This window comes from Apaloderma vittatum, unplaced genomic scaffold, assembly GCF_000703405.1.
Source record: "Apaloderma vittatum isolate BGI_N311 unplaced genomic scaffold, ASM70340v1 scaffold2369, whole genome shotgun sequence".
NCBI classification, from domain to species: domain Eukaryota; kingdom Metazoa; phylum Chordata; class Aves; order Trogoniformes; family Trogonidae; genus Apaloderma; species Apaloderma vittatum.
Genome location: NW_009734430.1, coordinates 1 through 62,460, shown reverse-complemented (window position 1 = coordinate 62,460; position 62,460 = coordinate 1). Strand labels below are relative to the sequence as shown.

The 62,460-nt window shown below is 40.9% G+C and overlaps 2 protein-coding genes across 2 annotated transcripts; one reads left to right on the top strand and one right to left on the bottom strand.

Moving 5' to 3' along the window:
* The first annotated feature begins 4,400 nt into the window (after window positions 1-4,400).
* Window positions 4,401-19,729, top strand: NSUN7 (NOP2/Sun domain family, member 7). The gene is made up of 11 exons (XM_009876244.1): window positions 4,401-4,692; window positions 5,058-5,116; window positions 6,456-6,580; window positions 9,109-9,261; window positions 10,472-10,655; window positions 12,234-12,444; window positions 13,078-13,221; window positions 13,934-14,035; window positions 14,484-14,598; window positions 17,402-17,519; window positions 19,121-19,729. The coding sequence occupies exons 1-11, from the start codon at window positions 4,452-4,454 to the stop codon at window positions 19,727-19,729; spliced, it is 2,061 nt and encodes a 686-aa protein (XP_009874546.1). The 5' UTR covers window positions 4,401-4,451.
* A 5,078-nt stretch (window positions 19,730-24,807) lies between these two features.
* Window positions 24,808-32,549, bottom strand: APBB2 (amyloid beta (A4) precursor protein-binding, family B, member 2). The gene is made up of 6 exons (XM_009876243.1): window positions 32,439-32,549; window positions 29,844-29,931; window positions 28,379-28,462; window positions 27,763-27,878; window positions 26,125-26,304; window positions 24,808-25,517 (listed from the first exon to the last, which is right to left on the bottom strand). The coding sequence occupies exons 2-6, from the start codon at window positions 29,926-29,928 to the stop codon at window positions 25,350-25,352; spliced, it is 633 nt and encodes a 210-aa protein (XP_009874545.1). The 5' UTR covers window positions 29,929-29,931; window positions 32,439-32,549; the 3' UTR covers window positions 24,808-25,349.
* Between the last annotated feature and the right edge of the window lie 29,911 nt (window positions 32,550-62,460).

The following is a 62,460-nucleotide window of genomic DNA, read 5'->3' as shown; positions in this document are numbered from 1 at the left end:
GCAGCGCCGTCAGCAGGGATACCCCAGCGGGAGGAATCCCGTCAGGGGGCAAAACCCACGGACCCTTGGGTTGCTGCTGAGGGGAGAGGGTTTACGAAGCTTCACCGTGCCCACCTGCCTGGGTTTTGGGGAGGGATTGGTTGTTTTTCAAGGCCTTTCAGGCCACTGTTTCAAGAAATCCGTACACAAAGATATCTTTTTTTCCCGCATGAGTACTCTGAGTTGACACGGACCGTTTCTCAGAATGAAGTGGAGCTGGGGAATGGTTTCGTGGGGGATGTTCTTTCCTGACTTTTTCTTTCCTCCGGCTTAGTTGACTGAAGCTGGGGTCAATTTAAGTTTTATGATCCATTGAAGCTCTGTATCACACAGTCACGCTTGACGTTAGAAAGCAGGTATGGTCATGTTATACACATAAAATCAGTAAGACAAAACAGACAGTGTATGGCTGTCGAGGATTTACTGTTTGTTGCTGAACGAGGAACTGTGTCCATGCTCACAGAACCACTTTTCGCTAATTCCTGTTATTGCGAGTTAGTACTGGGTGGCCAGGCTGCCTGCTGTACTTGATACAACACAAATGCTCTGTAGCTGCTTGTTGTTTTCTCTTTTTGCTGAATTGTGTAATGTTAGAGGTTACTGAAAAAAGGTGATAACTGAAAAAATGGAAAAATACATGTATTGGTGTATAAACAGAGGAATTAGTGACTTTAGAGAGTGTGTGTGGAAATTCTTTACTATGCCGTCTAGTGCATAAGTCTTGTAATTCTGTTCACTTGAGTTCATTGTGTCCAACCTGGAGGCATCCTTCAAGCTGAGTGTTTATGATACACTAGTTAACTGCTATTTCAAGTGAAGTTATATGTAAAGTGGAAATATTTTTTATTTGCTATTCACATAGATCTATATTGTGTGCCACAAATACTCCATTTGTTTAGTGCTTTTTGCAAAGCCATGTGGTCTATGGGTAGCTTCACTTGAAAATAGGAATATTCAAACAAATTAATCCAATTTTTCTTCAATTCCACTGGCAAGCATACTGGCTAAATGGGTAGGTAGTGTATCTGTGGTATTGAGAAGCAATGATTCTTGCTTTTTTTATGTATTTAAACTTGCTGATCTTGATACAGTTCTATTTGGTGGGCTTCCAGTGATTCTACCTGACAGATACCTGTTGTGTAACTTTTCCCCCAGTTGGTTTAGGGACTGAGAAAAGCATTACCTCAAAGGTCTTGTTCAAAGGCTTCCCCAGAGTGTGAGCATAAAGTCTTTGCTTTCTCTCACCCGTGTTCTCTTCAGGTGATCTTCCAGTGTCTTTCCTGTGGGCTTATTCTTAGACATGTTGAGTGCTTCAAATACAGAGCTTGCCAGAGCAGCTGAGAGTCCTGCTCAGTCTTTGGAAAAAGATGGGAAAAAGCGTTGTGAACACCTCCAGGCCTCCTACCTTGCACTGCCTGGCTGTAAAACAATATAGCCTGTTTTAGTTCCCCATCCTCCTCTCTAGTACCCACTCTCCTATTTCGAACCTACAATCTTCTTATCTCTATTGCCATTGTTATTACATGGCTAACACTAATTTGTGGTAGGGAAATCTATCTGCATTCATAATACGGGTGTTTTCAGAAGAGAGATTGCTGCTGGTTGAACTGTTGTGCTAACAGCCAGTTGTCCTGATGGTTATCAACAGTTGAGTGGATTATGACTTGATACCATAAATGGGGAGGTATTTTCTTGTCTGTTTTCTGTGCTTTCACAACAAATATTGTTGTGAGATAGATCCTTGCTGTTTACAAAATAAACTCTGGGTGTCGGAGAACAGCTGCCTGGTAACTGTCCATTAAATTTTAGTCACAGGAGTCTTTAAGTTCCCTTCCTCTACATACTGTGTTGCTACTCTAATTTGCAAATCTGATCAAGTTTAAAGAAAACAGTGTGGAAGTGTATTGGCAAGAACTTGGAAACCTTATTGCAACAGCAAGTTTCTGCTTTCTAGATGAGGCAGTTGTAACCCCTAGTCAGCCAGATCACTAGAATATCTATGAATTTTTAACATTGAATCAGTGGGCTAAGACTGCATGGAGAGATGCTAGATTTGGGTCCAAATCAGATTGATTTAGTGTTTGTAGGACTCAGGAGTGTTATAAACTGATTTTATAATTTTTTTTCCATACATTTCTCTTCAGTGACACCCTAACACAACGAATTCATGTTTCATTTGAAGATTTACTTAAAAAACAATGGAAAAAAATCTTTCTGAATTTTAAAGGCTGTCCTCCTCTTTAGGAGAATGATGGCCTCCTTGGAACTTTGAGGGTTATGTTTTCCCCCTCAGCTGAGTAATCTGCTTGAGGTTCAGCTCATTTTTTCTATAGACAAAGGCAGCGTCTTTCTCTAGTTCTTCCCAACTGAGCTTCCTATTAATCAAGCTTGATGTTCTCTGCTTGGCACAGGCCTCAATAATTCAACCTGCGATTTACAGTGTTGCAACCAGACAGTGTGTCTGCAGAGAGCAAACCACTGTCATCTCATCTTTATTGAGATGACATTTGTCTTTTGGGAAAGTGTATTTGTCACATCATCTTCATAGCAGTGTGTCTTCTGGGAGAGCAAAAATGGCTTTGGCAAAGAAGTCAGAAACAGTGATCAGGAACCCTGCAAGTCTTGAAAGTCCTGACACCACAGACGTTTGTCCACTTGCTACGTATTCTGAAGAGGAATATTTTGTGTTCAACTGGAGAAGGGCTTTGAGCTCCAGGTTCCTGTTAGATGCTGTCCTCATTTCTGTGAAGTCATATACGTGTCTTCTGGTTAAATTAGTGTAAAAGATCCTGAAAGCCTTTTTTTTTTTTCCCCTTTCTAAGCAGAAATTTGTTTTAGATAATCTGGTATTTTATTCTAATGAAGAGTAGTCCTTTCTTTTGATAGCACTGCTTGTCCTGTTTCAATATGACTTCCTGAATTTATGTTTGCTCCTTGGATCCACTGGTGCTTCCTCTAACACTAGGGATGTTGGAGTTTAACTCTGACCAGAGGAGACTGTTTGTCCAAGGCCCAGGACCTCTGTAAAGAGACAGCAGAAGTTGTTTCTGTAGAGTCAGCAGGCCTCAGTTTTGGGGAGCAAACCTGGGAAAGGACAATGAGATGTGGCCTCCTCCACATGAGCCACCAGAATTCAGGAAGCCATACTGGCTGGTTGTCTGGAGCATGCTGGGCTGAGTGGACACTGACTTGTGCCAGTCTTGAAGAGGGGAGGAGTGGGCTGAGCATCACCCGTGTTTGGGAAAGGGAGTTTGAACAAGAGACTGCTGACTCAACATGAGGCTGTCAGGTGGTGAAGTAGCAGCTTGTGTTCGTCTTTTCCCCTCCAACCCTGCGTGCTGCCTTCCTCCTTCTCCAATAGATTTTGTGTGGTGGGGGCAGGAAAAGGGAGAGGATAAAAGAGCGCTGAGCAAATGTGTCAGAGCCAGAGAGAAGAGGTTTGTAATAGATCCTGAGGAAGGTGGGAGCGCACAGGAAAAAAGCTTGAGAGTTGTACTGAACTGAATTATATAGCAAAGGAGAAGATCCTTTCTGTTTGTTTGGAGTATCACCTTGCTTTTGGATTTTTAGGCGAGCAAAAAGAACAAATTCTGCTATTTTGTGATGTTAATTTTAAAATATCCAGAACTATTTGTCAGCAGTTGATCCATGCCTAGACTCTCTGAATGGGTTTCCTGCATTTAAAAGTGTGCTGTTTAGGTAATACGTTAAATAAATTAACACTTGGGTGATCTCTGTTACCCATTTTTAGGAAGAGATATGCAATTTAGTGGACAAGCGTGTGAAATTTATTGCAACTCTTTTCAAGATGGTTCTTTGGAAGACATGATGTCTGCTTTGAAATATCTGTAGTCTTTTTTGTTAAAGAAGATTTCCTAGTAAGAGATACTAGCTTGTCTGCAACAGCAATGCTTCTTACTAGACACAGAGGATCAAATCTCTGCATATAGTCTATTTAGGATCATTTATTGTAAAGCACTGGCCTTTTTGAAACAAGTAACCAGTCTTTTTATCGGCTTTCATGAAAATAAGTAAGTTAAGAAACTATTACAAATAATTCTCTACTACATGTAAGATGATAGACATGTAGAAGTATAGGTGATATATGTGCATACGTCTTTGCAGAATTAGAGCCTAAAAAAGGAAATAAATTCTATTAAAAACCTGAAAATTAAGGGAAAAGTGTATTCTAGTGAAAGAAAAAATTATAATTCAATACAAACTTTGTTTTTTGCAGAGCAGCAGGATTGTGACTTGCACTTACGGAGTCAGCAACTGGGAAAATGCCAGGTTCTAAAAGTAACTTGTCTTTACATGAGGATGTTATAAATGATACTTCAGACTTGAGTGAAATGAAAAATAACACGTCTTTACATGAGGATGCTATAAATGATACTTCAGACTTGAGTGAAATGAAAATTTCAGATGACAAAGGACCTGCTGAAAAAAGAACAATGACTGTGATTGGGAAGAATGGCTATCCCGACCCCGTGTACATAAACGCAGCTAAGATTTTCCAAGGCATTCGTACTGAAAAGCCCAAGGATAGAATATTGGTGCGATATGGTGATGACTCAGGATCTCCCATGCGGACTCTTAAAGATGAGTATTCTCAGCGTGTATCTTATGAACTGGCCTTCAGTGCTCTAAAATGTAAGTACAGGACTTTCCCAAGAATTGCCAGCAGAGAAAATATGGAAGAACAAAGTCCTTTGTTTCTGCCTGACAGCAGACATTTGGGAAATTCTTTGTGAAACTGCACGTTACTGCTAGACTACTCATCCCTCTAATACTGAAGGAAATTTAAGTGTTATTAGCATTTTGTGAAATCAAACTTTTGAATTGTTTTTCATGTAAAGGAATTATATTTTAGAATTGCTACTGTCTGTGATCAAATTTGCCCTTAATCTTCATGATGTTTAAACTTTCAGCTTTTTCTTTAATGATTTATAAGTTTTCCCTTTTCTTCCAGAGAATCTTGTCAATTTCATTGCATAACTTGTCTTTTTTTTTTTCAGATCAAGATCTTCTTGAAGAAATATTATTAGATAGTTGTGCATATCCATGCCTGTCAATAGTAAGTGAACATTTTCGTGAGGACATAACTTTTATATTTTCTGAGTTGTTGTAATCAGATTATTTTCTGAGGATTCTACAACATTCTTTAAAACATTTGTTGTTTTGAAGTATATGGTAGCCCAAGACTGAAATACTCTTGTCCTGTTTAGATAGTTGTCTAAAGCATCAATCTCCAAGGTAGTAGATATGTTGTTTGTGAGATTCCTGTTGCATGTTACTGCTGGGAATGAAAACCTTCAAAGAAAGAAGGTAGGAGAGTGAACTGTAATGCTTACTGCAGCATAATGCTTGCTCAGTGGTGTTGTCCATGAACCAGTCCATTTCCATGTTCTTTCCTTCCCAGCTGTGTCCCCTTGTGAGGGAGGGGGGAAAAAAAATCATGTTTCCTTCTGTCTCTCAGAGTTGTGAAGTGTACCCCATCAGGCAAAACAATGCATTGAACCCGTGTTTCATGCCCTGGACAAACTATTGTATACAAATACTGTCCTTACACTGGCAAAATTTGGTCCAGTTTACTCTCAATGTGAGAATAAAAATAACATCTAGAGGTGGCAGAGTAATCTGCTGTTCCTTCCAGCTTAGTCTTTGATGCCTTTGAAAATGAGAAGCTGAATTTGAACTGATGTTATTTGTGGAGATTGATGTGATCTAGCAAATTTGATTTCTGGCTTGTTTTTGTAAGGAGGTAAGACTTACATGTGAACCTTTTGGCTTTGGTAGTGTTTCCCTAATAACTCGAGTTTTCTAACTCATTTCAGTCATATTTGTGAGAAGGTAAGCATTTTCAAAGGCATAAGAACTGTAGGAATGTTATGAAGAGGTGGACAAGAATAACTCAGGTGCTGCTAATTACTATCCCTAGGAAGGAGATGCTCCCTGGTTTAAACATTTAGACAAGGGAAGGAGATTTCACAAGTTGCCCAAGTGCGGAGTGGTTATTATATACTGAGCTTATTGGTTGTTATATACCAAAGAGTCCCACAAGAGACAAATTGGTAGATAAGAAGTTTTTGTTAGCTTAGCTATTCAAGGAACTAGAAGAGAAAATTGCAAAGTTTAAATTCTGATAGCATTAAAGGTTGTTAAGATACAGTGTGTATGGGGAATATTTTTTTGATAAGCTACATAACTTTTAAGTTGTATGTTTGAGTTCTTAAAAAAATCTTTAGTGTTTTAGTAATTCTCCATGAGGAATTACTTTCATATTCTTAGAAATAAGATTTTCATTGGAGTTTTTAATGCCTCTAACATGGGAGACTGCTGTTTGATATGGATCTTTTTGCAGAAGTAAAGCATGCTTTGTGTCAGTTTCTCTATACAGTTGCTTTCTGTTGCAGCCAGATGAATTAACCAGCTTGCTGCTTGTGATGCTTTATGACCTACAAGACCGAAAGTTTGAAGCACGAGAGATATTTGATGAAGAAGAACCTGTAGTTCGGAAAATAGAGCGTTACTTATACAGGTATACAAGCTAAGAACTTTTTTTTAGAATTGTAGAATCGTTTTGGAATCATAGAATCGCTTTTAAGGTCATTAAGTCAGACCTTTAACCTAACGCTGCCAAGTCCACCACTAAATGGTATCCCTAAGCACCTCATCTACACGTCTTTTAAATACCTCCAGAGATGGCGACTCAACCACTTCCCTGGGCAGCCTAGTGAAATGCTTAACAACCTCTTCAGTGACGACATATTTCTTAATATCCAATATAAACCTTCCCTGGTGCAACTTGAGCCCATTTCCTCTTGTCCTATTGCTTGTTACATGGGAGAAGAAACCGATCCCCACCTTCTACAACATCCTTTCAGATAGTTGTAGAGAGCAATGAGTTTTTCCCTCAGCCTCCTTTTCTCCAGGCTAAACAGCCCCAGTTCCTTCATCTGCTCCTCATAAGGCTTTTTTCTCTAGACCCTTCACCAGCTGCGTTTCTCTTCTTTTGGACATGTTCCAGCAGCTCAGTGTCTTTCTTCTAGTGAGGTGCCCCAAACTGAACATGGTACAGGGGCACAGTCCCTGGTCCTGCTGGCCACACCATTTCTGATCCAGGCCAGGATGCTGTTGGCCTCCTCTGGCACCTGGGCACACACTGGCCCATGTTCAACCGGCTGTCCACCAGCACCCCAGATCCTTCTCTGCAAGGCACCTTTCCAGCCACTCTTCCCCAAGCCTGTGGCACTGCCTGGGGTTGTTGTGACCCAACTGCAGGAGCTGGAACTTGGCCTTGCTGAACCTTGTACAGTTGTCCTCAGTCCATCACTCCAGCCTGTCCAGGTCCCTCTGTAGAGCCTTCCTGCCCTTCAGCAGATCGATCCTCCCTCCCAGCTTTGTGGCACCTGCAAACCTGCCGAGGGTGCACTCAGTCTCCTCATCCAGATAACTGATGAAGATATTAAAGAGAACTGGCCCCAACACTGAGCCCTGGGAAACATTGCTTGTGACCGACTGCCAACTGGATTTAAATCCATCTACCACAACTCTTTGGGCCTGGCCTTCCAGACAGTTTTTTTTTTACCCAGAAAAAGAGTACATCCCTCCAAGCCCTGAGCAGCCAGTTTCTTCAGGAGAATGCTGTGGGAAATGGTGTAAAAAATTTTACTAAAGTCCAGGTAGACAACACCCACAGCCTTTCCCTCATCCACTAAGTGGGTCACCTGCTCAGAGAAAACGATCACATTGGTCAAGCAGGACCTACCCTTCATGAACCGGTGCTCCTAGGCCTGATCTGGTTGTCCTGCTCCATGACCTTCCTGGGCACCGAGGACAGACTGACAGGCCTGTAGTTCCCCAGATCTTCCTTCTGGCCCTTCTTATAGGTGGGCTTTGATACATATTAGCAGAAATACAGATTTATATAGCCAGTGCCTTTTTTTTTAGTAATTGTCAATATTGAGGATGTTTTTCAGCTTCTAATTTTGTAAGCTTTATTTTTAGTGAGAACCTAGTATGAAGGGAAAGTTTTTGTGTTCCTATAGTTAAGAAAAATACAGCTAACAAACCATCTTCATAATGTAGGTTATTTTGCTAGAAAAAGGTGTCTTGTTTTGGAACTGTTGAAAATTTATTTTTTGTGCAATTTTAGAAGAGAAATTAAATACTCAGTAAACATTCATAAATATGAATGTAATAGAGTCAAGAGGTCATGGAATGGAATAACATCCTTTTATTTAGCAACACTTCTATTATGGAAGTTTGTTAAATATTTATTATTTCAAGTAATAAGAACAATAAAGAAAAGAGGATAAGTAAAAGAAACATTTTAAATAGTGTTCAAGTACTTCTTTCATCAGTCTGTTGATGAACTCAGCAGGCATTTGTTGGCCAAAATTGTGCTGCTGCTGGATTTAGAATAGCCCAGAAAGGTAATGAATATTTTAAGTGCATGCTATTCCTGGAGTGCAGTAAGTAATATACCTTGGCACCTGAAGTAACTCACCAGCAATTTTTATTTGCTTTGAAGTATTGTGTATCACGATTATGCATAAAGCCTGTGGAGGAAAAGTCTGGGAATACTTCCTCTGGCATTTTTCACCTAATAATAAAACCAGCTCCTCGTTGCCATCATACTTGTGTTGTTTATGTACACATATAGAGGGCAACTTTCTTCAAATGCTCATCCTGCACCTACATGTATTTATCTCTTCAAACATACGAAAAAAAATCTGATGATTGTATTCCACAGATTGCAATTCCAAAACTTTTTTTTTTAAGCTTTCCGAGAAAATGGGTACATTTGGGAGTCATCTGTCATAATTCCAGTCCCTTGTGCATTTAAGTAAAATAGTGTCAGCTAGGTACTATGATCTTGCACCTACCATTGTTTGGGGTAGAAAATGCCATATAACTGTGTATTTTATGGAACAGCACTCAGAATGAGGCCTCCTGTTTGGTTTTGGTTTGTGAGCAAGATAGTATTGTAATAGAAAGATGGCATGTTAATAGCTGACATAAACATTTCTAAAATTTACTGAACGTGTGACTATGCTTTTGTAGTTTTAGGACCAAATTAGCAGCTGCACTAGCAAGATGTCGCATCAAAAACGATGCTATTTCAATTGAGTACTTTCTGCCAGAAACTGTACGGAAGCAGGAACAAAATGCTCCTTCTTTACCTTTATATGTTTGGATAAACACATGTAAAATTGGGTAAGGTCTTTAAAGTATCATCTAATACTGATATTTTTACATTCGAAGCGTTTTAGAATTTTCAGGTTATACTAGTACCAGTAATTTAAAATCCTTATAATAAATTCTTCTTAGTCCAGTTATGTTTGGTTGTAGTTTTATATACTGCAGTAGTGGCATTCCTAAACTGTAACAAAGCTGTGAAACAGTTTTTCTTACTATTCTGTTGCTTATGTTGATCTTTCACCAAATAAACGAGGAAACAAATTTTGAAAAAACCCTATGGGATAATTAATTCTCACAAAAAATAGAGAAAAATTCTTTAAAGTTGAGTGTATTCCTGTAAGCCATAACATTGGCAAAGGAGTTAAGACAGACATAATACTTACTACTGGTGTGTATTCTGTAAGGATAGTGTAAACCTGAAATAAAAACACACATATATTCAGTGGGCTGCTATATATGTAGCAGTGGTGTTACCAGTTCTGTACTAACTGATACGTGAACCATACCAGGTTATCCTGTTATCTGTTTTGTTAGACATTTTATTATGTTTTCAGGAATTTTGTTTGCATAGTCTTGTCTTGGACCACTGTTCTGTGCTTAGGTTATAGACTCTTCAAGACAGAGAAGGTATCTTACTCTGGTGGGGATTTTGCAACCCTTGAGCAAGACTGAACTAAAGGCTGCTGTGTTGATCCTATGTTTAATGTATTGTATAAGCTTATGGCCCTGTCTGAAACTGCATTTTAACAAACAAGGCTTGCTGTATAGCATATACCTTTAAATCGTTTTGATATTTGAATTGGAAATGTCAGCATTTCTGCCTTCGCTACATTTACACAAGGATTATTTCAGTTATCAGCCTTTAATTGGCAAGCTGGGCTAGATTGAAAGCAATTGAAAAGACTAAACTGTTGCAGCAGTAAATTTACTACAGTGTCTCCTGAGCACACAAATGTTTGTGTTTTGATGCTCTGAATCCTTCTGTGGAGACACATCCCTCTTTCTTAATCTATTTTATCAGACTTAAAGACTTAATTGTTTCAAACCAGAACTTACATACCTAAAATAGAGTGAATTCCCTTCCTGCACTAGGCAGTATTGCATTCGTATATATACATATATATATGTATATATACTCACAGTAAAAAAAGGCAAAAATCCATATAATCAATGCAAACTATATTTCTTAATTATGTATTTAATGGTCTGAGTTTTATGTTAACAGCCTTCAAGATGTTTTCATAGATTTGAAGGAGAAGGGATTCACAAGAGTTGAATCTGTGTCGTGCTTGGACGGTTACACGTACTGTATGGACCAACATTGCCATGATGTAGTGGTTTTCCCTTCCTCTCTTAAAGAAGAACTGCTTCATTTAGATCTTTTTGCAGACTGCAAACTCTTACTGCAGGTAAGCTGATGTCACCCTTGAATAATATCTGCAAACTAAAACAATGTGTTAGAATGAGGTCAGGTATTGTGTGCTTGTCCTACTATAGTAAGTCAGGCAGCAACATACTCTCAGAGGTTTCTTTGACATTTCTAATAATCAGAAGGTTAGAAACAGATTGGCTTTTCATCCAAATGTTAATGCTTATAATCGAGAGCTACAATTATATTAGTAAATGTTTTAAAATTAATTTTAAAACTGTTGAAATAAACATGAAAATTGATCTAAGAGGCAGTCCCATTTCTGAAAATGTGAGGAAAGTTTCTACATAACTATGTGCTTTACCCTGTTATCAGATAAAGGTATGCTAATATTATAACATCTCTTCCTTCTCAACTGCATATTTGTGATGGAATGACGATGCTTTTTTGTATTTTGTGCAGTGTATTTCCTAACTCTCCATAAGCCCCACTGGTCTTTTTCTTGACTTGCCACCGTTAATCTCTTGCCTCTCCAGGCAAGATTGGTTGGAGGTTCCAGTTGCAGACTGGTGGTTTGGAGTAACCCTGCAGCAACACCCAACCACAAGCTGTGTAAAGTGTCTGATGCTTCTTGAGTGCTTATCAGAAATGTTTCACAGGATACTTTCACTTTATGATTAGCATTTTCTGAAAATTTTAGCTGGAAAATTTATTACCCAACTTACATAGTAATTCTGAGTATCTCATTTCAATGTGTATATTTTGAATAGAAGACTTACAGAAAAGAACTACACATGACAGCCCCATAGGTCACCAGAACAAATTCTGTTACTGTCTAATAATATTCAAAGTTAGGAAACAGAACTCTCAAAAACTCCATCTCTGTGTGGTGGGGTAGGGTCGTACTTGAATAGCGTAAGTAGATACATCAACATTAATGCAAATGTAAAGATTTAGCTTTTTGTTTGTTGTTGGTTTTTTTGTTTTTATTTTTTCTTTACACCAGCATTTGCCAGATTTGGTGCAAAACTTGGCCCCTGTGGTCTGTTTCTTTGCCTTTTTAAGTAATTTGATGGAGGTTATGTCCAATATATCTCTCTTTTCAGTGTCTGTAGTATGAGATCATTTACTCCTGTAAATGGATTTTCTGCATTCAGATCTGCCTCAGTGTTCAAATTTCAGCAACATCTTAGTTCTTGATATGTAAGAACTTCATTTTTCCTAGTTATTTTCAGAGGCTGTGTGAATGGTTCTGCATTTCTCTATTAAGCTGCCTCTGAGGATGAATTTTGCATATTGTGGCCCAAACTTGCCTTTTCTGGAACTGGCTGTCACTAAGAGTTCCTCCAAATGGAGATGATACGCACTTGACATTTCTTTCTATCTACAGATATTATGCTTTCTTATGAGTTAGAATTAAAGTATTTAAGTTTTATGAGTTTAACTTGAGATGCTTGGGTTTGTACTTGTATCAGCAGCTACCCATGATTTGGTTTTCTCCTCCCTTTTTTCTAGTTTGTCATGAAAACTGACATACTTTCCTTATTTGAAGAGGAAGGTCGGCACTCACAGAAACCAGTCGGTTGATCAGATTTCATTTTGGATCATTATTTTCTAGGATAAGTCTCGCAGCCTCGCTGTACACTCTGCACAGGCACTGCTGAATGGGGACGAGGACATTATAGTGGCTCACGCAGGTTCCCATCTGACCATTGCCCATATGTCTGCGCTGACAGTTCACAAGAGGTGCAGTGTTTTTGTTTGTGGCGTCAAAACTTCAGATAAAGCAGCTGAACTGAGGAACTTGTTCGATCACATGGGATGTAAAAGTAGGTGTTGAAACTGTTGGTCTGCATAAAGTATTGTAGATGTTTGGGATCTCCGTAAAGACGACGTACTTCTATGAGGATTCAAAGATCTCTCGTTTGACGATTTGGGCAGGGCAGTAACAACTTACTTTTTTGCTACAACGTGAACTGACAACTCTTCAGCTACAGTCAAGTTAGCCAGAGGTTGCAGATTAACTGTCAGCGATGCAGGGGCCTGAAATATCAGGGTGAAGTTTTTCCATCTACACAATTCCTGTGTGGTGGTTACTGTTGCTGGGACCGTTTGGGTCCATTTATGTGGTATCTTGGCTGTTGCTTTCAGTCTGATTTTCACCTGTTTCTGAGAGCATTAATCCGAAACATGTGCTTGTCCAGTTTACCCAGAGGACACAATCAGAAGAGAGTACAACAGGGTGCTGGAACCCCGTGAGCAGACTTTTCAGTGGGAGATGCTGAGGTCTAGTCCTTCAATCTGTCTGAAATCAGTGGGTCATACTTTGGAGGACCTGGGTCCAGCAGGCTCTAGCTCAGTGGAAGTCAGTGTGACAACACAGCCTCTTCACCTTTATCATGTTAAAAATCAGACAAGCTTGTCTGTATGTAGAACTGTTGAGTTTTCCCCTTTTTTTCCAGATATTCGGTTGTTGCATGAAGACTTTACTGAGATTGAACCAACAGACCCGAGACTTCAAATGGCAAAAGTTATTTTGATGCTACCGCGATGCTCTGCGCTGGGTGTTGGCAATCCAGTAGACTTCATTTTAAATGAACATAAAGGTAACTTTTGATAACAGTAGCTTTCTGGTGAAAACAGTGTTCAAGTACTATGGTCTGTGGACATCGTAGCTGCCTCAGGAAATGGTACCATTGTATAAAATACAGTTCCTTTTAGATTTTTAACTACTATAAAACATATATATTAAATAAGTTGCATAATTCTGTATTTGTAATCTATGTGCAGGCTACTATGGAAGTACAACAGAGAATAAATAAACTATACAGATGATTTTTCCACACAAAGTAAGCAAAAATGTATTTGGCCTAGCTTAGGGTTCTCAACAAGAAAAGAAAATCTTTCTAGATGGATTGAGAATGTTTTGTAAAGGCAATCTCAAGTCAGTAGTACGAAGTTTGAGGGTTATTCTGGGGAGCAGAGTGTATATAGTGTTTCTTTTACAGTAAAAAGTCTATAGGTAGAAAATTTATTTCAAAATACCAATGAGTGTATATAATTTTCCCTTGATTACATTCCTTTATTGATTGTGTGAGTCTACTTAGTGTACAATTTTCATTAATTAGAAACAAATAAGAGGCAGTAGTGATTACAGGTAAAGAAGAATCATTTAGGCATTCATTGTAATTCATAAAACCTAATTTCTCACTACACTAGTAGCAATCAGGTCTGCTACCAAAGTATTTTCTGCAAACAGGTGCTTTTTAAGACACTAACACAAGTTGCATTAATAAATATACAACACTCTGCATTTAGATGCAGGATTGCTGAAGGACTTTCTCCAAGGATCAGTATCTGAGGATAAACTCCGTGTTCTTGCTGAGCGGCAGCTTAATGAGTTGATGCACGCAATGAAGTGTAAGTGTGGCTAGCTCTTGGATTTTTGGGAAGGCCCTATACTATCAGCAGTTTTTATATATGTAAAAATACACTGATTACTCTATTAGTTAGCAGTATGTCTGTAACCAAACCCTTAAATTATGATCTCCTCTAGTTTAAAGGTGTAGTAGCTGTGTCCTAGTATTCACCAGCCATTAATAAGATAATCTTCAGCATTGTATAGAGAGACAGCTTAGTCATACTCACCTTTGAAAATGTCAAGAAGCCCTGAATTTCTGCTGAAATGTGCAAGTATTTGAAAAAAATTATTAAAACACACTAGAGATTGAATTTTACTGTATATAGGAAGATATATTCTATTGGTAAAAATGATATCCAAGCATAATTTTTATGATTGTTTCAATCCTTGCTAAATTACTGTGTATATGAACAATTTAACAGTAGAGAAATTTTGTTTGTTTTGTAGTTAAAGTACAATCTATTGTTTACTGCACTTGTTCACTTTACCCAGAAGAAAATGAACTAGTAGTGAAAAAAGCACTGAAATCTGAAGTGGAAGGAAATAAAGTACAACCATATAGGTATGGAATGAATAGTTTTGTCTATGTAAAAACTAAGTGTAACTTAATTAAGTATAACTTACAATTTAGACTGATCTACATCCTGCATTAGATTAACATTTAAAATCGTTTTTGCTGCCTCTCATTCCATTCCTTTTGATGTTAAAGTACTAAGTAGCATCCACTTGACTCTCATGTTCACATTTGTTCCCATTTGAACTAAAGACAGGAGGAAAGCATCACAGGTTGGAAATAACATCTGCTGACAGAGCTACTGCTTTCATGCTATCAGTAGATAAAATGCAAACTAGAAGTGAGGGAACTTGCTAGCATGCTCTCAGCTTCTCACCCAGAACAAACAGTTTCAAAGGAAAAAGAATCCAAGTCTTAAAATGTGTGAATACTAAAGAAGCGTAAGAACTTCTGCTGTAGGATTGCTCATCCCTTTATTCTGATGAATGACTTCCTTCTAGGGAGGGACAGTAAGAGAACATCTGGTGCCATCATAACTAATATATGTGAAAAGAGCATAAGCAAAAGCACCAGAGAGTGATACTGTATTTTTGAGGTATTATCTTAGAAGATGTTAATGACTTGGCCATTGTGGGGAAATGTGCTGTGTTCAACATATCATTCAGTGTATTTAAATTTTGTGTGACTAAAATGGTAAGTGTTAACTGTGGCCCATCCAAAGAATTTTAAGAGGCATGTTACGTGTAATGTTAAGGTACAGTACAACAAAATGCATCTTTCTTGCAAATCACTGATACAAAAGAGTAGCCTGCTTGAAAATTTATGTTAAATAGGATGAAGTCATGGTATGTCTTGCCAAAGATGCTATGCTAGTCCAAAAGCATATACCGACTTGTTGTATACTGTATTTTCCTTTGTGAGTTGAAATTCTCTGATATCTGTCATGTCTTGACCTCTATGTAGCTATGGGGAGAAATAGGAGGACCCTTGTAACATAAGGGTCCCTGAATTATCTAAGCACAAGTAATACATAAATTCATTTTATATAGAATAGAATTTATATTTTTAAAAAAGATTTTTTTCCCCAGAGCTTTAACTCCTTCAGAAAAAAAAAATCTCCCTTAAATAACCCCCCCACCAAGCCAAAATCTATTCAGTGTTTTGCAGAAAGATCATGAAACTTGCCATGCCACCAAATTACACTTGTGCTTTCAAATACAAGGCAATCTCAGATGGTAAGAAAGGGAGAATAAAATTACATCAGGGTTTTTGCAGACTTGAGCAAATTTGTGACAGAAGACTGATTGAACTTCATAAATGATGATTCCAGAATCAGTTCCTCCTTCCCTGTCCTGCACACATCTGGGATGTTTCTGTGCATAGTTCTTGCTACAATAAAGCTCCTGGTAATCAGCATAAACTGAGCAGTAATAGAACTCCATAAGTAAAATATATAGCGTGTTTATGTTTAAGATGAAAGCTCAGGCAGTTTAAGATGCATGTGCTACTTAACAACAGTCCTTGTACACTTTCCTTGGAATTAGGTAACTGATGAAAAGAACGTGGGATGGAATGAAAAACTGTTGCAGAATTACTAGCTGTAATGTGTTGTAGTGTCTTTTGAGATGCAAATTCTACTGATAAAACAATCTGTCTGATCATCACAGATCTACTTATTAGAAAAGTCCTTTTGCAAGAAAATTGAGGGCTTTTGAGAAACTCTTACACCAATTGTGCTTATCTGTATTACGTCTTTTGGAATTACTGTGCAGTGTTGGAGTGGTGTTGAACCAAAATACGGCTGTGCTGGAGTTTGAGGTCCTACAGCTGGTCTGTGCAGAGGATTTCAAACGTGTCCCCACTGCCTAAGCTGACCTTACCTTAAGGATATGACAGTTTATAGCAAAGGCTTTACCTTATGTAAGGGTACATGTAAACAGGTGGGTACAGAGGATATGCTGTGCATTTCCCTTTGGCCTGTCAAATTTGAGTTAATTTCTGCAGACTTCCCCTTAAAAATGGCCTAGCCAGCCAGCAGTGCTTACACCTATCGAGTGCATTGCTCCGTAGCTGTCTTGGAATAAAGCTCTGTCTCCAGAGGCTCAGTGGAGCACTGGGGAGGGGCTGTATCTTAGTCCTCAGTGATGCAAAGAGAAGATAAGAATTGCATAAGGATGCTCTGAGAGCAGTTTTTCTGTTCTGGAAAAGCTTAGTTCTAGTTTAGCAGCATTAAAAGCCGAGTCCTTGAGGCCTGTTTATAACAGCCAGGGGTTACTGGAATAGAGGGAGATCCTGAGAAAAGGCTAATTCTTCCTTCCTCACTGATGCATTGAAAAACTGTCAATTTGAAAAAAAAACCAAAACAACAAACTAGCACTTGGTTGTTAAAAATAGATGAATTTTTCTAACCTAAGATTTTTAGCTTAGATAGATGTATTATTTATTATGTCCATATACCTAATAACTCCAAGTCAACACCTCTGCAATTTCTGTGTACCACTTAGTGCTTTCGGAGCATTCCCCAACTTTATGGACAACTTGATAATCCAGTAATAGCAGACCTGAGAGAGAACATAGATGTTAATTATGTTCATACATATTTATAATCTGGTGGTTAATACATTTAATTATTGAGAAAAAAATTATATGGGAATTATTGAAAAAAATCCCCACAATTCTAAGATGCTGAATTCTCATGTTTTTCTTGAATTGCATTTGTTTAAAATGAAGATACAACCCTACAAGACCGTAATGGAAGGATGTAATTTGGAAGTTACTTTTAATATATCCTTGTTTATTTCCTTTTATATCCTTAAATATTATTTTCTGGTAGTTTGTTTATTTTTCGCAGGCTTATTCCTCCTGCCTTTTGTATTTGCTCCAATTCAGAGGCCTCCACTGATTTTTTTTTCAAAATGGAGCCATCAAAATTTTCCAGTGGCTGTTTTCTAGCTATTCTACAAAGAGAGGTAAGCTAAGAAAATTACCATTTAAAAACACTTTGCAAAAAAGAACATTGGCACTTTCCACAAAAGAATATATGAAATGGAACATTTTAAAAAATAATAGAAAATCCTGGCTGTTCTTTAGTTGTCTTAAGAACAAAGAACAGGTGAGCAGTTGAAATGTGCTACTTGTAGAATTTTATGACGAGCACGGTTTCCCACCAGGTGCCTTTTGTTCTGGAGCTGCTGGTGATCAGAGCTGTCTTTTGATCTAAGTTGGTGCCAGGACCATCCAGAGGAAATAGATCATTGCTGTCACACCTTGGAATGAAATACATGGCTGGCTTAGACTCGGGAGAAATGTGTTATTCCAGAACATTTTTTGTTATGTCTGTATGTGGCACCAAGGTTTTCCGGTGTCCAGGCAGAACAGAGATGAAGAATTCATTATAATTTTAATAAAATAGGTATGAATACGTTTCCTTCTAAAACTAAGGCATATGCAAATCAGGCCTGAAAGACGAGGGGGCTTTTGCTGAGTGGATGGAAAAATCTTGGCACCGTTCTTGAGGAAAGGCCTTAAAGGGCTGGTTTGCATCTGTCAGCATCAGCATTTTTCTCTTGTGCCTGAGAAAAATATGACTTCTTTCAATAAAAGATGAAGGGAGGGAGCTAATTAGAATTTCATTGAAAATTAAAGATATGAGATCTTATTTGGTTATTTGTACCACTTTCTGTCATACTGCAATTACGCTGCTTGAAAAAAGCCTGTGTCTTGGGGGAAATGAGAAGATTTTATTAAAACTAAGAGAATCGCAAATGAAAAGCCTTTCAAGTTATCTATTATTGACCTCTTTCTTTTCAATGTCAAATATTTTTTAATGTGGCTCCCCGAGTTAATAAATTTTAGTTAATCATACTGTGTATATCTGTCTACTGTATCGTCTTCCTCCAACGAAACACTTTTTTTTCAGGTAGTTGAGTAGTCAAATTCTAGTGCACAGAAGCAATTGCTCCTCTGGCCAACTTTTAGGCAATTCTGGAAGTGAACATTTTCCACAAAGCATAAAATATATACTTATAATTCAAACTGGAATTTCTGGTTTACAGAAACCCTTTTCTTGGCTAGCTGCAAATAGTTTCTTCCTCATTGCTGCTCAACATATTTGGATGTTGACTTGGTTTCTCCTTCATCTAGTTTTGAGAGTTCCTTGCTTATGTATTATGAGCAAGGATTTTCATTATCATGAAAATTATTCAAGTTCAATGCTATAGATAATATTTCTGTATTTTAGGAACTATTTCTGATACACTCACGTGTATGCATGTCATTACAGATAGGTTACAGAGCAAGTCAGTGTGGGACTCAGTACAAAGTCTGGAATTCAGTTTCCCCTCCTCAGGCCTGTAGAGGGCAAAGTTTCTGAAGAGCAAATGCTCAGATACTTGGTTACACAACAGTCACATACTTAATTTCTTAAATAAATAGCTTGGTTAGCATGTGACTTAAATCTTTCTGCATAGTTTTTTCATGGAGTAAATTCTGAGGAATCTGGGATTTAAAATACTGAGTTTGCAACTCTCTTGTGGCTTAGATTCGTTGTCGTTTCCTTTGAAATTTTCAGGAAGATCCTTCTGAAGGTGTGTCTGTGAAAGATGTTTTGACTCGTGCTGCAGCAAAAGGACTACTAGATGGCATTGTGGGAAAATCGAAGCAAGAGAAGAAAAAGCAGAAAGTAACACAACACAGACGTAATATTAGTGGCATAAAGCCAAAGACTGCAGAGTTCCTTCACCATCGTAAAGCTGAGGTTTCTGTGTCTAAAGCAGTTGGTGATAAACAGCAAAAGAATGTGAACCAGCCAAACAGGTACGTTCAGCTGAAGAAATCTGTCGATCCAGACACGGCTCTGCCTAAAGAGCTGAAGCACACATCCCTCTTGTCACCAACGGGCAAGGTGCAGCATCCAAGACAGACGCTTGTTAGAAAGGCACGCGCAGATCGCAAGAGGCTCGTATTGAAGACCGTGGAAATTGTTTTTCCTCCGGTGGTACCAGCAGGCCAAACTGCACAAGGAAGCAAACCCAGGACATCAACTCATCCGTGCTTTCATGGCTGGACTGGAGCAAAGGGTTCAAGCGACAGGATACTTCCACCACCTCTGCCTAAAGTGGTCAAGCCACACTTCACCATCCTCAGCCACAGCCGTAAGAAGTTTCAGACTTTGCCCTAACTTTATACAGAAGGTAAAGACTCCTGTGTATATTCATTCATACTCTCAGTATGTCTGTACACAGGGTAATGTTGCTGTGGGAAAGAGGTATGTTGTGGGATAGTTGTATAGAAGTACCCATATTCTTTTAAAACTAGTAATTTTAAAATTTTGAAACAGTTTAAAGGGAATGGAATGCAGCTGCATAAGGCTGATAGTTCGGAGGAGTCAAAAAACGTACAGGATCTGTAGGAATACTCAATTTCACATTGATTTTTTTGAAGTGATGCTACATTTTCTAAGTGGCTGTTTCTCTTTACAAGTTCTAGATGCCATTTCTGTGACCTGCCATTCAGACTCTGACACATGGACACTATCACCAGTGTCATAGAATGGCCTAGGCTGGAAGGGACCTTAGAGATCATTTAATCCAACCTCCCTGGCATGGGCAGGGACGCCTCTCAACCGGATCAGGCAACACTTGGGGACTGAACGGGGATTGAACCCTCGACCTTGGTGTTATGAGCACCACGCTCTAACCAACTGAGCTAACCACACAGCCTTATATAGAAGTATAAAGAAGAAAAATGGCAAACAATGACAGAGGGACAGTAAGAGGAACCTTAAGACTCATATTTTTAGATTAGAAGCGTTGTAGAAATTACACAAAGACAGCAAAGCAAAGGTAGTTGTGGCCCAGAAAAGAAATTTTCCTCTAGGCAATCATTTCAGATACTTGGCAAGAGTGTTGCCAGTAGCAGCAGCTGTATGGTATGGAATCTTAACCTATTTGACCTGTGGGTGTGGATTTAGACTTGTCCAGTGAAAATGTTTTAACATCTCTATTTATTTTTTTTTTTCCTTGCGCACACCAGTCGATGTAGCCGGACCAGCACTACTTTTAGAAGAAAGGATGTGACTGATACTACACCAGCTGGTACTTGTTCATCAGATAAATACCATAGCTTCACTGATTAAGTAAAAATTTCTTTTAGCATTTTAATCTGAATCAGCTATCCTGTTCAAAGGCACCACTCACCTGCTGCCCTGTGAGTAGCTTTTGTTCCTTACCTGTTCCAGCAAAAGGATGAACTCTGTTCTTGTTTCTGAACAGACTTGTAAGGATAGATATACACCTGTGGGTATGCAGTGTAGTGAACTGAAAAAAATAAAATAAAATAAAATCCCTTTTTATTTCAAAACCATCTTGGAGCAGGAGAGATTCTGTATGTTAGACAGAAGGAACAGAGGAGACTGGGGTTTTTTTTTAGTATGGTTGTTCAGTGCTTAAAATCATGTTAGAGATTCTGCAGTTAGAGAACTAAACTTTTTCTAAATCAAAATCTGTATCAGTCATTATTAAATATAATTAAAATTGCTTGTAAAAGAACTTACATGTATCTGATGACAGAATTTCTAGGCTGCTTATGTGATACGTGTCACGACATCCCATGGTCGGCCTCATCTTGCTGTCAGGAGCTTGTGTCTTTGAAATGTTACGGAGGCTAAACCCATCAGAACCTTGATGTCTTGCCCAGGATACCAAAGAGCTGGTAGTGAAGAATTTGGTTCTGCAGGGTGGCAGCTTGCTTTGTAAGCACAAACATCACGTGGTGGCAACATCTGGGACTGACTTCAGAGGAGTTGTAGGTAGAAGCTTGTATGCTCAGTTACAACGTGAGGACTTTTGACAGTAAAGCTGTACCATATATAACTAATTTTCTGTAATCCAATTACGTATTTGTAATTTTCAGCTAGAAGCTATTGATTCAGCTTTCTGGATATGAAAGCATCCACTGTATGGTTCTTGCCTGTAAACCACCAGGATGGTTTTCCCTCCCCTTAAACATGATTTGGAATGAAAGAAATCGTTTCCCAGTTCTGTGGAGCAGTAACAATGGAGACAACCATTTTATGCAGCTAAATTTATTCTCAGAACAGATTACATTTAAATGTGGAGAAGTGGCCAACAGCAGGGAAAATTGTACTTTTCAGTGTTGATTGGGTGCTTTATGTAAGACTGAATTCTGCTAATGAACAGTGGGTGTGTGTTTCCATCTTTCTTACCGCTGTTAAAATAAATCAAACCCGCTTTTGCTGACTGTACAGCACAAGTTTTAGCAGTGTATTAATTTAACCTGCCCAAGAAAAGGAGTAGTGAGGTTAGTGGTAATGCTGAAAGGCTGAGCCCGTGTTGGCTGTTGAAATAAGGAAGTTCGCTTTTCCATGGGTGATTTACTAACAATTTCAGCTCCCTAGTTAAATGATCTAGGAAATGCTTGATAAAATTAAAAGGGATGTAGAACTCTTACTGACACAGCACTGGCATAAGCTAGTAGATAGGCCACAGTTTTTGTTCCTCTGTCATGAGAGGACACGATATTTCAACAGGTGCTGGGTTTTTTTTCTGTGAATGGATCCTCTGCCTTTCCATCCCATTTCTGTTACTCTTGTTTAACCACCCTGTAGGCGGCTCCTGTAGCCTTCTCTCTCCCACACCCTCTTGCTCCCCTTCCAGTGAAATGGTAAGTGGCTTAAATAAAACCTACAGCCAGCACTGCAGATTTCAAAACAAAGGCTTTTATCTTAGTCATTGACTGTGAATATAAATTGCCTTGCTTCTGCAAGGGAGCATATTAACGACATGACTGACACGTGATACTTACCTCTAACTTATTACTTGCATTGAAAAAAATTAAGAAATTAGCTTTGCTTTACATGATTTTTCTACAGACTTCAATAAAAATGTGACTACAATTAATTACAAAGCCTGCCTTTTTTTTTGGCAACCTATAGTACACAGAGTGGAGAATGTTACAAGAGCATATCCAGTACAGACAATACATCAACATAATAATGCAGGATATTTCAGTAAAAATAGAATAAATAAAATAAAAATATTTTAAGCTGTATTTAACAGGTTAATTTAGAATATGGCATCAGACATACAAGGCATAGTGAACAGGGCTGCCTGCCTGTGGGATCACTAGGTATTATAAAAAAAATGCATAGATAACTGAAGGGTCGCTATAACGACAACTAAAACAGTGGCAGTTGCTCAGACACATACCCACACATACTTTTTTCGGCCATGGTAAAAAGACTGTCTTAATATATCGTTTAACAGAAGATAACAGGCTGTGCAGTATTAGGCTCTGATTCTGCAAACACTTGGGTGTGTATTTAATTGTTTGGAGAATAAGGAGCTCTACTGAAGCAAAAAGGCCACATATAGTCAGACTATGAAGCACACTACTTAAAGGCAAAATCAACAGCATTTTGTTAACAGACACAAAACTCTTAAAACATATATTGGTGAGTGACCTCCGGCTTTTTGGACACCTTTCTGTCTTCTCCTCAGCCCTTCCCACAATTGCACGCTCTGCTAGCCAACGCTAACAAGATGTTCACAGCCTTGACAACACCGATGCAGAAGAACTTTTACGCTGCTGTTTGCTAAGTGTTGCTTTCGTTTAAAGAGAGTCCTTATCGCTCTTGGGAAGAATCAGCACTGTGCAGCTGCAACTACAAAATTTAATTAAACTGTTTAAAAGTCACTGTTGTAGAAATCCCCAATCCTGGCCTTACCAGCTGGAATTTTAAAAAGATACCATCAAAGTATTTTCTGTAATTTAAAATAAAAGTGTGAAGCACTAGCACGATGATGAATAAGGAAACTTTTACCTCTTCGTGATCCTACTTAGAGGTACATTGCTCACCGCCACGTTTGGATAGCAGTCATAATAGGAAGCAAGTTCCTACACAGCTCCTTGCAGGCACCTCTGAGATGCTTAAACAAGGCCTTAACACCGGCTGCCACCTCCAGCCTTTGTGATCTGGCTTCACAGCACGGGAGCTGCTAAAAGGGGTGGGGGGCTTGTTGTGTCCCCTCGCCTCCAGCTCTCCCTGCCTGTGTGGCCAAAGCCACTTCTCCAGCTGTACGAGCAGCAGAGCAGGTGTAAAGGAGGCAGCAGGACCGGGAGCCTTGGGAGAGGAAACAATCCCTTCAGTGCCTGGGGTGCGGGATCGCAGTCACAGAGAGATCCGAGATCAGCAGAGGATCAGCTCTTCAGAGGGTATTCGTGAGAGCTCTATTTAAGTACAACAGTTGCATAGCTAGCCCTCACCTGACACTGGCTCATATATCATGCTGAGTTTAGTTTAATGTTTTTCCTGCGTTTTTTCAATGCAGAAATTTGACTCATTGTTCTTTTCTCCTTGCTTTTGCCATTAGCCTCTTTAAATAAGGAAATAAAAAGAAAATAGTTTGTTCGTAGCAGTCTCTTGCATAATAAAATAATAAAACCCCCCAGTTCTGGTAATAACAACCTTACCAGTGTTCTTTTAAAATTACAGTATAACTGGATTTGCAGACTTGGGAGACAGTTACAGTTTGGAACATATCTGTAAATGGAGGGAAAAGATTTTTAATGCTAGTTAAAAATCTTTAATGTCCCATTTCTAATATTTGTGCCAACCTGCCAGTGTAGACAGAAGATGGCAAAAGGAGAGATTCAAGATGCGGAACTGCATTTGAAAATTCGCTCGAGGTACAATTTTAAGGGGCAATACTGGGCTCACCCTGTTTTGTCACAAGAGCATTAAAAGTCAAAGAAATTTCATGGAATTGTGTAAAAACCAAGAAAAACGATTGTTCTTTTTGTGTCATGTTAAGTATTCGGCAACAAACTCTGAGGGGAAGGGGGAACTGTGCAGCCAGACACTGAATTGAACATTTCATCAAACGCTTGCATGGAAAAGGTGTGGAATATTTTAGTCCCTGTGAGAGTTGCAAGACAATATAACTACGACTAGTTCTTCCTTACTCCTGATTGGTTTGAGCCCTGTGTGAAACAAATGGTATTTTTGATGAATTAATGACAGATTTAGGAGAATAAATTTAACAGCCGCCTGTTGCATTCGTATGTTTAAAGCTGAAAAGCTTCAGTGGATGACCCTGCAACTCAATTACTGAAAACACTTCTGGATTTTTCAGCATTGGTTTGGTATTAAGCAGGATTCTTCTCTAAGACCATAATGAATAACGACACTGTGATTCAAAAGCACATCAGGGAAACGTTAAAGGGGTTGCTAGACCAATGCCGACAAACAATTTAAAACTAACAGGTGTAGTTTTGTAAAAAATAAAACTTGGTATTTAATCTACAGTAATTCAATGGTAGGTAATACTTGATACCTATTCCAGTGTCGAAAACAGAGTGAAGTGCTTTAGGATTTAAGATTGGCTTGTGACAAATCCAGCTCAAGACGGTGAAACTATCAACTCGGGCATCATTCACTCCAACGACTGTAGCATGAGTTCACTGGGAGGGACGTGGCCATATTCTTTTTTGTGTGTGTGAGTTTAGGTTAATGTTCATGTATTTACAATCAAACAGACCTTCCATTGCTCATGACGTAACTCACCGACAGCAAAAAAATATTCATGCTTCTTTTCATATCACACGATGGCGGCGAGAACGAGAGAACATGCTTGTCTAACATTGTTTCGATAAGGGTAAATTCTCTGAAGACGAAGCATCAGCAATTTGACATGGAAGGCCAGACGTCATCGTCAGTTCATTTTCCTTCGTGTAGCTACTCTTCTCTTCAGTTAGGAGAATCTCTCTCGTGTGTGAAGCTATGGCATCTCGCTGACTGGGCGTTTCTGTTTCAAAGTGTCAATGAGGGACAACACTCCTCTTTTTACATTAGTTGTAACTCTTCTCGTCACTGAGTCTGCGGGAGGTGGGGGTGGTCGAACTTTCTGTGAAGGAGGTCTGGCTACTAAGCACTTCTGATACCGTAACTGCAACAAAGCAAAAGCAGTCTGCAATCCTTACTGTATCCAACACGTCCACAGAGCACTTTAAATAGGCTTTTAGGACTTTCTCATTAAATACAGTCAAAGCTCCGTTTTGGCCGAGACAAACAGCCCAGACAAAGCTAATGCAACACTGATCTGTCGATCTGTGGGTAGAAACTGTTCATTAGCGAGCAACAGATACTAAAAGTTACAAACAGCCCTTTGAAAACTGAAAAGTAAGTTTTCTGGGTTCAGCTGTTGTTGAACAAGGATTACTTTCACTCCATCGTCACGGGATTGTGTAACACAACTCTCAGCAAAATGTTTTTCCAGCATTAGGAAACTCATGACTTACATTCTGACTTACACAGATGTTGCAGAGGTCAGGAGGGAAGATGATTAAAGGGTCATTGTTGACTACATTGACATTTCAGGCTTAAAATTATGTTTGGGTTTTAATTGATTAAGTTTAAAAGAATCCCAGTTCCTATTTTTATCTGTTCTTTTTCTGTCCTGAAATTAATAGAATTACAAACTTGGAAAGACGATTATTTATGGAGGCAGTGAAAAATCTAAGTGCAGTTAGGTGCCTCTGGAGAAGGTCACTTACCATACAAGCGGCTTGAACAGCTTCTGATACATTGCCTGCATTGGGCTCACACCAAAACACGTGGCACTCAAAATGCTGGTTTCCTGTATCCATAATGAAGGCAAATGTGTGAACGTCCTTGCCTACTCCCATGAAGGACAGGAACCGCACACGACACTCCACCATGATTTCCTCTTCATTCTGGTCATGAATCAAATGATTGATCGTTACTACTGCATATCCCATGGAACTTTACTTTCAATTTTAAGATGATTAAACAGGGGGCACGCTGAGGCGGTATTGTGGAGTTCCTTTTTATCTACCTGCATATGGGGACCAATGATAAGCAGCATTCCTCAGGGATCGCTACTGGAACCGGTGCTGTTTAACATCTTTGTTGGTGACATGGACAGTGGGATCGAGTGCACGAGTTTGCTGACAACACCAAGCTGTGGTCAACAGACTGGAGGGAAGGGATGTCATTCCAGGGGAACTTGACAGGCTTGAGAGGTGGGTCCATGCCAACCTCATAACGTTCCAACAAGGTCAAGTGCAATGTCCTGCACCTGGGTCAGGGCATTCCCAAGCACAAATAGAGACTGGACCATGAGTGGATTGAGAGCAGCCCTGCAGAGCAGGACTTGGGGGTGTTGGCAGGTGAAAAACTGAATGAGAGCCTGCAATGTGCACTCACAGCCCAGAAAGCCAATCACATCCTGGGCTGCATCAAAAGAAGCGTGACCAGCACATCAAGAGAGGTCATTCTCCCACTCTACTCTGCTCTTGTGAGACCCCAACCTGCAGTACTGTGTTCAGTTCTGGAGGCCCCAAGTCCCATAAGGACGACAAGGACCTATGGGAGCAAGTCCTGAGGAGGGCCATGAAGACCATCAGAGGGCTGGAGCACTGCTCCTGTGAGGAGAGAGAGTTGAGGTTGTTCAGCCTGGAGAAGAGAAGGCTCCAGGGAGACCTTATAGCAATGTTCTGTACTTAAAGGGGGCCTACAGGAAAGAAGGGGAGGGACTCAATGTTATCAGGGAGTGTAGTAATAAGATGAGGGGTAAGAGTCTCAAACTGAAAGAGGATAGATTTAGACTAGATATAGGGAAGAAGTTCTTTACCCTGAGTGTGGTGAGGCACTGGAACAAGTTGCTCCGGGAAGCTGTGGATGCCCCCTCCCTGGAAGAGTTAAAGGCCAGGCTGGATGGGGCTTTGAGCAACCTGGTCTAGTGGAAAGTCTCCCTGCCCATGGCAGGGGTGGGAACTAGATGATCTCTAAAGTCCCTTCCAACCCAAACCATTCTATGATTCTATGATATATCCAGTGTTCTCAGGCCTGAGCTGGATCTCCCCTTCTAGGCAATCACCAGAAGACCAAGGCTTTGAGGATTAGCACTGAGCGTACCATGCATTTTAAAACCTGCTTGATTTGTGAAGAAACAGAAGAACATGGCTATCATGACTCCAAAACATGCTCCCCTATAACTGGTATTTTATAGAGATGTTGGTTTGGTACCCCGTCAACAGACATACACAAAAGAAATAACACGCAAAATAAGCAAATGACTTCTAGTGTAAATTAACACTTTCTACTAGTGTTTCTGTGTTTCAACACTCATATTATGTTAAATGCATTTTAAACAAACCAGTCTAACATACTCTTTCATTGATGACTGTGACAGTCGCATCCGCAACATTCATGGTAACTGGCATCCAGTCCTCTTTGCTGGCGGAAGCCATTAGACTTTCAATGGCACTGTTCAGAGTATCCATTCCTAAAAAGAAAAAAATGCAATAATGAAAAATAAATATGTGAGTATCAGTAAGCAATAACATTTTATTTTTCACAGAAAACAGATTGGTTTGGACTCCTTATTAAAATTAATTTGATGACAGAAGAAGGGCTGTGAAATTGGTTTTCTTTGCCTACAAAACTAGAACAGGTGCCTCCAGCTTCGAAAAAACAGGACAGAATCTTGTTTACCTGGTGCACCATTTCAGTTCTCTAGGGCTCTTTCTCATTTAGCAGCAGAGCTCACGTTCAGAGAAAGCAGGAGAAAGAAACTCCGCCTTCTTGGCAGATCCCCAGATACTCTGGTTGCAAAACATATGTTCAAATGACGTCTTGAATATTAGATGTCTTCATTCCTGACATGTGTGACTGAAGTACATGAGTTGCTACCCTTCAAAAATCACTCATTTACTCTTGGCTAACCCGAGTCCAGCCTTTAGAGTTTCTGCAAGGTATTTTGGAAGTCATTAAAGTGTTACATACCCACAGGTTTCGCTACAGGTAGCATGCCCAGGTACTGGACGTGGAACTTCTGTACCAGTTCTGTCTTTGGTGTTGGGAAATCTACTGCATGGGAACACAAATCAATTTCTGTTAATCGTCATTCACAGCAGAGAAAACCACTTTCATTTCATCAATATACAAAAGAGTTTACCCAATAATTGTACTCTGAAGGTACTGTATTGATTAAAACAAATTTTTACTCCTTCTGACAGGAACAATGCTCAGTCATTGCTAAAGGAATTAGGGGTAACTTTGCATCACCTAATTCTTGATCTATGCTAAGAAGATCTATGCTAAGGACACATTATATTGCTGGCATATTAAAACCCAGAAAATATAGATGAATGTGGCTCTGAGACATATAGACCTAAATTTCACTGCACAACTACATAAAATCTGGAATTTGCTTTTAATACCATCCCTGTTCATATATTAAACAGAGTCTACATGTAATCAATACTACTGTCTGAGCAGAAAATTACACAAGCTGATGCACAGATTCAGAGTCATATATTCACTATAAACTGGTAGATCTAGAGGGATATAATTTCCTGTAAAGCTAACCCACAGTATGTTTTTTTCTCCTGGAATACTTTCAAAATAGCTTTCAAAATAGCATCCACCAAGCTATGACTAATAAAGGCAGGCAAAGGCAACTTCCTTCTACCATGCAGTAGAGCGTGGACAAGACCCTTAAGCTGGATGACAACCCCCTCAGCACCCTTTGCCATGGAAGCTGCTAAAATAGATCCTGAAACCTCAGAGGAGTCCTCCTACCACTCCTCAGAATCCAAGTGCTTACCTGGAGTATATTCTGGTTTTAAGGAACATTTGGTCAATTTGTGCAGTCTCAAGTCAAGGGGCGTTTTGATTTGAAAAGAACAATAAGTGCAAGTATCCACAAATAAGTAAGACTGTGTTTGTAACATTTGAGTTCAAAACAAAAGAGGAAATGCACAAGTTGACATAACTGAGCCGGAGTTCATTACTGTCAGCATAACTAATATAAATGTTTAATGCAATACAGTTACAGGTTACCGTCAGACACGGTAATTGAAAGACACAGTTACACTCCTGACCTCTCCACTCAACACAGAATCACAGAATCATTTAGATTGGAAAAGACCTTTAAGATCACTGAGTCCAACCATTAACCTAGTGATGCCAAGTTCAACAATAACCCACGTCCCTAAGCACCACATCTACACGTCTTTTAAATACCTCCAGGGATGGTGACTCAACCACTTTCCTGGGCAGCCTGGTCCAATGCTTATAAACCCCTTTGGGGGAAGAATTTTTTCCTAATATCCGATCTAAGCCTCCCTTGGAGCAACCTGAGGCCATTTCCTCTTGTCTTATCACGCTCCATGTTGGTCAAAAGCAGCATCAGAAACAAAACATGTAAAGCAGGGCCATGCCACGGCTACCAGCTGTAACACAGTACCTTGCAGAGGAACATCGAGGGTGACATTTGTCCTGTCTTGCAATGAGCTGCAAGCCATAGCTTTAGCATTCTTCCGCTCGGCCATAATCTGAAGAAAGTGATAATAGAGCATTTTTATTTTTAAATACAGTACAGTAACAACTACAAGTATAAATTTACTCCTATTATGACTCTAGTTTGTGTAATCTGAAATAAGTCAGAAGCTACATGACCAAACAGATTATTCTTTTGAAATAACAGCTTTAAATTTTCCTCCAGTTTATTCCTCGTACCTTAACTTATGTTGTGTCCAAGCCTAGATAAAAGATGTAGGAGGAAAAAAAAGTAGCCATTTTTATCAATGGTGAAATTGCAGTGACGAGTAATATAGCAAGAAATATAAATATTTAACACACAGAGTAGAGTGTTCATTATTCATGTTCCTCTCTAGTCTATCTTGTGCTGTGTATATTTTTTTCCTCTGTTTTTATGTTTCCTCTGGAATTAAAAAATCCCATGCAAAATATAATCAGTTCTTCCCCTAAAACAACGAAAAACTCCCACCACTTCAAAATAAGCACTTTGGATGATTATTCCCTACAAATATATGACTGAGAAAGGACCCAGGGAAATTAACAGAGGTTTCCAAACTCATATATGAAGCATTGCTATTTGCTTCTTTATGCTATGACTGTTAATTTTAATTAAGATACAAAGATAACTGCTGTTCCAGTAGATGACACTTCATCTGAAGATGCTTCTAGCAAATTTCTCCCCCTCACCACCTTTTTTTTTTTCTCTTTTAAGGTTTTGTCTTTTTAAAGTATTTTCTTTTACAGGGACACATGATAATATTCCCCCCTGCAGATGAAAAACAACACATGGTAGCTTGGGAAGAAGCCCTGACTCATCAAAGAGGTCCACTGCGTCAGTTAGCACACACCAAGCGCTTCCATGAATCATGATTACATCTATTGCTGGATTATGAACAAACACGCTCTAATTAACAACACTGCCCTGTTTTATTCTGCGTTACTATTGCCTATGGTTTTAAATGGTCTGTTGCCCTCTTATCCAAAATTAATGCCAGGAGTTTCATGTCATAGTTATATGTGACAGCTCTACTCCATTTCCGATACCCCTGTGTACAGCTACCATAGCATTTACTTGATGTTGCCCTTACTGGACAAAAGCAGCTCTGGCAGGGCCTGCGTAGCATGTTTTTCCTTGCTAGACTTGCCGGAAACGTCTGTGAGATTTGAGATTTGAAGGAGAAAGAAGAGGGATGTAACAGCTCTAGGCTTCCCCAAGCAGCTGCTGCTGCAGTCACTGGCATAAAACTTCTGCCAGTGCAGCGCGCAGCTCCCTGCCCAACCCGAGCAGGTCCCTAAGCCCCATCACCCGGGTCTCCTCTGGCATCCAAGCCCAGCCAGAGCTGCCAGGCTCTGCAGAGTTGCCAGGCTACCTTCTGCTTCTGCCAGAACTTGGCTGCCCAGAAGGTGACAGTAATGCACACTGTGTAAATGCTCACATTGTCTGCAGGAAACACCATGACTTCAGTAGCCGGGTCTGCAGTGTTGCAAAAATGAAAATTTTTTAGACTACACAACTGGCTGCAGAGGGGAATTTGACATCACCAATTCCATTCACTAATGGAAAAAGGAAATGACAGGCATACAGTAAATAAGCAGAACTATAAAACCTGAAGGTTTTCTAACTAGCTTTTCTCAAAGAGTTGTGACTTGTGAGGAGAGACAAGTTACACAGATATAACTGATAAGGTTACTTATCCCCACAGCCCACTCATCCTGTGGTATAAACTGACGTGTTTTAAGGAAAACTAAAAAGAGCAGCATAAGATGTTTTAAAAAGAGAGACGCAGCCTCAAATCCACCGTAGCTCAATAAAAGAATAAAAAAAGAGTTTCAAGTAGATTGTTTTAACTGCCTTTATAGAAAGTGCTTCACTAAGATTTGCCTGCTGGAAAGGACATGTTGCCTTGCTACTGCTGTATGAAATGACTATACAGAGGACACTCGTGAAAAAACCAAAATTAATAACCAGGGAACGGTGGCAAATCTGTAAGGTAAAACAACTGAACAGTCCTCTCCAGTATTACAGACAACACTACCACAAGCTGGATCCAAGATCCTTTAGTATTTGTAACCAAGTAGCTTAAATCCCTTCTTCTCTCCAATTTTTTTTTTTTTTAGTGGGCTCAGTAATGTTAGCAACTATTTTCCTGTCCATCCTGCAGGTTAATACCATTGAACCATACTATTCAAACAAGGTCTTAGCTGTTTACAAAGCTTAACATCACCATCTAACATTGATTGAAACCGCATGTTCTTTTTCCATTTTAAACGCAGAGCTTCTTTATTATTCAAGAAAACCTTCAGTCTCTATACAAATCAAAAGCACACATCGTCTTTCTCAAATCTAACTGCTCAGCCTCCTGTTACTCTGGTCTATTTGTGTCCTTTCTTTTAAAAATTCTCTGTACCATTTCTTGTCACCAGTGATATAAACTACACTAATGCTGCCTACGGTTGCTGATTGTATGTATCTGGATCACGAACTTCACAGACAAATGCAGCTGACTTTAAATCCACTTGCCTTTGAGCAGATTTCGTGTAAACTTGTGGCGATGGCTTTTGCGGGTGTGTCACATCGAAACACATGACATTTCAGAATTCTTGTGTCTTTGTCTCTTGCCACATAAGCAAAGTCTCTGTGCAAACAAAATGAAGTGACATATTACAAACAATCAAAATGAATTAAGGCATTAGAAGCAGTAACATCTCCAAAACAGCAAGTCCTGCTTCAAAAGAACAAGTGAATGTCTGAGTTGTCACAGAATAAAACATGTGCTTTAGACAAAGTAGATCTAAAAATGCATTAAATCTCACACCCATGAAACACATATGTAAGGTTTGGTGCTTATTCCATATAATTAAAGAGCTCATTACACTCTACTAACACTAGCAGCTTATTGAATTTACAACCCATAATTCCAACTGCAATTGCAAATACACAGGAAAACTTACGCAAATATTTTATTGAAGACAAAGCAGGGAGAGAATTACAGATTAACACAGAAAATACATGAAGCTTTTAACTACTAAAAAACCTGAGAAGCAGCACACGATATTTTATTTAGAGAAAAATTGTATTTTAAAGGACTGTGCAGTGTGTTTAAAATATGCAGACAGTAATTAGAGATCTGGCTGCAAAGGGAGATGTGAACCTGCTGAGCTTTGCTCACACTAATTGGCCTAAATTTCTGGCCTTATTTTTTTAAAAGTTAAATAAAGCTGCCCTACAAAAGAGATTTTTGCACCATACGTGCTAGTCACCATGGCATAGTATAGCGTTCCATCATGGGCAATGCAAGTGCCAGGATTATGTTTATTTGTTCTCAGGCTGTTTAAGACTTAGAGCTCTTCTGAAAAATTCTTAGTGGGAGTACGGTTTAAAGAAAGTATCAGGGTTTGGATACAACCCAATGTTGGGTCAAGGCCTGCCTCTGCTCCAAAAGCCTGTCACCATGGATTTCCATAGAGCTAATTTGTCTTCATGACGTCTCTCGGGACAAAGATATCCATTAACCCACTTGTGCCAGGGACCTGAAGCTGGTTCTGCAGGCACGCAGAGATGGCAACCAGGCAAAACTAGGCTTCTTCTCACTCGGTTCTCTTGCTATACCAGACTGTGCTCCTCGGTCTTGCACCTCTGCCTTTTCACGTCCTCCAAGCAAACACAGCCCAGTCCTACTTTGTGACCTTCCTGCTGTCTCCAGGTTCCTTTGGGATTTTGCATTCCTAGGAGAGCTATGCTGAGTAGGTAACTAGAATTAGAACAGACAGGTGAAGCTGGAGCTCCCAACAGTCTGAAGTTTCTTTTCATTGCCCTTCCTCTTTACACACAAGTAATTACCAGCAAGATCCTAACTGGTGAAGAGATAGGTGGGATATTCCAGATAGATAAAAAAACCATTACCCCACCCCTCCTAATCCACACATTTTATAGATAGGAATACTTCAGTTTATGTTACAGTCTGTAAATATCCCGAGCAGGGCTTAATGTAGCGTGGATAACCAATATCTTTGTTCATTGTAGATGCCCAGTGAACTGAAGAATTTTGTACTGAAGGTAACGAGGGAGAACCAGAGACTGTGGAAGATTGACAACTGAACTTCCAGGTCTGTACAAGATATGAACGTTGTCCTGCCATTAAGTACCGTAACGTGTATTTAGTTCAGCAGCACTAGATTTTGTCATTAACGAGCCCTTGCAGCGAAAGGAGCAGTTGCCCACAGTCTGGGCTGCTCACTGACAAGCACAGGTTGTTCCTCTGTTTAACTGCTTTGCAACCTGAAGCCTGATGAATAATACTTTAAAAACCCGACAGAACTACCAAGAGCTGAGATTCGGAAACAAGCTGGAGAGCCTTCTCCACCTCGCTGCATCCCAATATGCAATGGTACGTATCAGAGCAGAGCAGAGAAAGGGGGCAGCAGGTGGAGAGTGCTGCCATCCACACCCTTCCTGAGTGTGGACACGCAGCCCATGGGCTCCAGGACTGGCTGTCACTGGCTGCAGCCCTGCCCTACCAGCACATGCGACGCATGAACCCTGAGGAGGGACAATGTTTCACCCAATCACTCATGACTTGCAGGAAAAAAAAAATCATAAAGCAATAATCCACAAAGGTGCCATCTCTTACAGAAGATGCCCTGAGGTCTCCTAGCTCCAGCCTGAATCCCACGCACCTTGGCCACAATTCCAAGAGCCTTTTGGCATGTTGTTCCCTTTTGCCACACTGCAAGTTCATGGGGATGCTAAGTTCCAGTTGGAACCTTGCTCCTGGAAAAGAACTGATGCTTTTTGGCTCAACTGTACATGTGCCAAGACTTGCTTTAGAGTGGTTTCCTTCCAGCTTCGTGTTTCAAAAGCAAACTGAACACCCCTAGCTGGACTCTAGCAATAAGACTAAGAGAAGTCAGTATGGCTCAGCTATAGCCACAAAATTAGCAGCTATAGAGAACAAAATGAAACAAAGCATCATATAGAAAAACCTGAGTTTTTTGCCTTTTGAAGCAAGCTTTCAATATTACTGATGTTCCTGAAAGACCTGCAGAGTAATTATTTGGAAATGTTCATGCTCACAAAAGTTCCACATACAATACCCTGAGCTCTGAAGAGACCTTGCCTGGTTTGAGAGCCATAACTGAGAAATTTCAAGACATCCTAAGCATTTGGGATTTTTGTTTTCCACATGTTTGGCTTTAGTTGCCATCTTTGAAATGCCCTAAGTTTCAGATTTCACATTTTTGAATCCAAATACCTTCCCTTACAGATATTTTAACTGACTATGAACACACTATTCACTTAACAGACACAGATTTGCTGCCATAGCTTCATTAAGATTTCCTCTCCTTTATGTGCAAGAAAAACTTGCTGACAGTGACCATCACTGCAGGGTAGCAAAGATGCATAAAACAAGCAGACTGCTGCATACACTTTATTATTGGATCAAGGTCTATTCTTTCAGATTGTAGACATAACATCTGAAATCTGTGCTTGCATTAACTTAAAATAACATTGAAAGCCATCTATGTGACCATTACATGGCTATTTATTACCTTTTACAAGCATTTACCTCAAATCGATACTATTCCTCTGAGGACTCATTCACAAGTGATTTATGCATTCCTTTACAAGATGATCCTAGGAAGAGTGCCCTGTGTTGTTTTGCCAAATTGCTTGCACTGCGCAGAAGCCCGTTTAAATAAATAGGAATCTGCACAGTCTCATAAGCACTGATCAATTGATCAATACTAGGATTTCTAATTATAAAGCCATGACCTTCAAGGAGTTCACAGAATCACAGAATCATAGAACAATTCAGGTTGGAAAAGACCCTTGGGATCATCGAGTCCAACCATTAACCCTACACTACAAGTTCACCCCTAAACCATATCACCCAACACCACATCTAAGCGACACTTAAACACATCCAGGGATGGTGACTCAACCACCTCCCTAGGCAGTCTGTTCCAGTGTCTGACCCCTCTTTCCATGAAGAATTTCTTCCTAATAACTTGCCCTGTTGCAACTTGAAACCATTCCCCCTGGTTCTGTCCCTAATTACCTGTGAGAAGAGACCAGCACCAACCTCTTTACAATGTCCTTTCAAGAGTTGCACAAACACAGAGGATAACTTGTCCCTTCTGTTAGCCAGAAAGCTATCTGTTAGAATCTTTTATTGTTAATAAAAACTAAGATGGGACAAAGCCACCAAAGTAAGTCATCGGGGGTTGGAAGACATAACACCTCACCAGCAAAACCCATTTATAGCAGCCCAAGAAATTGTGGTCCAAGCTTTGGTAGCTCTGGCGCAGCACGACCAGCCAAATAAAGTACCGAGCTTTGCTACAGGAGACCACATAAGGCAGGGCATCTCCACTGTGCTGCCAAGTCCCTGATGCAGGGACAACCCCTCAGGCTACATTAAATCTCACTCTACAGAGAGTTTATCTGAGACCCAAGCTCAACTGCAAGGACTTTCCATCTTAAGGGAAACTGTAAGAACACCAAATGTGTTTAGTCAGCATGTTATCTCCAGTGGAGGTAGGACTCATAGGATTGCAGAGACAAAAATGAGCCAAACAATTAACACTGTGTTAAATCAAAGACTGAACTATGTCAGGATCAAAGATTTTTGTCATAAAGGCACACAACTCATAATTATGCCCCATAAGTGGGAAACACCCTGGATGATAGTATTTTCAACAGCATTTTAAAGGCACAGAGGTGGGCTGAGGGCAGTCTACTGAGCTTCATTTCTCTCACAAGCATAAATTTACTTTTCTGATCAAAGGAGTCAGATGTGAAGCGCAGCAGTGATGTTAATCATGTGCTTTTCAGTAAGAACATTTCTCTGTTCCTGGAAGGCTACTGACAGCTGAAGGAATGAGCCACCACGCAGAGCCTGGCTCAGCAACCTCTCTGCATGGCAAGAACTGTGGTGAGGGCAGGGAGAAGTAGTCGGAAAAAGTTATGGATGTGGTGAGACACTTAGGTGACAAGGGGACTTGCTTGACACTTTAGTCCTCCCACAGAAGTGCCTGCAACCCCGTTGTCCCTGAAAGAAGAGGGTGACAACAGTGCTGATGAGACCAACCTCTTCACAAACCAAAGGGCAGCTGCTCCCCACAAAGATGTTATTCTTACTCAAAATGCAATGTGTTGATGTACTAGGTTGGAGTTAATTTTCTTCTTCCCCAGTCAAAACCAGCGAAGCTGATTTTCTGATGGAGCTGGTAGTGACCCTACATATAGGCCACCTAATTCTCTCCTCCATGAACTTCTGCAGGATGGTTGTGGTTATTTTTTTGTAATGGTTTGGGTAGGAAGAGACCTTTAAAGGTCATATAGTCCAAACTCCATGATGAACAGGGACATCTTCAACTAAATTAGGGTGCTCAGAGTCCTGTCCAACCTAACCTTGATTGCTTCCAGTGATGAGGCTTTTACTAGCTCACTAGGCAACCTGTTCCCATGTTTTACCATCCTCACTTTAAAATGTTTTTTCCTTGTATCTAGTCTACAGCTACGCTTGTTCAGACTAAAACCTTTACTTCTCGTCCTATTGGAACAGGCCCTACTAAATACATCTTTCTTGCAGGCCTCCTTTAAGTATTGAAAGGCTGCAATAAGGTCCTCCTGGAGACTTCTCTTGCCCACACTAAACAACCCCAATTCTCTCAGCCTTTCCTCATAGGAGAGGTGTTCCAGCCCCTTGATCATTTTTGTGGCCTTCCACTGGACGTGCTCCAACAGGTCACTGTCTTTCTGAAGGCTCCATGGACATAGTACTCCATGTGGGGTCTCAGCAGAGAGGAGGTGAGGGGCATAATCACCTCCCTTGACCTGCTGGCCACGCTTCTTTTGATGCAGCCCAGGATAGGGTTGGCCTTCTGGGCTATAAGTGCACATTTCCAGCTCATGTCCAGCTTCTCCTCCACCAGTAGCCCCATGTCCTTCTCCACAGGGCTGCTCTCAATCCACTCTTCACCCAGCTGGTACTGACAACAGGGGTAGTTCTTGAAGAAATGTTGATGCCTGTACTATTTGTGCAGCACATCTCCAGTCTGTGACCTGGAAAGCCTCAGAGGCTGCAAGAAATGCCTTTGTCCTGTGAAATTTCAGTCACATTAAGTCAACCTTGAAAAAGTGCCAGAAACACCCCTTCCTGCCCAGAGGGGTGCTGGTGGGTGCTGCGGGCACCTGGTCCAGCCTTGGCTCAGCAAGCACTGCCCCGGTACTGCAGCGGTACATGTAACGCTTCCATTGACTCTCTCCAGCACTTGGTCCTCCAGCTTCTGTAAATATTTCTGCTTCCAACAGTATGCATTCATAAACAAGGCAGTATAGCACAATCACAGGAAAAAATGAAACATAAGCTAATACCTTGGTTTCAGCTAATAAAATGCTTGCAGTGGTGTTTCAGACTCGCACACCAGTGTTTCACTTTAAGTACTTGAACAAAGTAATTCAGCTAATTACATGCATGGATTGTGAATATGCATAAACCTGTAGATGATCAGGGCCTGCGTCTGTAAATGTGCTGAGACAGAGGAGGAAATCCCAGTTCTTCAAAGCCTGTGGCAGTGCACCACACGCAACCCTGTCAGCACCATCTGCTTTCAAATCATCAATCAAAATTAGCACACGACCTGTCCTTCCCCCTTCTCACAGTATGCAAACAATACAACTGATTTCAGTAATTCATGAAGTCATCTAGATGCCCATGCACTCGAATGAGTGGTCCTACATGGCAGCCCAGTAGCCAGGACCTGGGGACAGCGGTGCAGGTTGGTGGCAGTCAGCTCCTCTAACATCAGCAGGAGCCATGCAGCCTCGCTTCAGGCCTTTCTAGGCATTGGTAAAAATCGTGCTCTGTGCTTTCCCTGGGAGAAGAAAGGTATGGCTTTGGGGATTCCAGAGTATTTGCTCCCCACAGCATCAATAACAAAGTAAAACTTGGGCGAAGTTTTGTGTTTCTGTACACAGGACCAGAAGGCAATGGCTTCCTGTTTGTCCAAAGCTTTGCATACCAAAGAAGCCAGAAGACTGCTCTCCGATTCTTCTTTCACTTCAGATTCCTTCTGAGTCGCTTCATCTGTAAGCCTTCGTTCGAAGCCTTCATTCGACTGCAGCTCACTTGAGGCTGATTAATACTTAAGTGAGATTTATGTGCAACAGGCCCATTTAATAATGAAGAAGTGCCGAGTAACGTGTTTGCAATAGAAATTTATGAAAAAGGGCAAATGCCTCCTCTTACGATTTCCATCTCTTTACACCTTGCTGGGAAAACAGGAGAAAAAAGAAAGTCGATAGCCTTTACAAAGCTCATAGCTGGATACAGAGTTAGTGTAGGGTCAATAAATCACTTCCCATCCACCAGTCTTCTCTGTCTCAACAGGGTGTGGAGTTTGAACTACAGCTCCTGGCAAAATTCCCTTCCATGTCAGTGAAGAAAGCAGCAAGTGGGAGAATAATGTATTTTGTTGCAAAAACCCCACCTGTATATTCTTAAAACTTTACAGCAGGATTATAGAGAAGCGGTGCAGCATAGTAGGTCTGGGTTGTTTTGGTTTTTTTTAAATTGTTTGCACTCATAATACATGATTCAGTAGTATCTTTCTAGTTATAGGAACTGAAAATAAATTTGTACTCTGACCAAAAAAAAGCTAGAAAACGAGAACAATAGGTAAGAAAATTATTTTGCTGCACAAATGGGTAGGACTGGTTCTACTGAACAGTTAAAAATTCAGTAGAAATTTCTTTATTTTGGAAGATCACAGGTGCTAAGCAGAAAGGAATTTCTTTTTTATTTGCTCTTTTACTCTCTTTAATTGGCAAATGACTACAGTAATTGACTAAACCTTAGATAGCCCTACCTATTTAACACCTGGCTAGGCATCACTTAGCTGCTCAACCTTGGATGAATATAATCACATTAAATGCAATTTATGCTAATGCTGTTCTGTTTGAGTAGCAGTCAGAGCCATTTGCCACTATTAGGCTAAAGTCCTAGGAGACATCCCAATTAAGCACAGCCCGAAAGAGCAGTACATCCTCCATTACCTTCTCCCTATAAATTTATTTCTTCAAAAGAGTGTGGAACCACATTAAACTTGCTTTGGTTTTTTATTTTTATTTTTTGTTAAAAATCCCCAACATCCTAGCCTTGAAATCTAAAAATAAATTTTTTTACTCCTATCAATCAAAATTAAATTGCCACTGTTGAAAACAACCATATTAAAATTATACACGTGCAGGAAAATGTAAATTGCTTTACAGATTTATGTATTACAAATTGTAACAAGAATCCCTGGACCAGAAAATGATATCCTCTGGGCTTGGCTTAAAATTGATTGAAATTCATCCAGAATAGCCTCAGAAGCTGACTGTTGATTTCTATGTACTGGTGTACAGACTCCTGAGACTCCAGGGTCACAGAGCAGACACTGCTGGGCTGTGGGGAAACTGCCTCTTGAGTCTATAACCTCCAGGCTATGCTTTGCTTTCCTGCAAACAGCTGCCCGGAGATTTGGGAAAGCAGAGAGAAGAAAGGGGAGAGCAGCCACTGCTACAGCCGAGCGAGGTCAGGAGCCACCTGCCAGGAAGCTGCCATTCATCGGCGAGACATGAGCATCCACAGGAGCAGAGTGAATGAGCAGAGAAGAAGAGAAAAGCAAGGAAAATGAAAGGAGATATGAGAAGAAAAGCAGAAAAACATAATGCCAACGAGACTGTGCTCTGATGGGGCTTTTCCATGACACCCCAGAATGCTAGTATCACAAACAGCGGAGAAGATGAGGTCCAAGAAACCCCGCAGTAATATGTCTGACAGAAATTATAGACCTTCTCGATTGACACTTTAAATTTTTTTATCAAGGCTGCTCTTTCACAAAGGAGAAAGGGAGGGATGATTTATAGCTGAAATGAAATCTGGGGCTCTGTTCGGTTCACTTGTCTTTCTATTAAGGTCACATCAATGAGTTTGTGAAGTTAGGGGGAAAAACCTAAAGAAACCAAAACTAGATGAAACAAGCAGCATTCACACAAGCTGCAAAATCTGTTTGTAGAAGATTTGCTGAGGACCTTTCAACTTCCATTTCACCTACCAGGCAGACACTGAAGGAAATGACCGCTTCCCTTCCACACCCTCCAAAGGACACCCACAGCCCCTTCTCCAGGTGGCTACACACCAACCACTTCGGATTCAAATCCTGCAGGAGCAGGATGGAAATATAATTACTCCCACGAGTCTTCTCTTTCCCACTTCTCCCAGATAGTCATGGTGCATTTAACCACATGGACTTCTCTCTTCTCAGTCATTAGAGTTGGAAGAGATATGGGAGAGAATGAATTTTCCCTATGTTCATGACAATTGCTGGCAATACTAAAAGCATACAAAAGCCCTGCAAGTTTTCTTCACCCCACAGAGCTCCTGCATCATTTTTCTGCTCCCCAGCTACAACCAGAACAGCAGACTTGGCCACGGCTACATTAGCCTGGTCATTCTCTGAGGTCCCTTCCAGCCTAGGCCATTCAATGATTCTATGATTCCATGATTAATTTTTGATCCATATAGTTAAGATGGCCTCCTAAGCAAAGACTTTTGGGAGACTTTTCTTATTTCAGTTCTCACACAACTTGAAAGTGGGTTTCCTTGCAGCAAAAACATTAGTTTTGCATTTATTAAATTCTCCTCAAATGGTCTGGCATTCATACAGAATAGCTTTTTTTTTTTAATTCATGCATAAAGTTTGTAGGGCAAATTATCCCCTGCTGAAAGGCTGTTCGCTTCATTCCTTGATAACGTCACTTGCTAACTCTGAAGGAGGAGCTATGGCTACTTTATGTTATACTCAGAGGCTTTAATCTGGCAGCCCTAAAACACATAGCCTGACGGTTTGTCTTTGATGTCTTATCATTGCCACAGTTCTGCGCTTCCAAAATTTGTTAAAACCCTCACAGAGCTGATACGTACGATAGCCAGCTCAGCCCTTCAGAGCCTGGCGCTTCCAAGCCTGAAAGCATTTGCACGACTTTCACTCCAATTTCCTTCCTGCAGCCTGATCCTCACGAAGCCGCAGAAGCCGTTCCCCCAGACACGCTTCCATATCTTGACGCTGCCCACTACCTCCTCCTCGTGGAGAGGCTATAGGACTCTGGCCAGCCTTGCCACCACTGCCTCACTAGCCAGAAAGATGGCTCCAAGATGCTGCAAATCATTTCCCTTTCTACTTACCAAGGGCTATATTTTACCCCTGCAAAGAGAGAGATGGAATTGCGTCTAAGCATGACGCAGTAGCTAAGCTCTCCAGATCTATGAGCTGCTGGTGACAATGCTACGGATCGTACAGCTACGGTCGTCCTTCCCAACCTCACCTCACAATCAAACGGCTGAAGTATTACTGTCAGGGCAAGGAGGACAGTCTATCACTTCTGCCGTGGTCGCCACCAAGACTGTCCTGGAGACCTGGGCGCTCTTGTAGCACTGGCAGGACACTGGGGAGGAGGTCTCAGGGGCACAGGCCACCTCCATCAGAGGATGCAGGACCCCACACCACAGGCTGGCAGAACGAGGGAAGCCCAGTTACCAGTGTGCCGTGCTCAGCCTGTGCTCGGGGGCAGACAGGGCTTACTGCAACAGGTTAGACCTCAGCTAAATGAACTTAAAGGAAGGCAGAACTCCAGGGGTAAATCCTATGAAAAATCACTGACCACTGACTTTATTACTTCATGGTGTTTTGGGTTTTTTTTCTAATTGCTTCACAGCACTTATGAAACATGTGCAGGCAGGGGGCTGCCTTCCTACCCTCCACAGCACAGTTTTCAAGGCGAAGGCATACAGAGAAGGCAGGTTGTCAAAGCCACTATAGTTGTTGCTTCTCCTTTGTAGCATCACAAAGTGGTTATTTAACTCCTCAGGATGGAATTTTTGATGAATCTTAAAATTCCTTTAAGAAAATGAATGTGTTACTAATGCCTGTGAACCTCTGAACAGCCTCTTTGCAGCAGATCCTGTAAATTCGATTTTGACAAATCAGTATTTAGCTGTTTTTGACAAAGCTATCTTCAAGATCTGCTTGAAGAAGATGTGGGCCTTTGTTTATAAGGAATATTTAAAGATTTAAAGAAATACATGGAGTTGAGATGCCTAAAGCACTACTACAGATTTAACTGAAGAAGACAGCGGACTACACCGAACAGTTAATCTCTCCAGTGTGATTTATTTTATAAGCAGTGCTTACTAGCTCTCCTTTGTTCTTTATTATTCAGACAGAGAATGCAGCAATCGTGCACAGACACTACCCACGAATCTGCTTGCAGCACACTTTTGCAAGTGCTAGTCTGGGAGGATCTTCACTTCCCATATGCATGAAACCTACATTAGGTTGCAGAGCCATAATCGAGGAAGTTCAAACATTTCCCTAGGCCGACACCGCCTAAAGAATTGATTAAAAACCAGTCAAGCCTGGAAACTGCTCTCATTATATTCCACAAAGCAAACGCAAGGAGCGGTCCGCATCTCTAAACCACATTCCTTCTGCCCAGTTCCACTTTCAAGTCTTTGCAATTTAGAAGAGCAAACAACCCCCAGCTCGTATCCGAGGGACGCGATTCTATCAGTGAGAGCCTCTGGAGTGGCTGCAGCCCTTGTTCTGCAAAGCACCTGACTACAATGCCTTACTGTCCTGCGCTCCCATGAAACGGGAAGCATTGTAGAGAAACCCAGACAATCCCTCTGTACATCCAAACAAATCAAACATGCTGGGCACAACTTTTCTTCAAACTCAAAAGACAAGCGACTGACCCAGTCAGAGCTGAAACAAATACCAAAACAGAAAGTAAACATTGACATTTCCAACTTTTGCTAAACTCAGCTCTTAAATCCCCTGCTCCTAGTATCATAGTTTTAAAATTTTTAAATAAAAGGTAGAATTTTAATACAACTTGCTTTCATTTCAGGTTGCAGAAAACAATGTCATCTAATCTGTAAACTCAAACACCAGAAGCAAGTATCAAAACCCACTGGATCGCATAATTTTAAACTGTTCTAGTATGAGACAGTTTGGGACCTGGGGAAAAAGAAAACCCACAACAGGCAATATCAACTTGACAATACTGTTAATAACAAGGTGACAGAGATATTAATTTGGTCACTGAAGTTTAGCTTCTGTTCACTGATAGAAACAAACGGATGCAATACTGTTTGATGCGTACTGGAAGGATAAACACGAAAAAGGAAAAAGGAAAATCATTTACCTCTCTCTGAATCCAGGGAAGCATGAAGAAACAGAAAGAGCAAGTTAGAAAGCACTCACCCAGACAGAGCCCCAGCATATGATGAAACAGGATGGCTGTAAGAACTGCTGTACATTTAACATTTGCTGTTTGTTTGTGGCACAATGTATCTAAGCATGCTGCCGCTTTTTCACGCTTATTTTGGTTGAATCCTGTTGCTCTGAAGTTTGTATTTTTGGAAACATGCAGTGAAGCCAACAGGCTGAATTTAGAGAGGCTGCACAGACATATCAACACTGGAAGGTAATCAAGCTTAAAATACCACACACAAGTCTGTGCGGGAAGTAATACGCAGAAAACATAAATAGACATAGAAAGTGCATGGACCTTCCTTCTTCCAAAATAACACTTTTTAAAGCAGACACTGATAAAACAAACAAGAATAATTCTTCAGGCTGTGAAAACCTTACATTGTTTAAACCTGAAGTGTAGAAAGATCACTGTGAGAGGTTTTTTTTAATGCCTTTTCCAAAAGTTCACATCCCAAGGTCACTTGGGCTCCTCTGAAATTTGCACCCTGAAGAAGTGACAGCTCAGGCAACAGCCTCACATGAGCGCTGAGCTGAAGCCAAGACCTATAAAATCACTACACAACTTAATTTCTGAAGCACTTCAGTACCTGCTCCTACAACTTAACCGACAAGCCCTGGTGGGGGGCTCGCTGGGGGTCGCCCCAGCATCCACTGCACCTCGGTCAACCTAGCCACCATGAAACACCGCTGTGTGAACTCACAGGTACCTGTGTGCTCATGGAGCTGTCGAGTGAAGAAACACGTGGTTTCCCATGATGTTACTACCAAGGGTTCGCAGTGCTGGGGAACAGGGAGGGTTGCTGCCTGCTTCTGCCTAACCCTCCTTAAAAACTGGGCTTAAAAACCACTTTACGCAATGTATAGTGTCTCTACAGGGATAATAATGTTCTCTCCTGTCCCTGCATGCATCTCACAACTCCCCTCTTTTAAGAAGGGTTCATCTCCAGTGAGTGTTCAAGCAAGGTTCATGTACCGTGCACAAAAATGAGGGACCCTACATCACCCTAGCTTGTAACTGACTCTGAGAAAAAAATAGTAGTGGAGCGGAGAAATCATTCTATCTCAAGTAATAAGGACAGGATTAAAGGCAGCATACTGAAGGGAAGGGATTCAATTCCCATTAGACAACTCATTTTAGCAAGCTCGCAAGGCTTACAGGATTGATCTGTTGCTTAGAAATGGCTTAGTTAGTAGATCTGGAATAAATACAAGCTTTCTAAGCCAGGTTTTAACTGAACGTGCATATGGTTAGCTAACGCATCTGTCCAACATGGGAGTGCAAATCACAAGTGGATGCATATGTACAGAGCTAGAGGTTTAATTTCTTTCTTATGTTGAGATGAAGCTTCTCCTGATGCGACTTGTACTCCCATTGCCCCTCATATTCTCAGTGTGGCTCTTTGTGAAGAACAATAGAGGGGCTGGTTAGCTCAGTCTGTTAGAGCGTGGTGCTGATAACACCAAGGCCGCGGGTTCAATCCCCGTTCAGTCCCCATGTGTTGCCTGATCTATTTGAGAGGCGTCCCTGTCCATGACAGGGAGGTTGGATTAAATGATCTCTAAGGTCCCTTCCAGCTTAGGCCACTCTGTGATTCCATTCTGTGAATAATTCACTGGAACAACCTCTCCAGGGACATGGTAGTGTCCCCACCACAGGAAGTTTTCAAGATGTGACAGGACAGGGTGCTAGACAGTTCTCATCAAGGCTCCCTTTCCCATCAAAGGCTGGATGAGATGGCATTTTGATGTTCCGTCCAATTCAGGCTGTTCTATGATTCTATGAAAGCAGTCAGAAATTTTACAACGGAAGTAAGAGACTTAGCGTTATCATAAAGAACCAGCACCACAGGGCTCTCTGCTCCACCTCCTTCCATGCAGTGAACTGGGAGTTTCCTCTTTACAATACCCAGTGGTGACCTGAGTGGATCTCCCCAATCAAAACTCCACTTACTCCTTCGCTTCAGCTACCTGGGCTTTCTACTGGGCTTTGCAGAATCACCATGCCTATTGCTAACGTCTTAGAAGTTAAGAGGTCAAAATTAGATCTCAGTGTTGCAAAACCAGAAAGTTTTTCAAGCCTAAATGGCCCTTGATTCGCTACTTCTGTGCCAATTTGAAAATCAGAATTGAAAAAGTAGTATCACTTTTACTTTCCCAGAAAATACAATCAATGTTTCTAAGTAGTATGAGAAGAAAAATATGTATAATTTAGCTCATACATTAATCATTCACTTTATATTAAGTGGAGAAACAGAGATGATCTTTCAGAAAAAGCTTTATATTGGAGAAATCTTTCAGCAATTTAGACACAATGTACTAGGAGGAAAAAAAAAAGGGGAGGGAGGGGGAAGAAATGTCTTGGATCTAGCAGATTTTGAACGCAGTACAATTAGATACAAAATATGATCTGCTGATACACACTCGGAGGAAGGTTTGTTAATTCCCCTATCATTATGCGAGATACAGTTGTGCAGAACAATTACCATTGCAGCTGCCAGCATAGAAAAAGCAAAGAGCACAGGAAAGAAAGGCAAGAGAAAAACAGAAGCAGCTGGGCTGTTGGACTTCCCCAGGCAGCGAGGGACCAACTGGGATAAAGCTGAGTGACTTCCACACCTTGGGGTGCACACGAATCAAATGGTCTGCATCTTGCTTCTAACTAGTTAATTACAGCTTTCCAATTAACCCAAAATCTCCTCATAGAGTGACTTGTAATTCGCTAATTATTTTCACACTAAAGATTATTTGCCCATATTCTCTTCACATTCTGGTAGCTCAAATACTGTCAAATGATTTATCTTTAAGCTTAAATGAATGAATTAAAAAAAATAAAGCATCCCAAGGCTAAAAAGGAGACATGGAAACTTTCCCTTGAAATGGTAGATTTTAGTGATGGCTCAAAGTGCCAGAAATGCTGCAAGAGCAGCTGTGCAAGTGCTTTGGCATGGTGCTCCACATATTCTTTTCCAAGCTGACAGAGTTAAAAGGGGTCAAGCCATAGCCTGCCAACAAAGTGCAAAGATGATACCTAGAAAACCATGTCAGGGCTGCTACAAAGGATTTGAGATTCATCTCTGAGGGAGCGAAGGCCAAGACCTCTGAGGAAAACAGCCCACAACCTTCCAGCCTGCAGAGGTGTGAGAAAGGAGCCCCCACTCCCAGATGGAGCCCCGAGGTGACACTGTCTGCTCAGGAAGGGGGTGACAGTCTCCTTCTCTCTTCTGCCAGGACCATTTATTCCAGATTGTTTTTCAATCAGCTCCTTTGGAGGCAGCACCTTAGAGTACTGCCAAGGGTGCCTCTGCCTTCCTGATCACCCCCTTTCCTCCGCACTCCTCTCGGACAGGGTCACACTCTGCCCAGGGATGCCTCAGAGGCAAGGCAGTTGCAGAGAGGTGTCACTGATGGGGAACATCCTGCAGGAGAGGTGTGCAGCACAGTATGTGACATGTGCTTGAATATAAGACAATTTCTCCTTCCAGCCCCACATTTTGTACATCAGGGACTGATGCAAGTGGTATCTTGGAGGGTGATTCCTGATGTACAATGCGCCCACCCCATAAGCTGAAGGATAATGGAAGTTTCGCTGGGAGGAGAATAAACTGAGAGATGCAGTGGTAACACCCTCGTCCCCCAAAAAACACACTCCACATGGCATTCAGGAGGCTGTATCAGGATTTCTGCATTCAGATTTGGGTGCACCAGTACACAGGAGAGAGTGACAAACTGGTGTGAGTCCAGCCAAGGGCCACCAAAGCTGCAGGAATCACACCTATTTAGACTGGACATAAGGTGGGCTTGTTTAGCCTGGGGATGGAGTAGTGGGGGGAGGATCTAATTAGTGTCTCCCACTCACTAATGGAAGGGTTTAAAAAACAGAGGAAACCGAAGTTTCTTTGCCAAGAGAGCAGGTAAGCCAGAGATAGTCTGAGAGGCTATCCAATCTCTGGTCTTGAATAACAACCAGAAAGAGCTCTGATGTAATTCTGAACCTGCCTGACTTTGGCCTGAAGGCTTGTTCAGGTGAGCTGGTGTGGTCTTGTCCAGAGTAACATTTTTCCTGTAACAGAAACGCCTCAACCCACAGGATGGAGACATGCTGTAGGGATGGACAAATTGATGCTGTGCTTACACAGATGACCAGCCCACAGGCCTGGCTCAGTGTTGGGCAAATGGAAGGTGGCAAGGGCAAAACGATATGCCCGAGAGGCCCAGCAGCTCAGGTCTCCTGTGTGTCCATCCATCTGTGTGACCAGGACAGATGCCTTAGACTCCAAATAGTCCACAGTCGCTACTGTTGTGTCTTCTACTTCAACAAGAGCCACTGCAAGACTACAATGTGATGGGGAGCAGACCACACCAACAAACTCAACAGGTTTTGTTCCAGTTGGCCTCTCTGAAAAAGTACTTAAGGATCAAGGTGATGCTCCCATGCTCAGCCAATGTTTTAGCGGGGCACCGCACTGCACATGAGCCTGGGAGTGCATTAGGCAGAGTTAATTTAAGTCTACAGCCCAGCCATTTCTGGGACTTGTACATTCAGATAAGAGGGTGAAGAGATTAACATGTCACATCTGTACCTTCCTCAGGAGTCTACCTGACTGCAACTTCCCCAACTGTGTCTTCTGAGCAGATCAGAAAAATACCCACAACTGCCATGTGTCACCTACACCCTGAGCAAGTACAGGGGTCTGCCCTCCAACCTTCGCGGTCCTTAAACGGTTTCATGTGGAACTGCATCCATCAGCAGCAGCCCTGACCATCTCTGTTCCTGAGAGATAACAACCAGCTGAAATGTCTTTGCTTTTAATTACTGTAGAGTTTTAGTGGAGTAAAAACCATCTTACTTGATTAAAAATAACAATGCATAGCACAAGCTTCTAGTCTTTATTTACAGTTACAAGTACTTGCCCAAGCATATCCTCTGAGGCACAGAGGACACCCTGCCCTGGTTTTCTAATTTGTAATTATGAAGTTTAGTAGCACTTAATGCAGTAAAACGTTTGTGTAAAATGTATTTACACCTCCACAACATAACATGAACAAATAAAGGGAATGTCCCTTTCTATGCAATTGCAAGCCTCTCTGTTGCTTAGAAAATGATTGTGTCCGTCCCTTATGTATGCCATTACAGAAACACAGTTGTTTTCACTGAAAGAAAAACAGGTGTGGTTAATAATTTTTCTAAAGGTTTTGAAGCTTTTTAACCTTTTTTTTTTTTTAATAGTCCTTAAGCCTTTTGTCTTCCAACAAGTATCAGACTATTCCAGCACACTGGCTTTGAGTTTCTGGGTCCTTGCCACCACCAGGATGAAGACAGAATGGAAGTACAAGTAACGCTTTCTGCAGAAAGCCCCTGTTCACTGTGGGCCAGATTGTGCCATCAATTTTTAAGTAATTCTCTACTGGTAGCAAAGAAGATTTCTACTTAAAAATTGATGGCTAGATCCAGCCTTCTGTTGCTAATCATATATTATGGAGACTACTATAACCCAGTACAATTCTATTTTTAAAATAAAAAGAAAATATGAGGCAGTTCGACACACTATACGAATCCACAATTTGTAAAGACTAAATTGTGCTCTTAAGACCAGAGACTTTCAATCAGTAAGTGCCACTGATAACTTAGGTGCTAGACATCCCACTGGGATCTGACAGGCAAGCTGATTCCTTATTATTTCTGAAGTCCTCTCCATAGATGAGCAACATCAGGTCACTTTACCATTTCTTCAGGGTTTTCCTCATCTGCACACACAAAGTGATAGTGACTGAAGACCTGAGATGAAAGAGTGGAGGCACCTGCAGCTCCCTGAAGCACATGGCACCTCCTCTCCTATTATAAGCTGGTGGCATTTTTCATAACCCATCATAGACCATTTCCTAGCCCTTAGGAAATGTTACATTTAGCTTGTTAGTGAAAACACACACATTTCTGGAAGCATGAAAAGAACTTTGAATGGCAGGCCACTTTTCCCTCAAATCACTAGACCACAATTTTAGATGGATGAGTTGGAGATGAGATTTTTCTGGTTCATTTTTTGAAAAGAATTATTAAATTCAACCATAAAGATATTCCAAATTTGGAATAAAATTCATAGAACATATAGAGAAGGTTTTATCAAAATGCATCAACAAAATATGACAACAGAGGAGAATGTTGTTTTCTTCGACAGATACCAGACCAAATTCAGAGACATGCCAGTTACTTTCTAATAGGAGGAAACAAAAGAGAACGCTTCTTACTGACTTGATATTCCCTGATTTACAATAGCTACATTTCAGTTTTTGACCTGGATTAACCTCATTATCTGGGTGAAGTTATCTCAGCCTATCTCAAACTACGCTGGAACAAAGTCTGAACTCTAAACACAAATTAAAGCTATACAGAGCAGTTGAATCAATACTAGCACTCTAATATCAGTCAGAGGAGAATTCTGTCCACAGTGACAAAGTTTTATTTCATGTCACAAAACACAGGGAACAAGAAAGCCTAGCCCAATAGGATACCCAACAAACAAGAAGCAGGATATCCAACAGACAAGAAACAGCACAGACCTCCAATACACACCTTAACTATCTAAACTATCAATTAACACAGTTTGATCCTCACCTACATTCCAACTAACCAGTACTTAAAATATCTTCATATATAGGATTATTTATTTATACATATCCGCTGTTATAGAAGGGAAAACTAACCTGCACCTCCCCTTCCTCTCTCTTTTAATGCCTTATGAAAATAAATAAGACAAAATAAAAAAATAAACAAAAAAGTAAATAGGACAAAAACTGAGAAATGCTCCAGAGCTAAATAACATCCTTTTCCTCACAAGTTGTTATTATTATATTAACTGCAACTGTAACAGGTACAAAAATATAATTAAAGCCATAGCTTTAAGAGATGAAACACTTCATATATTTCCCTGATAGATATCAAGACTCATCAATGCTTGCTGCCCTTTAAGAAAGCAAAAATTACTGCACAGAACAGGGAGAGCAATGAGGTTCCATAACACGCAAGAAACCTAATTTAAGAGTGAAGCTGCTGAGTTTAAAGAAAAAGATAAATGTGCTTGTCTCTCTTCCCTTCCCTCTGTACCCAGCATAATGAGGATTCAAAGCTATATATCAATTAACAAATCAATGAAATTTCTCCTGCTGCAAATTCTTTATGAATACAGATAGGATTAAGCAAGCACAGAGACCTCCAGGCAATATATTACATTTAAATCATAAAGTTTCCTCTCTGTCAAAAGAGCGATTAACCATTTCACTTTAGCTAAATATATTTTTACATGCATGTACCCCTCTACACAGTGTAAATCTTCTGTCTTCACACGTTTGCTTCTTTTGGAGCTCTACAAAGGTTTCAAATCACACAATCTCCATTGTTAATTACAGGCTAAAAGAAGCAAACTCAGACTGGCCAGCTAGAAGTTAGCTGGGAATTACACATAAACAATTGTACAGGCACTCTATGCTTGGAGGAAAACACAGGGAGGTTTCTGCTCTTCAGTAAATTAGGTTTCTGCTGTTCTTAACTATGCGTCTTTTTAGCCCTTAACACAGCAGTACCAATAAAAACAGATTACGATCATGCTCTACAGAACCAGGCTGGTCAATGGGCAGCCAGTAATCGCAGCCAGTTTAGGAACATGTAATTCTGAGCTGAATGCAGTCCCCCAAACCTATTAATCATCAGGATCCGTTAGTTAACTTACTGCTTAAATGAGCAACATCTGAAGGGATAAAGGAGAGGGAGAACGGCATCAAACACTTACCGCTCAGCACACAGTCCAGCATTTCTGCTACAGTGCTCTCCTGAAGGTTGTTAAGTGTCAGCCCTTGGAGAAAAGAAATCTGACTTGCCTTTGTCACACTAGGAGCTGTAATTTGCCTTGCAGGCATCCACACAGAAGCTTTAGACTAATGGACCATAGCTTTGAAAATACAGCTCCAGACAAAGGCTACTCCTAACTGAGACTGTTGTCTGGGGGCTGGGCAGGCTGAGTTTTTTTTCTTGTCACTTTTAAAGTTTCTTACCTTTGTCTTGCAGCAAATAGGAATCGAATGCCAAGCACGTCAAACACAGAACACCCAACTCAACGCTCTGCCTGGTCCCCGTCTCCGTTAGCATCTATCTAGGCATCAGATGGTGCAAAGTGCACTTGATGCAGCCGCGTACTTGTACTTCAACGACGGGGGCCGAATACCCCCGAGAACAGCAGCTCATTCATTTTGCATCGAGTCGAAGCACATCATGTCAGCTTCCGCAGACTCCCACGGCCCCTCACGGACTGGACACGTTTGTGTTCGCTGGCTCCAGCTGCGATCGAGTGGGTGCTTCTCCCTGGAAGGCACCGCTCCACCAGGGGTGTGTCTTTTCCTCCCTTCCCATCGCTCTTACCATTTGCGCGCTTACCCCATGCTCTGACCCGCAGAAGAGGCCCCTCTCCTCCTCCCTCTAAGTCTTCCTTGCTACGACGCTTTGCGTTTCTAGCCTGTAAACTTCTGTGATTAATCTGCTGTGACAGGAGCGATCTTCTGGGGAAAGCTGAAGCGCACAGGGGAGCTTTCCCCTCCCAATTCTCCCAAACCAGCGCAAAGTGCTCACAGCATGACTCGGAACTGAATGCAACAGAGAAAGAAAGTCTCTTCAAAAGGCAGCGAAGATTTACAGCCAAATCCAAGAATTCAGACAGAAGTACAACTGCGTCTGCTTCAATGAAATTACACCTGCTTATGCTCGAAGTGAGATTTATCCTTGAGCTGTAAAAGTGAACACACCAAATAATTTGATTTTCCAGAAATGACATGTGCAATAACAGTAAATCTAATTTAGAGGTGTTGCTTTCACTAAAGGTGATGGTAAACACAATGTTCCTGCAGCTCCAGGTTTTTATTTGGCAAAATTCCCCATCAAACACGCTCAGCCAGCAATAAAGAGCCGCTTTCCCAGGGACTGCACTTGAACTGTGGAGGGGCTTAAACCCCCCAACCCCGGGGTATTCAGCTTTCACAGCTACCCACAGCATTGCACATCACTCCTCCCAGATGCAGTGGAGGACTGGGAGGAGGCAAACTCCAACCAAGGAACAGCTGCAACATCACCGGGACACCGGTCACCACTCTCCATGTCACTCTTCTCTATCACTCACTCATTGCAACAGGACGGTTCATGGGATCACATCCTGCCCTTCTCAAGGGAAATAAGCCAACGTGACAAATGTCCACCATCCAGCCTCTTCCAACAACCTGAGCTCAACACAAATGAAAGCAGCACAGGGGAAGAAGGTATTGCTACCAGCAGATTTGAGAGGGTGAAAAGCAGTCATGGACCCTTTGCTGGCAGTAACTTCTTCAAGCTGCACAAATGCATTGGGAGTCGGTATTTGTCCACAGCCTAAACACACACTAAGAGTCTAGTGAGGTTCCTTCCTTCCTTCCGTCTCTCCCTCCTGCACATCGTCAACAAGATTTGGCATGATCATTTATGCTCAATGAGAACCTGTGCCATCCCGAAAGCTTTCCGCTGATTTCCATGGGAGTAACAGGTTGGAATTTAATAAACAAATCTGTTGATGCTGCCTAAGAAGAGGCAGATCCAACTCCTTCTTTCTTGAAAGTGCTGGATGCCCAGCGCTAACAAGAATTCAAGGCTGCATAGTAATTTTTGCACTGAAGTAAACCAGTAAGTTCTTGACGGTTTTGATACAAGAATGGAACTCACTTGGGGGGAAAGAAAGGGGCATTTTATGGATAAGCAAAGTGGCACTTGAAACTCGTTAAATGCTCTAAGATACACATGCGCTGCACTTTTAATCCAGGTTCCAATATGTTCAATGTAACTTGTTTAAACTTGCAAATGAAGATGGAATTAAACTGATAACTATGACAACTACCCTCTCCATTGCTGTTCTCCTCGTTCACTCTCAGCAAATAGTGTACAACAGGATATGGTAGACTTCCAGCTGGCCAAATGACAGCACTTGTGAGAACAATGTCACACTCCAACTTAAAGGGCTTCTGAGGAGAGAAGTCAAACTTAACCATTTTAATATGCTGGAATAGTTTGTGGGAGAGAACCACTCTTCCCCGAATTTCTCTTCAGTATAAGAAAAGAGATCCAGCAGAACTTTGGAAATCTGTAAAACTAAGTATAATTAAAATTATGTGCCAATCCTGTAGTTTTCAGCTGACTATCCAGTAAATGAACTGGCACTGAATTCTAATCCTGGTTTAGTTTTGATATTTTGGTATATGGTACATGCAAAACTTATGCCTGTGCACCTCTCAGTAATGACGTGGCTACATCTTTAGTGTGAGGGTGGCAAGGCACTGGCACAGGTTGCCCAGGGAAGTTGTGGCTGTGGCCTCTCTGGAAGTGGTCAAGGCCAGGGTGGACGGGGCTCTGAGCAACCTGGTCTAGGGCAAGGTGTCCTTGTCAATATTGGGGGTTGGAACTAGATGATCTTTAAGATCCTTCCCAACTCAAACCATCCTATGATTATGATTCTATGATCAGTGTTCCAGCTTTCCTTGCCCTTGCCTCACTCTCTCCGCTCCTCCTAAGTTTGTTGCTTCTAGTTGCTGTATATGGAAAGGGTCAACAGCTATACCTCTGCTACCAGCAACAGGAAAATCTCCCAGGCTTTGGCCAGCAGGCAGTTTCTGAAAATGAAAAAGCAGTTTGGGTCCAGTGTCTTCCTGTTTGTGCACATGCAACTTGCTTGTAACTACAGCCGTGCCTTGTGTTTGTCATTCTGGTCAAACTTAGCTTTACCAATCCTCAATCCCACCCGAAAACGTGAACTTCAAACATGAACTTAAAATTCTAGATACAGGTTTGGGGTGTGTGTGGTATCTGATTTCTGATTCCTTTGAGCTTACCTGGCCAAATATATGTATTTGGAAAATGAAAGGTGAAACTCACACGTAAGCATTCTTTCATGACTTGTGTTTTAAAGAATAATCATTGATAACTTAAGTTTTGAGACCAGTCATCGAAGTCACAGCACTTGGCATTGCCTGCAGAGTTTGGCAGGCTCTCCCCAGCAACAAGCACGCCCATAAAGCATGTGAAAAAAATTCCAGTGCAAACACTGCACTGAGTACCAATTCCCACTGCCAGCCACTGCTGTGAGCTTGCAGCCAAATCCCCAGACAGGAGGGATCTTTGTACTGCAAATTACCTACAGGCTTCGAAAGAAATGAGCTTGCAGCGGGTAACAGGCCAAATTCACACTGATAAAAACATCACAAGTAGCCAGCCCTGGCAAAGTGAAAGCTGCCCAGGAGAGCTCCCAGCTCATGAAGACCCGACAAATTCAACTCCCGCACTGCAAAAAGCACCAAATTCATGGCAGCAGGGGTATGTCGGGACATGCCTGCTGTTTAAATACAATGTGTTGTTTCAGCCTCTTCCAGCTATCACTGTCCTCATGGGTCCCCAGCAGGGTTATATGTCCCCAAGGCACTGTGTTCCTCACTGGAGATAAGGTTCAGCCAAGCTCACAATCAGTGAGTGGATATATAACACAGGAAAGAATCTGGGTAGCTGTCTCCACACACTCGGCAGTGATGATGTGCTCAATTCTCTGGTTAAACTGCCAGTGAACAGCAGGGCATGTGAGTAAATGAAATTAGCTTGTACTCTGAACAGAGGTAAGATCATGTTCTCCCCAAATTGATCAAATATTCTTGTTGCATGGCCAGAAGCTGTGTGTCTCAGAGCAAAATACTGAGTATCTCATCACGCACAGTCCTGGTAATAACAGCAGAGACGTGGCTGGACCAAAGAAAGAAACCCACCATCATCAGCTGAGCTCCTCATACGCACCCCGAGCATGCACAAGGACTGGATCCAAGGGTTTCACATACCAAAATTTTTTTGGGAAAAAGAGGATGAGTTTATGAGTAAGGAATATGGATTTAGGTTGCAGTTTATTTCAGTTTGAACATAAGGAAAATGACAGCAACAAATGCATGTTTTGAGGCCAAGAGTGTATTTTTGTGGGTAGAGGGTAGCTGGCCCTAGAAGCTGCACTCACACTTGTAAGATCTGTAGACTTGTTGGTCCTACACTTGAGATAAAAGCAGAAGCAGGTTTCCATGCCAGTTGCTGTACCTGCAGCAGTCAAAGCTCCACTTCTGCTGCACTACAGGAAGAGAAACAAACATTTCCAAAGCTTGCTCTGCCTTTTGCTGTTCTGAGGCATCCACTGTACCCTGAAGCAAAACATTCTGACATTTCAAAGAAATAAAAAAATAAGTCCTTTAGGAAAACTGAGAACACAACATAAATTTCATTTAGCATTTATCAAGTTTAAAGCCTCCCATTATTGTGATAATCTATTTTCATCACAAATTATTGAGCAGCAACAGCAGTGTCAAACCTTCTAACATCTGAAATTTCATATTATTTTCAGAAAGAGAGAGGAGAAGGTAAGGGGCAAGTGAGGAAACATCTCATAAACAATCCTGAATTCAGACAGGTCTATTAGAACCTTCACAGACATCACAAAACAAATTTTCAGCATCCATGGATGGATGAAGAAAGTTTGAATACTACCTTGAATCCTAAAGGCTCAAAAGTAAAAAAATTAATATATCACTTGTGAGTGCCAGTGTTGCTAATATCGCAACTAGTTTTTTAAACTAGTGCCTTTGAAGCCACGTATGTACTTCAGAAATGGAGGGCACAAGCAATTGCTTAGTTTGCTTCATCTAATTCATCTCGTTATGTTCCCGATGGTAGCTGAGCAAAAGCAGAGATGAGAGGCAATTTTCATGATAAAATAAACACCAAAAGGAAGAGGCTGAAAATAAACTTCTTAATCAATGAAGAAAGACTGCTGATATGCAACTGCAAAGCAAAAGCAATTCAATACATCTTTAGCAAACTGAACTATGCCTTAGAGCAGCTTGACAAAAGGAGGACCTTAACTGCTATGAGATTGTCTGAAATTACAGAGGACAGGCCATATGGACCCCAGTAAGACCCTTCCAGTCTGAGCTACTGACAAATTATACGTTAAGTAATCTACAGTTCCTCTTTCTGCAACTTCTTGACAAATACAGTGATGTCCCAAACACCTGCACATGTCAGCAACAGGTATCCCAGAACACAGATAAGCTCACTTTCACAGGTTCTTGTCTGAAGTGGAAAAATTCCCTTACTTCAGTGATGCTAAACATATCATCGGCAAAACCCCAGGGCAAATACGAAAGCCAGCTGCCTCGCCTGACCTTGCAGACCTCAAACTCTTTCACAGTCTTCCAAGATTCATAGCAGGCTCCTCGCTTTTCCACCTGCTACTTTGCTCTATACAAGAAGAACCCTACCCCTGCTAAAGAAATAACATTTACACCATCCTGCTGCTCCCAGAAATATGACATTGATTTTGCTGAGCAGTATCCAGGTTTTCCAGAGCCACATCTGTAAGTTATGGACTAAACCAACTCATACTGAAGTTAATAAAAACAACTTAACATCAATCGTAAGAGGAATTTTGTCAGACTCAGGGTGCACAAGCATGCATCCCGCCAGCTTTGAAATTAATCAAGGTGGAGAGAGGGAAACTTGAAGCAGTGAAATATTTAAATTTTTGAGACAATCAAGTTCTATGTTTAATGCATCATTCAAATTAAAAATTGAAATTGTTTTTATCGCATTAAGATGAATAGCATTTATGTGAAACAGAGCATCATCAGAAGAGATAATGCACAGATTTTTCAATGTCCTTAAGCACAACTTTCTTCTCAAAAAAATACAGATGTTTATGTAACACAGTTCCTAAATACAAAACAAAGTAAATCAGTAAAAAAAACCCACAACACCAAACCTAAATGTTTAAGACACTTGAATTATCTGTTGAAAAAAATCTTTTATTTTGCTTAAATTAGTGTTTAAATTTCTGCTTATCAATCTCTACATATCAAAGAGACTTCAGCAGGCTATCTACCTCCATTGCCAGAGGGCAAACTGTGCTGAATCCCACTAACAAAAAAAGGCCCTGTTCTCCAGTGGAGACAATGTTAGGAAAGAAGCCAACGTATCATCCTCAGAATTAAAAGTCTGAAGTGAAAATGCTTTCTAAATACATGTAATGGATAAGACAGTATCTATGATTTACATAAAGATGTACTGCATATAAATATTTGAATTGCAATCAGCTACCAGCAAACGTGGAAAAGCATCCCAAGGCAGATGCAGTATTTAAATAATTTAAGTGGTAAATTGATAGCAAGAGCATCCTCTTATATTTTAGAAGCACATGCTAAATTATCACACCAGTGCAGTTCAGTCAGGTTTGTGACTGTGCTTAGAGACAGAGGACAGAATTCAGACCTTATTTTACTACAGTATATACCAAATTCCAGAAGACCTTCTGTGATCTACAAATACATAGTATTAAGTTCCCTTGATATCAGGAGTATAACACTGACATATACATGAAAAGAGTGTTTATGTAGGTGGACATAAATATTTACACAGTAAAGGCATATATAGAAACATCCCACCCTCCCTTGAAGGCTGTCAAAGCCTAACTCTCTTCTGAAAATTTATTCCACCAGTGGCTCCCTCTATAAACAGTCCCTACTGTTGACATATCACCCGAGAGATAACTAACAGCCTGACTTCAGTTGCCACTGAAGATGTGGCACTTCAGGATATAGTTTAGTGGTCATGGTAGTATTGGCTTGACACTTGGACTAGTTGATCTTAGAGGTCTTTTTCAACCTTAACGATTCTATAAAGGGGGTGAAGGAAAGGCAGGCACTTCCAATTGACTCTAGTTTGGGAGGGAGGATGCTATTTTCTGTTAGCATTGCCTCCACTGAGAGGAAGCAACAGGTTGTGCATGCACCCAAGTGCATGACCAGCAAAATAAATAAGGTGAGTTGAAACCACCTTTGATAGTCGCTTAAGACCAAAGCTTCTAACTGGGTGTTGATAACCAGAAGGGCTGTGGAGAGCCTGGGAGAGAGATGTTTTCTGTCACAGCTGCAGAGTCGGAGAGCAGCTGCTCTTTGCATCACCTGCTTCACTGCTTTGCTGTAAGTTAAAGCAGTGGTTAAATACAGGAATCCAGCCTGAGTGTAGCATCTATTTAACATACAGTGAAAAGAATAATAGAAGAAAGCGTCACATTCCCACCCCAAACTGGCTGCCAGTAGCTCTCCTGAGCTGCAGATGCTTTCACAGGCAGCTCAGGCTATTCTCAAAGGACCTGTGTGAGAGCCACTTCAGTTCACCGATTACCATAGTTGTATGCTAAAGCATTTAATAGCTGGAATCTTACGAGACTTTCTAGCAGAAATCTGTAGAAAGACTTTAAGCCAGGGACTCAGTCAATATTCTGTCTTTCCTGTTAATTGGAATAACTTGACTACATCACAGTGGCTATTTGTAGTCCAGGTTTAGATATACAATTTGTCTTAACTGAAAGTTTTGCACTTGAGTAATTCCAAATGCTATTTAAAAGCCTGCCTCTCAGAAGAAACACTAGGTACAATTCCTAAATTATACACAATATTCTTCATTATTTCCTGAAAACAAATACAGAATAGTGAAGACATTTTACAATAAAATACTTAAACAAGATTCTGTTTAAGGTAACTGAGCATTTGTTGCCATGCTCAAGCCACTAGCAGAGCAAGTGACGCATTTTAAATGGTTGTCTGGTTGTTTTTCCTAAAAGAAGGGAAGCCTCCTGCCATTTTTCTCAATTCTTTACAAGCAAATACCTCAGTGCTACTCCAAGCTCTCCTTCATGAACTTCTCTGTACTTGTCCACCTCTTCCACAGAAATCTCCTCTTCTGTGTTTGTCCCAATTCTCTTGCTCCAAGACCTCTCTGCACTTGTGCTAATCTGCTGCTACTTTGCTTTTCAGCTGCTATTTCTACATTTAACCTTACCAAAGTTTACCAAATATCTACAGCAGTGTGGCCAACAGTCTCCCTAAGCATATCCTTTTTTTCCAGCTGCAATCAAAGGGTGAATCTATTGTTTGTAAGCACCTGAGCTGCTCAAAAGCCTCATCTGTAACACAGTAAAACACCTCACTGTCACATGTTATCATTTTCCATCACATTAGTGGCATTAGGCAGAAAGGATAGAGGGATGTTGCCCTAACACAGTGGAAGCTGCTATTGATACAAAACCATTCATTGGTGCAAAACTATGGGTGCTTCTTTCAAGTTAATACAGGCCTGTTTCAATGCATCTGCAGTCTACCATGTCTTTCATGTCAAATTCAAAAACTAAAACAAACCAGTTTCATTAATCAAAGGAAGAATGCAAACACATACAGCTTTCTGCACCCACTTAACTATATTTCCTTGAAAACACATTAATTCTGTAAGCTTGACTGGATTTCCCCTTTCACAGTTGTATTGTTTCATTACCTCCTCCTAGAACACGCTGTACTTGGAAACAGTAATGTCAGTTCTTATGGATATAAATGGGAAGTTTTGTATAAATAATCACCTAAATGATGTCTTAGTGAGAAGTGAAAATACTATCAAAGTATCAAAGGAGAAAGCAAAAGATTACTCTATAAAAAGCCAGCTAAGAATACGGGTCAGAAAAGCCAGTAAAATCTTTTCCCTTCAGTGTAATCCCTCACCTATGTCCTACTTACGTGATTCCTCACAATACGCTTTGTCCTTATTCCAAGGTTACAGGGACTGAGGGGAATACGCAATATTGATTAATGGTGTCTCAGAGTTTAAAGAGTTCAGCTGGAATTACACATTCTTTGAAGACTGATATCTTTTCAGAAGAGAAGGTGCAAATACCATCTCAGTTTTAACTTATTTTATTTTCTGCTTTTCTCAACCATGTCTCCTTAATGCAGACGAGAAAGCATATTATTGTCTTGCACACATTAATACGCTTCTCTCACAGAATTGGAGAATTGACTCAAAATCTTTGAGCACCTTCAATCATCACCTCAAAGGGAAGGCAATCCAGAAAGAACTTAAAAGACCTCCCTGATGCAGCTAGGAGACACGGTGCATTACTGAAGCCTGATGTTGGGTTGTTCGTACACAAAGCATTTTCTGAAATAGAGGTATGATAAACTTCAGACACTACAGGATATTCCAGCCAAGCTAAATTACCTATTTATCGTCCATGTGTCTCTTAGCTTTTAATTGTCTAAGGCCAGGTATCCCTGCTAGAATCTCACGTCTGTATGACAGACACACACTGGAGCTCAGGCCAGGTAACATCTGTAAGTACATTGTCTCAGCTCAGAAATACAGATCAGAATCCTACAAGACCGGCACTCAACCTGCAGCACAGCTTCCACCCTCCCCACTCACCCCTTCTCTGTCCTCTGACAAACCAGAGCTCGCTCAGACATGTTCCTACACCTCTCAGATTGACAGACACTCAAAACTAAAAAGAAAACATTTAACCTGCTGTAGTACTGTTGCTCAAGTCAAAATTTCCGATTCTGGATGTCTAGAGAAAGATGCCTAAATCTGTATTTAGACATTTGATTTTCAAAGACAATGAATACATGGAAAACCTACTGAAGCCAGTGGACAGTGCATGTATTAAAACATTTTTGAAACCAGGCCATTTTTATTCAGCTATTGAAACAGTAAGATAGGATACTATTTCTAATTCCCCATATTCTGATGAATCTGAGCCACTGCTTTACACCATTTCCTCCTGATTTTCCACACATTTGTCTTATTTTCTCACCCACATCACCCAAACAGTCTTCTCAGCTCTGGCCCTAACAGCTCCTGAGTTAACATAGCTCAGCTAATTTATATTTTGTGGTTAGGAATTTCTTCTCTTCCAGCCTTACAGTATTATGTCCATCTGGCTTGAGGCATCTCTCCATTTAGCTGTCTGCTCTCCCTTTTTGAGCTTCATCTTTGGCGGGTGCATTGTTCCACTTTCTTCAATCCAGTTGTCCTCTCTGCCTTTCTCCCCTTACTGACTCCCGGTCTCATTTTATTCATAGAATCATAGAATGTCAGGGGTTGGAAGGGACCTCTAGAGATCATCTAGTCCAACCCCCTGCCAGAGCAGCATCCCCTAGGGCAGCCACACAGGAACGTGTCCAGTTGGGTTTTGAAAGTCTCCAGAGAAGGAGACTCCACAACCTCCCTGGGCAGCCTGTGCCAGAGCTCTGTCACCCTGACAGTAAAGAAATTTATCCCCACATTGAGGTGGAACTTCCTATGTTCTAAC

What these genes read in the sequence shown, in the direction of transcription:
- APBB2 (XM_009876243.1), bottom strand. Translation starts at nt 29,928, where the DNA reads ATGGCCGAGCGGAAGAATGCTAAAGCTATGGCTTGCAGCTCATTGCAA. An exon ending in ACCTGTAGCGAAACCTGTGG is followed by an intron (nt 27,879 to 28,378) that starts GTATGTAACACT and finishes TTTTCTTTTTAG; the next exon opens with GAATGGATACTCTGAACAGT. An exon ending in CTGTTCAAGCCGCTTGTATG is followed by an intron (nt 25,518 to 26,124) that starts GTAAGTGACCTT and finishes GCTTTGTTGCAG; the next exon opens with TTACGGTATCAGAAGTGCTT.
- NSUN7 (XM_009876244.1), top strand. Translation starts at nt 4,452, where the DNA reads ATGAAAATTTCAGATGACAAAGGACCTGCTGAAAAAAGAACAATGACT. An exon ending in ATAGAGCGTTACTTATACAG is followed by an intron (nt 6,581 to 9,108) that starts GTATACAAGCTA and finishes ATGCTTTTGTAG; the next exon opens with TTTTAGGACCAAATTAGCAG. An exon ending in CGATCACATGGGATGTAAAA is followed by an intron (nt 12,445 to 13,077) that starts GTAGGTGTTGAA and finishes CTTTTTTTCCAG; the next exon opens with ATATTCGGTTGTTGCATGAA.